The sequence below is a fragment of the Quercus lobata genome, chromosome 10, assembly GCF_001633185.2.
Source record: "Quercus lobata isolate SW786 chromosome 10, ValleyOak3.0 Primary Assembly, whole genome shotgun sequence".
In the NCBI taxonomy this organism is placed as follows: domain Eukaryota; kingdom Viridiplantae; phylum Streptophyta; class Magnoliopsida; order Fagales; family Fagaceae; genus Quercus; species Quercus lobata.
Window position 1 is genome coordinate 1,279,495 of NC_044913.1, and position 68,299 is coordinate 1,347,793.

Sequence of the window (68,299 nt, forward strand, 5' to 3'; positions counted from 1 at the left end):
ACACTTTGAGCAGCCTAAATCTAGACTCTAAGTTTTGATCATGGTTTGCCAACACATTACAAATTGAAGTTCTAATACATTTAGTTTCTAAAGTCTTAAAACCTAACATACCCTAATTTTTCAAAAAATGTTGTACCCCCGTACTATACATGTACCTGTATCGTACAGGGGCGGCGCTATGTTGTAGTTAGGTGGTTCAAATGAACCACCTGACCCAAAATTTATATATATATATATATATATATATATATATATTAAAAAAAAAAATTGTTTTGAACCCTTGAAATACAAATTTGCACACCCTCACTTGAACCTAGCCCTTTTTTTTTAAACCCAACTTAAACTCCGAAAAAAAAAATCAAACAGAAAATTTTTGGTCTTTAATCTCAGAAATAAAAAGCCCATAAATCAAAATTTGAAAAATCATAAAAAAAAGGGGCCAAATAAAACCTAAGATCTGCTGCTGTGTTATCTGCATAGACCTGCCCCCAAAATCTCCCATGATTCTTCTTCACTATCCAAACCCAAAGGAAAAAGGCTACTTTACACACAAAAAAATCTGCCGCTCTGTAGCCTCAAGAATTGGCTACGGTGCCGCCGCTTGGACTGTCCTTAATCTGCGCCATTGCTGCTTCATCTACCAACGCTTAATCTAGTTTTTTAACTCTCTCTCTTTCTCTCTTTCTTTCTCTGTTTATTGTGTTTTGATATACTCTTTCGCTGAATTATTGTATGTGTGTGTGTGTGTGTGTGTGTGTGTGTGTGTGTGTGTGGGGGGGGGGGGGGGTTATAGTCTTTTGATTTTTGATTTTTTGTTAAGTTTTGAGCATTTAACCGTGTGTGTGTGGGTGGGGCTGTGGGGTCATATGGGTTATAGTGTTTTGATTTTTTGTTGCTGAGGTTTTGAGTCTCTAAGTTTGTGCTCTAATCGTGTGTGTGTGTGTGGGCCTGTGGAGCTGGTGTTTGTATTGTAAACTTATAAATTAAAGAATTGTAAACAAATTAAAGAACTGCAATAGTGTGGGGTTGTCTCTATGTGTCTTTATTGTTACTGTAAATTGTGTCTCCATGGGGCTTTGTATTGTAAAATTATAAATTGAATTTTTGAGTCTCTATGTGTCTTTACTGTAATTGTAATTAAAGAATTGCAAAAAAAAAAAAAATTCACTTAACAACAATAATTAATATGTTTATTGTATTAGAGAAAGAATGTTAAATGAACTTATAGTTTATTTTTTATTCTTTTGCTAGTTCTATGAACTTAAGAAGATATTATTTACCAAAAAAAAACCTTGTCAACCTCATGAACATGATTTTCCTCAAACAAAAATTGGTGGATTAATGCATCGATTTAATCCTAAATAGTTTAAAGAGTATGAAAGTTGGTTGGAATATAGTATTGAAAATGATGTTGCATATTGTTTATATTGTTACCTATAGTATTGAATTTTATGTTTCTTATTGACCCTCCTAAACAAAAATTCTAGAGCCACCCCTGGTATTATACATGCACTTGTGTTCGTGTGCATGCAACATAGTGTATATATAGCTATAGCTTCAAATTTTGTGTTCTTTATTTTTGTGTGTATGAATAAAGAGAGAGGCATGGTATGGTAAGCCTTTCATTCAAATTGCTTTGTACGCCATAATAGATGCAAATGAATAGCAAACATGTCAAAAGCAATGAAGCTAACTTTACTCCGTCCCTGTGAACGATAGAAAGTAATGTAGGGAGGAGAGGGAGAGCTTATTACTTTCTATAAAAGGGATGAAAGCTCGAATTTGTGTAAATATACAAGACATTGTTTAGACTCCCAATTAAAAATTACAGCTCGGTTGCTTTTACTCTAACTTGAACTAAGTATAGAATAATAGTAAATGTGCGAAAACAATCGATAAAACTACTCTAAGCCATATTCATTAGATACCAACAATAAAATGAAAGGTTAAAGAGTAGGGAAGAAGGATGCAAACACAAGATAACACCGAAATGTGTTATCGAAGAGGAAATCGAAAAACTCGGCGAAAAACCTTTCCGTCGCCCTCCAAAAGGTAAATTGATCCACTAAAGAATAAGTTGGAATACACAAATAACAAAAGACCCTCTAAGCCTAGTCTACCCCATGTACTTGAGCTTTCCAAACTCCTGCTATCAATTGGCTTCTCGGAACCATGTCTTCTCTAGCTTTCCTAGATCCCGTAATTCAGCCCAATTGCATCCGCCAACGATTGACTTCTTTCAATGCTTCCCAGCAGCACCAAAACCTCACTTTACACTCAGATTGGGTGTGGTAAGTGTTTAGGCTTTCAACCTCTCAAGGATTTGGATATGGAGAGGTAGGAGTAAGAGTAGAGGAAAACCACAAGGAAATGTGTAGATGATTGTAGGTATAACAATATCTAACTTTCAAGTGTATTTTCTAGAGTTTTCTCTCTGAAAAGCACTCCTTACAATATATGGATAATGAGGATATATATAGTGTGGGTAAAGACTTGGTAAAGCAAACATGACAAAATAGCCAAACAAAATGTTTCGCTAGTATTTCGCGGGAAGACCTTACCTGCGACACACTCGAGAAAACTCCAGGCTGTCATTACTCTTTGCATTCCAGTCATGTGATCTACACGTGGCTACTTTGTGGGATAGCTTCTCGCGAGCTTCCCGCGAAATCCACTTGTTCTTCACTTTAAGCTTGAGTCTTCACACTCTCTCACATACAACCCTTACAATAAAAATCCCACATAAATACAGGGAAAATTGATTGAATAAAATTACAACCAAATTTGATACGGAATTAAAGCCAATACAAAATAGTTGTAAATAAAAACTTTACAAGAGAGATCTTTACTTTCGCACTTCATATATATATATATATATATTAGATACAAATAAATTCATTAATATGATATTTTCTCTTGTTAGTATCAATATTTCATAAACTTCACTATCTTCAATTGAACAACTCGCTACGCAGATTATCCTTACAATAATTTAATTATATATATATATATATATATATATATATATATAATAAGGAAAATTATGATGAGACCGCCAGAGATTTTTTTTTTTTTTTTTTCATTTAAGCCATATTTATTTTCAATTGTACTTTGTTTTTGATCTTTCAAATTGTATTTTCTTAAAAAAAAAAAAAAATGAATAGAAACAAATATAAAAATTTGATGTAGAACAAGTGTTTCTAGACTTTCTTAAGAATTTGGATATTCAAAAGTCAAGGCGTATAGATGTGTAATTAAGTAATCTTTGTTATTTTGATAACTCTTTTTTTTTTTTTTTTTTAAATCTTAGCTATTTTATTTGGGTATTATGGTCTTTAGCGAACATGAATGAAATTTAAGGGTATTTTTGTAAATTTCATTTTCAAGAGAACTGTCAGAAACTAGACGTGGCAAAACGGGCGGGTCGGGTCTGGTTCGGGTCGGGTCAATCGGGTTTGCGGGTTAAGCGGGTTGCGGGTCAAATGGGTCGCGGGTTGAGTCGGATCGAGTTGACCCGTATTTTTCAAACAAATATTTTTTTTTTTTGGAAATAGATGCAATTTGTCAATTATTTATGAGTTCCTTAATTATGATTAGATTCTCACTAGTGATATTGTTACCAATTACCACTAAACACTTGAATTGATACCCAAATTTGGTGCAACTCTTGTTCCAGCTTTCTAGAAACTAATCTTGGTATAATTTTCAATCTATTTAAAGTAGGAAGAGAAAATGAAGGTGGCAAGTAAAAAATAACAAACTATAATGGAGTACATAACATATTAAGTAAAAAAGAATAAGTAAATATTTTATAAAAATTACACCTCAATCTCAATTTACTCAATGTTGGTAGACGTGGCAAAACGTGTGGGTCGGGTTCGGGTTCGGGTCGGGTCAATCGGGTTGCGGGTCAAAACGGGTCACGGGTCAATCGGGTTACGGGTCAATCGGGTTGCAAGTCAAACGGGTCGGGTCAAACGGGTCTAACCCGTTTTGCCATGTCTATCAGAAACCCTGAACGTCTTCTTTAAAAATATGTATTTTTCTAGACTAAATTCTCAAAAAATTTCTTTAATTTTTGGTGGATAACATTCCAGGGTTTTTTTTTTTCTTTGATCCATCAAGATTTCATTAAGTTAGAATGATATTTAGCCTTTTACGTTTCCGTTATGCGTTATAAGGTGAACATGAATAATGAATTGCTATATCTTTGTTGGGCAACTATGCAAAGCGCATTCAAAGTCTTATATGTTTTGCAAAAATTTTAGAAATTTGAAGGATTCCATATTTAAGTTAATTTGTGTTACTCCATGTTGGGTCTTTGCAACCTTACCACGTGTAGAGATGTGATTGACTTGTCATTCAAACCCATGTTCAAGTTCAAGTCGGAAAAGTCAAATAGGATACTAACATTAGTGTTGGAGGCGATTACACTGATAAATTAGGTGATATTCTACGTGATGAAGGCTACTAGTGCATCCCAAAAATTACATCCAAACAAGAAATTAGCAAAAGCCAAAAGGAACAAATGTAAGAGTAAACCAGTAGTAAATGATAATAATTTACACTACTGGCAGCAAATGAGAGAATTATGAGAGCAATGCTAAGATCACACCATTTTACACAACTTTGGCCATAATTCACCACATGACAGGCTGTGAGTGGTAGATGTGTAGTGGTGTGTCTATGTGGATCCACACATTTGCCACTCACAACTCACCATGTAGCGAGTTGTGGCCAAACCGAAGACTGCATCAGTTGTAAATGGACTTGCATTTGAGGTGGATTTGAGGTTTATGGGGATCTAAAGATTCTGCACACATTCAAGAGATGTATATGGATCCAACCTCACACAATGTATATTTGGCAATTTGCACGATACCCTGTCTATGGGCTTATGGGTTTTGCCAATACACCAAGCTCACTTTCAAAATTTCCCATTGAATTCAAAATAGGTAAAAAAAAATCCTTCCTTGCCCTCCCAACCTGCTTGGTTGGACCACACTTGCATGTGTTTGGATTGGGCCACTTTGCCCATCAAAATCTCGTCCAGTATTGAGGATTAGGCCTTCAATAACCTTTGGGCCCAGGAGGAGTGATGCTTGCCTTGTTGGGCTTTATTGTAATGGGCCTCAAAAATGGGCCTCCAACACCTCCCTAATCAAGAACATCTAACTTTTCAACAATTAACTTTGTTTATGATCTATGTAAAATGTGCTATTCTCCACAAAGTCAATGACAGTTTTGGGCTTGTGGGCTACGGGCCAGTTAAATTTGGTTGATCTCCGTGGAAAATATTTTCTACCACATCTAGGATGTGCTTGCTTATTTGGCTGAAACTGAGAAATTATTGCTAAAAGTACTGTAAATAAAGGTAAAAGTTAATTGAAATAGTATAGTGGAGCCTATAAATAATGCCAAAAATACAGTGGGGCTCATAAATAGTAGTAAAAATAAGCTAAATAGTGAAATAATTTTAATTTTTCATCTGCATCCAAACGCACATCTGTGTTTGGCTCCAATTTAAAAAGCCAGCTTATTTTACTATTTAGCTTATTTTTGCTACTATTTATAGGTCCCACTGTACTTTTTTGGTACTATTTATAAGTCCCACTGTATTATTTCAGTTAACTTTTATCTTTATCTCTATAGTACTTTCAGCAAAAAGTTTTCAGTTTCAACAAAATAAGCGAATTTCAAACAGACCCTAATGCTTCTAATAACTTGTCATACCAAATAAGTTGAATCTTCCTTCCATGAAAGTTAAAAAACTTAAATCTATCACAGTTATACTTTATCCTCTATGATCAATGCAAGTTGCACAGGTGAGAAAGCACATCACAGTCACACTTTTATATAAATAACAATTTCATTTTGATTAACCAAACATTAGTTTTGTTTAACTATCTAGTTTCTCTTTGGAGTAAAGCACATATCACACTTGATTTCTCTGCTATTTCAAGTGACAAAAGAAAGAAGGATGTGGATTCCACGGGAAGTGAAAACTGAAGGTTGCTTCCAATAACATACCACCCCCCATAAGCAATAACTGGTAGTTGGTATATTGGGTCATTACCTAGAAATGCCACAACATTGTAATCAATATATAGTTAAACTATTCCAACCTTGACCCGGAAAAAGTAAAAGGAATACAGCTCTGGTTGAGGACTGATCGAGGAGGGTTTGATCAAGTTTTCCATGAGTTGTATTAAACTGGTAAAGATTAAGATAAGTCGTTCAAACGAAATGCAACAAATTAACACGTCTGGACTAGTACTCGATATGGGGCTCAAAGCTTTAATATCAATGCATTATTCTCATTTTTTTCCCCTTGACGAAGGATTTATTACTCACAAGTGTCACAACAAGTCACATCTACATTTGCCAATTACAAATTGTTGCATACGTTGTATTATCATATATACATCTCCCCGCTGCCCTGCAAGTCAATATGTATGAGGCTTAGGTCTGTATGGCTGGAGAGGTAGAAATGTTGAAGGATAAAAAATAGGGAAGGGATAAAAAAGGGAGAGGATATAAAAGATTTTGGTTTCTCTCATTTGTGTTTGATGGGGTGAAAAAGTGAAGAAATGAAAAAAAAAATTGAGTCTGTATGAATTTACTCATTTGTCCAATTAAAACAAAAAAGTGGCAATCATCCACACACACACACACACACAAAACCCAAATTTATTAAAAAAGAAAAATCATGTCTAAAAAAATTTCAAGTCTAGTTAAACCCAAAATAAATAAATAAATAAGAAGAGCAAAACCAGTATCACATTCTAGAAAAAAAAAAATGCAACCAACATGTCCATGTAAGAGGGGAGGGGGTAGTTCAACCATTGCCTGCAACTATTCTTCTCCCCTTTATTTTCTTCCCAGAATTGGAGAGATATAATTTTGGTGGGTAAAGGGAAAAAACACATAGACCCCACTAATTTTCCACTTTTCCCTTCTCTCCAACCAAACACCCATAAAATCAATTTTCTCTCCACTATTTTCTATCCTCTCTATTTCATCACAACCAAACAAACCCTTAAGGTCAAGCATCACCTCCTCTTCATTAATTTTTACCCCACTTGCATGGAGAATCAATTTCATTTTAGCAGTAATAATATGTTTCATTGTCTCACAATTACTTTGTAAGTTGTTTGTATAAATCATTTATTGAAATTCTTTATTAAAAAAAAAAATTGAAACATTTGGTGTTAATGTGTGGACATTATGTATACATCAAGAAACGTGAAACAATAATTTCCATTTTTGCCGAGTGTAAGGAGGTATTTGGCATTGTTGTTTAAACAACAGTTTTCAATGTTTAAACAACAATAACACTTTTAACATATATTTCTATAATACTCAAACACGTATTTTTACAACACTCAAAACTGAACAATAATACTTAAACACTACTACCAAACGGACCCTTATGTGGTTCAATTCTTACTTTAACTTAGACATAAATAGTAAGCATCAAACTTATCTCCTAAGATTAAACAATATCTCTTGGGCAAGTACTCAATGAGATACTTCAAATTAAATTGGCAAAAATACAATTTACACATAAAACTTTTATAAATTATCATTTTAGTCCACTAAACTTAAAAATTGTCATTTTAGCTCATTAACTTTCGCACAAAAAGTTTATTTATTCTTTCTCTCCATTGCCGTTAAAGAAACTTCGTCGACTTTCTTTTAACAACATAGTTTTGCGTTTATAACATTAAAAAATTGTTTAATGAATTAATATTTATTATATATTTAATTAAACAAATTTAAAAATAAAAATGAAAAATAAAAACCCAATGATATGTGCGATTAATGTGGCAGCAGGTAGGCTGATGTGTCACACAAGGTTATGATATGGTAGAGCAAAGGTGACATGCACGTCTAGCTAATGTCTACTACTAATGTAGTCCCAGGGCTAAACCGTCATGTCTCAGTATTGACACGTGGTGACAGATTCATATGGTAGGCCTAGGAGATGTGTATCATGCACGGGGCGGGTGAAATATGTTGCCGGTGCCTGAAGAGGCCCAATAGTATGTGGCGGCGTTTGAAGTGTGTAGGATCTCTAAAAGAAAGTTCTAACGACACATACGGGTGTTTGGAACCTTTGATTGACACGATTATTTCCCTATTGAGCAGCTAGATTAGAGGAAGAGGTTTCCAACGGTGGCTCATGTGCTGCCATGTGCCCCTAGGCCTGAGAAAGGGAGGCTTGATTGTGGTGGTTTGGTATAATGACTTACCTTAGTGGCCTATTTTTATAAGTAGAATACTTTGCTTGCACAACAAGTCAAAATGGGCGTGGACCTTGACTTGGATGGAGCTTATTACAGTATGAATGCGCTTCCACTAGTCCACATTCATTACAACATTATGAATGAAAAATTGTGCAAAATAACTGTAATTAAAATCAAACATCGCTAAACTAATTAAAACATAGGACTTCTAGAAAGAAGGTATATATTTATCTGTTGCATATATATAGGTAGCTTCCTTAATTCTAAAGAATGTGTTATTGTACATTTCGTTGGAGGATGAATGCTCGAAAATGTGTTAAAACACAAGAGCTGTTTAAACCCCCAAATTAAAAATTACGGCTTAATAGATTTGACTCTAACTTATACTAAGTGTGGAATAGAGTAAATGCGACCGGATAAACAAACAAACTACTTTAAGCCATATTCAATATAACACAGTAGTAATATGAAAGCAAAAAGAATAGGGAAGAAGAATGCAAACACAAGATAACTTCACCACCTTCCAAGCGGTAATCGATCTACTAAACAATCAGTTGGGATACATGGGTTAGCAAAAGACCCTCCAAGCCTAATCTACCCGATGCACCTACGCCCTCCAAGCTCCTACTCCAACAAGGCTTCTCGGAACTGTGTCTTGTCTAGCTTTCTAGATTCCGCAATACGCCCGATTGCATCCGCCAAAGCCCGGCTTCTTCCAATACTTCCCAGCAACACCAAAACCTCACTGAGCACTCTGAAAGGGTGTGGTAAGTGTTTGGGCTATCAACCTTTCAATGATATGGAAATTGAGAGGTAGGAGTTGAGGAAAATCCACAAGCAATTGTGTAGAGAATTGTGGGTATAACAATCTCTAACTCTCAAGGTTTGTGGCTAGGATTTTTTTCTCAAAAGCACTCCTCAACATCTGTGGGTAATGTGGATATAAATAGTATAGGGACAGAAAGTGTGTATTAGAAATGACAGTCTGGCAAAACAGAATATTTCACGGGTGTCTCACGGGAAGGCCTTACCCTCAAGATACTTGCGAAAACCAGTTGTCTCCACCCTGTCCTGACTCTTCATATTCCAATCATATGCAGAGCACATGCATCACTTCGCGGGTTGCTTACTCGCAAGCTACCCGCAAAAACACTTCAATCTTCAATGCCTTGAGTCTTTACACTCTCTCTTTCACACACAGCCTTTACAAATAAATCTCACATGAAATACAGGGTACAAAAAATTGAACATAATTACAATCAAATTTAGCACGGAATTATAAAAACCAACAAAACACATAGTTGTAAATTACAACTTTACAGAGGATTTTTCCAAGTCATGGTCATTAGCTATAAATGTAATTGGATTGTAAATGGCAAATTTGTCAACTTTGACCCGGTAACGGAAAAGGACTAAAGATGTTGGTATGAAATTGCAGGAAAACAGAGCTAGGAACATATAGCTGCCTATATATTATGATATTCATAAATCTTTTCTACAAGGAAACATGGCATAGGCTGTAGCTTTACATTTATGTTGTTTATTTCTGTGTACTTTGAGAGAGAGAGTATAACATGTTCCTCGGTATTCCTGTGTGGGTACTCAATGTGATGTTTCAGATTAACTTTGAAGCCTCAGGCCTGAAAATGGACATGGACTAATTTGTTTTCCTAACAATTCAATCAATAGTAACATATAATGAATCAAACACTTTTAGCAACACCACTCCATCAATATCTATTAGGACAAAGTTTAGCTACAAAATTGATTGTAACCTTTGGCTACAAACTCACTCAATATCTTTTTATTAGAGGTGAATTTTGACAAATCCACCATTGGATTACATTTTCTTCTTATATACTCCATGTTTGCAAAATTTCAAGAAAATTAAAGATTTATTATTTTGTCATCAATAAATTTTTAAATTACAAGTTTTTGTAATTTAAAATTATGCATGAAATATAAGATTATAGATTATATAGTAAATAATATCCGATTGACACAAAAATTGACATGTGTATTAAGAGCGTAAAGAACATGTAATTCAATAGTTAGATTTTCAAAATATGCAGTAATATTTATTTTATTGAGTGAGTTTATAGCCTAAGGTTATAACCAATTTTATAACTAAACTTTGTCCTATTTGTTAAGGTTTGAACTCCCTCTCCAGATTTTTCAGCTTCACCTCCAGTATAAGTTGATACTAGGCAATTGGGTGGAAAAGTCTTTGCAAACAAAAATACATTGTTTGCTTTACCTTCAAAGCATTTCTACTTCCGGTTGCACTGTGTTTATGACCTTTCAAAACCATTTGCCTTTTATTTTTCATTTTTATTTTATTATTTTATTTATTTTTATAATATGTTGTGGTAATTAAACTGTTAATTACATCAATGCAATGCTCAGATGAAAAGATGGAGAAGTTAACTTTTACAAGAGATGGGAAAAATATATATGGAGTTGTCACTGCAAAACATAGGAAAGGCCAACCTTTCAACTTTACAAAACTAGAGGAGTAGCCACCTCCATTGGTGGAGGAGCCACCACCAATAGAGGAGCAACCACCACCACCATGACTAACAAGGCAACAACCCTCTGAACGGCCACCACCATTTCCTACAGGAACTCTAGGGCAAATTCTATAATAGGCATTCATGGTTATTTCATGTGTTAGACAGACTTAATGTCATTTCAGCGGGTGTATATGGATTGGATTGAAGTGTCTTTTTCAACCCAATCTGACCTTGTTGTATTGATAAATTTTAACCCAACCCAACCCAACCCATCACATGTGTAGATTGATGGATTGTGAATACATGTTTTATGTGCCTTGTAAATAGATTTTCATTAACTATTTAAGAAATTTTTTTAATAAATTATTACAATTCACGTAATATGCATAAATCATATTCCAAATTTTCAAATTCATCAAAACTAGTTATCAAAATACCAAAATTAGCCAAATTAAAAAAAGTTAAAATAATTAAGGGTAATAAAATAATCTTCTATATATGATGGATTAAGTTAGGTTTGATCAGTTGAAAAAACCAATAACCCAAACAGTTTGAAATAAAATTTTAAACCAATCCAACCCATGAAAAACCAACATGAGGCACTAGGTTTGGTCGATTTTGTCAAGCTTGTTGGGTTTTTAGACCCTAGTTGATGGATTACTTAGTGAATTTGGCCAAGTTTTAATATTAGTCCAATTATGCCAAAATTCAATTCACAAGTAACACAAGTAAATTGTGGAAAGACATATAATATATGGTGTCACCAATCACACGAAATCAAACATAATGGAGATGGTAATATGGTGTTGTAGGGAAAACCAATGGAAAAACTATTCCAAAGGAAAAAATCACTATGGGGAAACCTTCCCCAATGAAGCAAATCCACTATAATGACAGAAGTTTTACATTTAGAGGAAAAACATTTTCCTAGACTCTATGAGCTATAGAAAACTTATAACAAAAGCCTTTTACTGAACTAGAATATCTCTGAACTCTTCAACTATATGGACTACTTCCATGGATGATGCACCCGTGATCACCAGAGCAGAACCTTTGGCCAACTTTAAGAACATTTTAAAGGTTTTTATCACAACAAGAAGTCTATGGCAGGAGCTATAACTTCAGCTTCTACCACCAACTAATCTTCAAGACTCACTAAGATTTCTATAAATTGATTACATATGATCATTGTTTTCCAACCTAGTCCAATAAACTCAACAAAATTGATGGTTTAAATGCACACCCCTGCATTTAATTATTTTAGCAAAAGAGCCATGAATCTTTCTTTGCATATGAAAGCATACGGATTTTTTTTTTTTTTTTTTTTTTTTTTTTTTTTTTTTTTTAACTCCAATAAACCCTATTGAGATTCAGATTAATTAGCTTTTCTTTCTCTTATAAATCCTAGGTAGAGGGTATGATCACGTGATCAAAATTTAGGGGTGTGTAAATTACCCAAAATAATAATAATAATAATAATAATAATAAATCAATCTGAATTCATCAGTTAACAATCTAGATTAATTGAGATGTAAAGTTTTTTTCCCCTTTATATTGGTTTAGATGTACATATGGCGATATAAAACTACATCAATGCTTTTGTTTCCCTTTTTTGGGATTGTGAAGTTCTTAAAATATGCATTTTCCTTATCTTCTTTTTTAAATGAATGAAACATAATCATTAAAATAAAGAACCAAAATACAATAATTAAACCTCAGCAACAAAGTTGCAAACACATGCAAGCAGCACCAGAACAAGCTGCTATTGGCCAAACGTACACAAAAGAACTAGAAACGAAGGGACAAAAAAAAAAAAAAACCTATAAAACAAAACAATGAGCAAACCCTTAACCACAACTAGCACTGACCAGCAAACTGAAACTACGTTTTAGCTCTTGAAATTCGCCTGACATATGCCCTAATTAGCACACAAAGCTTTGTTTTGAAAAAATATATAAGGTAATTAAACTATATATTTGATTTTTATTCTTTACACCATATTTTAATTTGGTTTCTATTCTTTTAGCGTCATGTCAATTTATAGTGTCCTTGCCATAATCTCTTGAATGAAAATTGATAACGTGATTAATGGCCAAAATAAAAAATTAGTTTTTGTTGATGTGGTAATAAACTTTTTTTTTTTTTTTTTTGCTATTTGCCACTTCAGCAATTTCAATTCAAAAGATAACAACAGTGACTAAATTAACACGATACAAAAATGTTAGAAACCAAATTGACACAATTGAAAAGTTAAGGACTAATTTGAAATATGGTGTAAAGGATATGGACTAAATACGTACGTAGAATATGAACATATCTATATATATACACACGTGTGTGTTCTACCTTATTGTAGCATGTTGTTAGGGTTATATTTTATGTAATTGGTTAATTTTTTAACAAAATGCAATTTACTTGTAATTGGGTAGTTCTAAGTTGGATTTAATAGGTCTAAGTTGGCTAATCTTCTATGATCAATGCAACTTGCACAGTTGAGAAAGCATATCAGAATGTCATTTTGATTAACCAAACATTAGTTTTGTTCAACTAGCTAGCCAGTTTCTAACTGCAGGAAAGCACATATATAGCACACTTGATTTCTCTATTTCAAGTGACAAAAGAAAGAAGCATATGGATTCCAATAAACATCGAGAAGTGAGAACTGAAGGTTGCTTTCCAATAACATATATACCACCTCCCATAAGCCATAACTAGTGGTTGATATTGGGTCATTACCTAGAAATTAATGTCTCAGCATTGTAAAGTTAAACTATTTTAACCTTGACCCGGGAAAAGTAAAAGAAATACAGCTCTGGTTGAGGACTGAGGGTTTGATCAAGTTTTCCAAATAAGTGTACTAAACTGGTAAAGACTAAGACAACGCGTTCAAACGAACTGCAACAAATTGACACGTCTGGACTCTGGACTAGTACTCGACGTGGGAATAATTTAATGAATTAATATTTATATATTTAATTAAACAATTTTTTTTTTTTTAATAAAAAATATTCAAGGTAGGTGTTGATCTTACAGTTGTGTGGCGGCTTTTGGTGATGGCTGGGTCACACCGTAAACTTCTTGTGGCAATAAGAGAGTTTTGATAATAGTAGTGTTAGGCCGAAGAAGATGAAGATAGTGGTGGAATGCCGAGCAAGACAAAGACTTCTCTTAGAACACACTTAAATGTCAATGTCGTAACTTTGATACTATGTTAGAATAAGAGAGAGAGAGAAATGATTAAGTGGTTCAGCCTAATGAATTACCCAGGCCCTTAGTCGTCCATTTTCACCATACTAAATATTCAATTATGATAAACTTAATGTGACGTATTTTTAAGAGAACAAATTTTAGGCTAACGATACACTAAACCGTGGTTACAAGATTTGTTGTACAAGTAGAATAATTCACTTACACAACAAATCAGAATGGGCTTGTACCTTGACTCAATGAATTACCCAGCCCTTAGTCGTCCATTTTCACCATATTAAATATTCAATTATAATAAACTCAATGTGAAGTATTTTTAAGAGAACAAATTTTAGGCTAACGATACACTAAACCATGGTTACAAAATTTGTTGTACAAGTAGAATAATTCACTAGTCAGAATGGGCTTGTACCTTGACTCGAATAGTTGAAAGGAGCTTATTACAATGTGAATTCGCTTCCGTTAGTCCACATTACAACATTAATTATGAATGAAAAATTGTGCAAAATATGTTTTTAAAATTAAACATTGCTAAACTAGAGCATAGGACTCTTCTAGAAAGAAGTTATATATTTATCTGTTGCATTGAAAAATATATATACATAGCTTCCTTACTTAATTCTCAAGTATGTGTTACTATACACACACGACTATCCCTTTCCGTTTGAACACAAAAGATACCCCCTTTCAAATTGCATCAGTAACTCCTGTAGATTCCATTGTTGGGATTTTCCAAGTCATGGTCATTACCTATAAATGTAATCGGATTGTAAATGACAAATTTGTTAACTTTGACCCAGTAATGTAAAAGGACTAAAGATGTTGGCCAACAAAGGAACTTAGCTGCCTATATATTGTGATATTCATGCATCCTTTCCACAAGGAAACATGGCGTTTGAGTTGATAAAGAGACGCCTCCTCAGTTTTCTTATACTTTCGACCCTATTTCTTGCATGGAGCTTGTTTGTTATCGGTAAGAGTATCACCCTTTTCTCTAATTTTACGTTGTAATTGACATGGATATATCTAGAGCCTAGAGGCTGTAGCTTTACATTTGTGTTGTTTATTTGTGTGTGTACTCTGGGTGTGAAGGAGAGAGAGAGCATAAAATGTTTTCCGGTATTCCTGTGTGAGTACTCCTTGTGACTGATTCAGATTAACTTTGATGCCCCAGACATGAAAATGGACATGGACTAATTGGTTTCCTAACCATCCAATCAATGATAACATGTAATGAAGCAAACACTTTTAGCCACACCACTCCATCAATATCTGTTAAGAAATGAAATTCCCTTCTTGATTATTCAGTTTTACCTCCATTATTAGTTGATACTTGGCAATTGGGTGGAAAAGCCTTGCAACCAAAAATATGTTGTTTGCTTTACTTTCAAATCATTTCTACTTCCGGTTGCCCTGTGTTTATGACCTTTTAAATCCATTTGAATTTTTTTTTTTTTTTTTTGTGAATATGTTGGGGTAATTACATTGATGCAACGCTCAGGTGAAAAGACGGAGAAGTTAACCTTTGCAAGAGACGAGAAAAAATTATATGGAGCCATGAGTGCAAAACATATTAAAGGCCAACCTTCCAACTTTGCAAAACTAGAGGAGCAGCCACCACCAATAAGGAAGCAAACGCTAACATCAAGACTATCAGGGCGAGGACCTGCTCGACCACCGCCACCATCTCTTGTTAGTTCTCCAGGGCATACCCCGTAGGCCTTCACTGTTATTGCATGTATTAAACACTCTTAATGTCATCAATAAGGCCAATACCAGAATTAATAAAACTTGTTTAATGTGAATTTCATTTCAGGATGTGTAGATGGATTGGATTGAAGGGTCTTTTTCAACCCAACTTGACCTTGTCAAGTTGATAAATTTCAACCCAACCTAATTCATCACATGTGTAGATCGATGGATTGGGCATACATGTTTTATATGCCTTATAAATAGATCTTCACTAATTATTTAAGAATTGTTTAAAAATTTATTATAATTCGCATAATATGCGTAAATCATATTGCAAATTTTCAATGTCGTCAAAGCTAATTACCAAAATACCAAAATCAGTTAAACTAAAAAAAATTAAAGTAATTTGATTTAATAGATGACTTGGTCGATTAGGAATCACACCAAAACTCTAGGTGTTGCTACTCATAGTAGGTGAACATTGAACATTATTTAAATTCTTTTTATGTGTGTGTGTTACATTGGTGTTTCAACATTTGATAGCAGTACTATATACTTACGACAAAGTTGCAATTGCTTTTGTGTTTGATTTACTTAAAAGATATGTAACTATAAATCTTTATCATAAAAGTACAGTGATTTGTCATTCACATTAGAATGTCCAATTATCAAGAATTAGGTAGAGTGGGAAGAGTTAATCACCATGCATGTTGCTGAATAACTCAAAACAAAAATAAGATGAATCCAGAATTTCTCTCCTTTTGTTTTAGGTACTTTCTATATATATATATATATATACACACATTTATTATCTTTAGTGATTGATGTGAATGTGATGTAATTTTATATAGATTGAATATCGGTTTTTTCTTTTGGAATTTTTGGAATTATTAATGTTGTACACTAAGGTAATTTTTATTGAATTATGAAGTCCCTATGCATGTTGCAGCACATGGAAGTTCCTGTTGTAAGGTTGAATTTAATCAACCATCTTGTTGGCTTTATTTCGTTCCAAATTTGCTTGTATTTCAGCAATTAGTAACCCTGTATTTAGGTGGAATTCTTGTAAGGGTAGTAAGTGAGATAGTGTAAAGAAATACTCAAGAGTGCAAGAAAAATAGAGACTCGCAACTGGATCTCACGGGTGACTCGCGGCTATAAGCCGTCAAAAGCTGCACACGTGCCAGGCATGCTAGAAGTTGAAGCGTCATGCTAGCTAAAGCACTATAGGACAAAATAGGATAACTGGCCATCCAGTTACCTCGCAGTTAGAACTCGCGACTCAGTCAAGCCGTGAGCTAGCCCTGTTTTGAAAAACCTGACTCTTTACATTCCATTCTCACCCTAGTATAAATACCCTTTATATCCATGAAAGAAAGAGAGATTCCAGAGAGAATTTTGAGAGAGAAACCCTAAAGAAAAAAAAGATTGATTCATCCACAATCTTCACATAAGAGACTCTTCAAATTCTTCTACTCTCTTCCTCTCCATTGTTAAATCCTTGAGAGACTTATTACCAAAACCTTTTTCTCACCATATCCATTTCTGTGAGAGAGCTATTTGGTGTTTTGGGAAGCAATTAGGAAGGAACCAATTTCACATAATTGGTTGATGCTATGGTCAAGTAGCGGAATTTGGGAATCTAGAAAAGAAATAGGTTCGGCGCAACCTCGTTGGAGTAAGAAGATTGGAAGGTTTAGGTACACTAGGTAGATTAGGCTTAGAGAGTCTATTGCTGTTCATGTATCCCAACTACATTTTCTAGTGGATTACTTACCGCTTGGAGGGCGGTGGAGAGGTTTTACGCCAAGGACTTCGGTTTCCTCTTTGATAACACATTGTGTGTTATCCTTATGTTTGCATCTCTCTTTTCTTAATCTTTACCTTTTATTTTCTGCTATGGACATGATTTTAATTGGCTTAGATTGTTTATCAATTCTGTTTATAACTTATGTTCATGTTCTGCACATTATTTGTTTGATAATAAGCAAGAATTGGTAATTTGATATTTGGGGGTCTAAACGTTCAAGGGTGTTTTATACACTATTTGAACTTTCAATTGGTATCAGAGCAGATACACTATTATTGGTTTCATTACCATAGTGTGATCCTTGACCCAATTTTGAGATGGACTAGTCATAATCCCTAAATGCACCTCCATATTTTGATGGTAGTAATTATGCATTTTGGAAAGTTCGCATGAGAGTATTTTTATGTTCCATTGATGAATCAATTTGGGATGCTGTTGATATAAGTTCGACCAAGCTTGAGGTAGCCAAATCCACATGGGATAAGGCAGCACTCGCCGCATCTAATGCTAATAGTAAAGCACTTAACGTGATTTTCTGTGGTGTGTCTCCAGATGAGCTTCACAGGATTTCTCACATTACCGTTGCCAAAGAAGTATGGGAGATATTGGAGACCACCTACGAAGGCACGAAGAAAGTGAAAGACACCAAGCTGCAAATACTGACCACTCGGTTTAAGGAGCTCAAAATGAGTGAGGATGAGTCCTTTGACTCTTTCTATAACCAGTTGAATGAGGTGGTTGTCAACAAGTTCAATTTGGAGGAGAAAATGGAGGATTCTAAAATAGTAAGGAAGATCTTTCGGTCATTACCGGAAAGCTTTTGTGCCAAAGTGACAGCGATTGAAGAGAGCAAGGACCTTGATGACATCAAAATCCAAGAGCTGATTGTTTCTCTTCAGACTTATGAATTGTCGTTGCCCACTTAACGGAAGAGCAAATCTCTTACTCTTAAGACCATTAATGAAAGGTTGAAAGTCCATGACTTATCGGATGATGATGTGGTTGACAAAGATGTTGCATATCTTGTGAAAAATTCCCGGAAATTCTTGAAATTCAAGAATAAAGGTAAATTTGGTGATAAAGGGAAATTCCAAAGTTCAGGAAGGGAGAAAAGGGAATTCAAAAAGAAATATGGAAAAGAATCTCAATCTACACAAGGTGTCACTTGTTTTGAATGCAACGAGCATGGAAACTTTAAGAAAGAATGTCCGAATTATTTAAAATCGAAAGGCAAGGTGTATGCCACGACACTGAGTGACTTGGATTCATCCAACTCTGATTCTGAGGAAAGCTGTGATGAAGAAGGGAATTACCCTACTTTTATGACTATTGCCCATGTTGAGTCTTCAGATGAGTTGAATTTGCTTGTACAAGAGCTTGGAGAGCATAGTGATGAAGAATCATTGGGAGTTGTTGAAGAATCAGATGCAAAAGAAGATGAAAGCACAGCCAATCTTCAAGAGAATTATAACTCACTCTTGAAGAAGTCGAGTGAGTACACAAGGGTGGCCAAGGCAGCTGTGAAAAAGATGAAGAAGGCAGAGGAGGGTTATAAAAGTCTCCTAATTCGTTATAAGGAGGCCAAATGTGAGATAGAGACACTGAATGGTGAGCTATCAGAAGCCGACATAAAAGTGAGATTTCTTGAGTAAAAGGTTGTGCAAGCAAATATCAAGATAGAGAGGGTCTCCACCAAGAAGCTAGATGATGTTATTTCATCTCAAAAGCAGTTTTCAGACAAATCCGAGTTGAGATATACCGGAGGCAGTAGCTTATCGGGCAATATCACCAAAGAAGTGAAGTTTATAAAGGCCAAAGAGCCATTTAAAGTTGGCCCTACTACTGAGAAGCCCAAGATGGAGGAGAAGAGGAATGTGGAGGACCAACGAATGTTGAACAACCCTGTAATCAATCTGTGGGCAAGTCTGAATCCCGAGCCAAGTCTCATCCATGACCATGAAGAGATTCTAGATCGAACTATATGTGTTATCACTGTGGACTTCAAGGGCATACTCGACCAAATTGTCAAAAGCTAAGAGCAATGAATAGTGCAACTGCTCCAAGGTCATGAGGACCTAAAAATGACAGGAGAAATTGGGCTAGTGAACCATCAAGAGATTGAAATGGTGATCTCATAATGATGGACGTGATGAAGATGATTGGTGCTTTCACCAACTACTTGGAAAGCTTCACACGAAGGTTTGAAAACCCTAACTCCCGTACCCAATCTTATATGGAAATCACCCCAAACGTAAGTGACGTATGGATGAAAAAGGGTACTCATGCATAAGCATTACAACATGTCTATGCATCAATACTTCCTATACTTTGTGACTTTGTTTGGTTGTTTGATTATTGATTGTGTGGGTTGAAATTTGTTAGTCTCTTTTTGCATACTTTTGTTCATTTTTTATGTTTTTTTTTTATCAATCTTATCCTTCTTATGTGTCAAAAATCCAAAAACCACATAAAAAGTAGAAAATCAAAAAGTTTGAATGACATTGTTGAGTTTTGTCTCAAAACTTGTTTTGCCTTGTACCTTTGTGCTAATGGCTTTGTGCAGTTACGAGTGTAGCTTGTTCCTTTGCACTCTTATCACTGTGGAAGAAATCTTGAAATCTATGTGACTGTTGTAAATAGATCTTTAAACTTGTCATGAATGATTAGTGAATAGACTTGTGCCTATATATCTTCCCACTCTTTATTTTTTTTGCTAAAAAAAGCTCACCAAATGTAAATCTCCAAATATAAAGAGATATTGAGCTGCAAAAGCTTGTTGCACATACTAATATTCGACTAGAAAAAAGGAAAAGTGATAAAAAATAAAGTGTATGATTTTTCAAAAAGTCAAAGACTATCTCATCAAGGTGAAATGTCAAACATCATTCTCACAATGAGATGTGATTGTTTCAAAATGATCAAAAAGATCAAATGTTATGATTGAAATTGGAGCCAAATGTAAAGTTCCAAGTTATGTAATCAAGTCTTGTGGGAGATCATATATGCATACTTCTATAATTGAGATGGGTCACATGATCTAGTGCTAATTGTGTATGCCTTGGTTGAATTGATCATTAAAGTTTCACATTAGACTAATGACTATCTCATTGTTAATATCCACACACAACACACAAGTTTATGTTCAATGAATGTCATATTCATTTGTGTGATTGTACTTGATAAAATGTGTTTTCACATGCTCAATCTTTGTTAATTCAAATACAAAAAGATTTTTGAGTGTTTTAGTTGTTTTTGGAAAGTATTTTGTTCTTACAAAAACTAAAAATTTCAAAAACAGTGTTGCCCTGTTTTGGCGACTCAGTCGCGGGTCAAACAAGTCGCATGCCTTAATCGCGAGCTCGCGGGTCGGTTTTGGCAACTTGTTCGCGAGTGGAAGGTCCAGTCGCGAGGGGTACATAGAGATTTTCACGGCTTAGCTCGCGACTCCCTCGCAAGTAAGACTTCCAGTCGTGAAAAACACTTAGCAAATTTTTTCAAAACTTTTGACTTGAAGTGTTTTGGCAAGTGAAACTGGCAACTTTCTAGCAACTTACCTCAATCGCGAAAAACGCATGTTTTGCACAGTAAGAGCAGTTTTTAAAACCTTTTTCAGTTTTCCCTTGAACTTTTTATGACTATTCACTTTCTCTCTCAACTGAAACTAACCCAAACCCTCTGTGTCACTCTCTACAAACTCCATTTTTGCTTCATTTCTTCTCAAAATTCTCAAGAAAAAGGTATGGGTTCTCACTGTCTCACTCAATATTTCTTGTTTTTGAGCTTTTCCCTCTTGATTCTATGAGTTGTTATTCTGATTTGCGATGGGTTGGTGGTCCGGTGTTGAGTTTTGTCCATGTATGGCTTTGTTAAGGCTCTTGGTTTATGTGAACTTGTTTAGGTTGCAAGATTTGTTCTTTATCATTTGTCTTACTCTATGCTTAGGCTTTGTTGACTGACTTATACCCATTTTGTTTGAACTCACTTTGTTTAGTTGATTCAAAATGTTTGAGTTTTGTTTGTTGGGATATATTAATTTGATTCTGTGTTAGTATATCTTATGTGTGCTTCTGTCTTGAGTATTTTGAGTCATTTCATACTTATCAAGATATGACTCATTGACATATGTTTGCCCTTTGGGTGATGTTATACTATGCAACATTAGAACTTTTTTGCAAAATGTTGTCTGTTCTTGAGTTTCTACCAATGGTTTATGATTTTGAGACATTTCCTCTATACCTAACTTTAAGCCATCTTTGGTCTTGTTGCTCTGCGCTTATTTCTTTATGACACTAACATAGTACTAATTTTTTTATATACATGTACTGTGCTTTGTTGTTGTGGCCTTTTTTTGCTTGTCTACAGATGGCTCCTTCATCCCCAAAGAAGAAAACATCTGCCAAAAAAGTAGATAAGAGAATGAAAATGGACCAATCTGTTTAGGTCTGTTCCCCATTTTGAGAGATACAAGAATTTTTTCTTAAGGGCAGGCATTATACAAGAAAGGTATGTGGATTTGGAGGATTTGGGATACAACTTTATCACAAATTGTTTTGAGGGGAGAGGATGGAAAAAGCTGCTAAGTGATTTAACAATTGTGTGTGAACCCCTGATTAGGGAGTTTTACTCCAATGCTGTGATAAGGGAAGATGAGTTGAGCTGCTGGGTTAGAGGAACAAAATTCACCTTAGATGCACATGACATTGATGATGTGCTAGGTCTTGAGGGGTTAGAAGATCATGATTTCATCAACTATAAGGATAAGATGCTTTTTATAGAGACTGTACAGCAGAGGATTAGTGGACGGAGAGAGGGGAGATGCTTAAATATCACAGCCTTTCCAGTGGACATGAGGTGTCTCACTATTATCATGATGTTTAACCTGTATCCTATAAAGAAGTTGACTACAATTAACAATGCTAGAGCAATTTTTCTAATGGAGCTCAAGGAAATGACATTCATTGATATCAGCTCCCACATATTTGATACTATTGTGGATGAGACTAGAACCATTTCTAAGCCTAAGTTGATCTTCCCTAGCCTACTCATGAGGATTTTCAAAAAGAAGGGTGTTGCAGTCCCTCGAGACATTAGTCCTATGTCTACACCTTCAGCCATTAACAAGCAAACCTTCAAGAGGATAAGTGTTCGTATTCCAGGTGAAGAAGATGAAGGTGATGAAGGAGAGAGTGACCCAATGGAGATTGAGGCAGAGGCAGCAGGTCAGACATCAACTTCAACACCCAGAAGGAGAGGCAAGAGGACTAGAGCATCAACTTCTTCAGATATACCTCCAGATGCATATCAGGTCATCCTGGAAAGACTTGATGGACTCAGAGAGGTACAGACTAAGCAGTTTGAGAGGATGGCAGCCATGCAAAACCAGCTTCATATTCTCTTAGCAAAATTTGACAGCATCACCACACATCATGAGCAGTGACGCTTTGGCCATTCCGATCAAAAAGGGGGAGAAGTTTTTGAGAAGCAACTCTTGAGGGAGAGTACTAATTTGAGGGGGAGCAGTCAAAAACATTGTTTATCTTGTTGTTATTATGGGTTTGATACACTGTGGTTATGGTTAATATTTGGTTTAAACTCATAACTCATGGATGGTTTTGAAACTTTGGTATTTTTTTATATATTGATGATGTTTTTAGTATATAATGTGTTTGTACCTATGTTGCTTTTGTAAGCTTTTAAGGTTTGTTTTCATATTTTGTAGGCTTTATGATTTGTACCATACTTTATGCAACCTTTATGCTTTGTTAAATAAGTACTTCTAACTAAATGTCATGCATTTTCCTTTTAAGTACTGTCATTCTTGTGCCCTTGTAGGATTATTCTTAGACGCATATACTTAGTGTATTATACATTGGTTGAGTGTTGGGCATGTAAGTGATTTGCATTGATCTTATTAGCTTGTATGTCCAAATGTTAATTCCAAATGTGAATGAGCATTGTGGTCACTACCTTGTAGTGATTGCTTGTTTGATCAAGCCATGGTTTGTTTCTTAACTCCATCTTTACTTGATCACATCATGCCTGTTTCATATGCATTTCATGTTTTTCTACGTATAATAATCATTGTGTATTGTTGTGTTTCAGGAGATTCATATTCATATGATTCAAGAGCTTCACAGTTTTCAGAGTTAGGTGTGAGTGAGTTATGTTCAACTATTCCCAACTCACATATTAAGTCTAGAGTCTATTTTAGGGTTTTGTCATAGAATAGCCAAAGGGGGAGATTGTAAAGTTGAATTTAATCAACAATCTTGTTGGTTTTATTCCATTCCAAATTTTCTTGTATTTTAACAATTAGTAATCTTGTATTTAGGTGAGATTCTTGTAAGGGTAGTGAGTCAGATAGTGTGAAGAAATGCTCAAGAGTGTGCAAGAAAACAGGGACTCGCGACTGGATCTCACGGGTGACTCACGACTGCAAGCTGCCAGAAGCTGCACATGTTCCAGGCATGCTAGAGGTTGAAGCGTTATGCTAGCTGGAACACTATTGGACAAAATAAGACAACTGGCCGTTCAGTTACCTTGTGGCTGGAGCTCGCGATTCAGTCAAGCCGCGAGCCAGCCCTGTTTTGAAAAACCTGACTCTTCACATTCCATTCTCACCCTAGTATAAATATCCCTTATATCCACGAAAGAAAGAGAGCTTCTAGAGAGAATTTTGAGAGAGAAACCTTAAAGAAAAACAAGATTGATTCATCCACAATCTTCACATAAGAGACTCTTCAAATTCCTCTACTCCCTTCCTCTCCATTGTTAAATTCTTGAGAGGCTTATTACCAAAACCTTTTTCTCACCATATCCATTTCTGTGAGAGGACTGTGTGGTGTTTTGGGAAGCAATTAGGAAGGAACCAATTTCACATAATTGGTTGATGCTATGGTCAAGTAGCGGAATCCGGGAAGCTAGAAAAGAAATAAGTTCAGTGCAATCTCGTTGGAGTAAGAAACTTAGAGGGCTTAGGTACACTGGGTAGATTAGGCTTGGAGGGTCTATTGTTATTCATGTATCCCAACTACATTTTCTGGTGGATTACTTACCGCGCGAAGAGGTCTTACGCCGAGGGCTTCAGTTTCCTCTTTGATAACACATCGTGTGTTGTCTTTGTATTTGCATTTCTCTTCCCTTAATCTTTGCCTTTTATTTTCTGCTATGGATGTGATTTTAATTGACTTAGATTGTTTATAAATTCTATTTATAGCCTATGTTCATGTTCCTCACATTATTTGTTTGATAATAAGTTAGAATTGGTAATTTGATATTTGAGGGTCTAAACGTTGAAGGGTATTTTATACACTATTTGAATTTTCACTTGTCATGCCCTAAAAACATTGTCCCTGTCAGTAGTCTGGATTCATGCTTTAGGACAGGTCCAGCGAACTGTACTAATCATATTGTTACAAGTCTGGATTCATGTTTTAGAACTCCACAGGATTTGGAAATTAGGTGGAAAATCCTTAATTACAAGTAGCATGAAAAACAATACGTTGAAAATTATGAAGCAGAAGGCTACTAAGCTAGAAATTTGAAGGCTTTTGTTAGTGTAAGCCAACCAACTTCTAAAACAACAAATCGTCATGTGCATGATGGAGGTAGATGTAGACGAAAAGTGTTCAGACCACCTTTGTCCTTGGTCCTCCAAACAAGTAAAGTGATTGGCCATATATATGTTCTAATAAGGTATTGTCCTAATATGAAAAGACGTCAATTTGTGTTTTGAATAAAACTTCTTTCGCCTATAATTAAGTAAATTAGTTGCAGACTCACGCGATACTTGAGAATAAATAATTTTATTTTAGTTATGGTATAATATATAATTTATTCTATATATTTTGTGGAAAATAATTTGTTCTCCCAAAAACTTAAAGAATTTCTAAAATTATTTTTCATTTATCTATCTCAAAAAATATATCATCATTTTATTATTTGGATTTATTTGATTGATGTTATTTATTTTTTAGGCAGTCCATATTTTGATAAATTATGTTATCGTGCGTTATATATTCCTAATATGTTTTTCTTGTACAACTAAACTATTTGAGTTAATTTCAAATATATTATTCAAAATTTTCATTCTCTTAAAAGAGATTATTATATTTATAATTTTTCTTATTGTGGAGTAGCTTCGAACTATTGATTGAGTTTTGTTTAGTAATATAAATACATGAGATTGGAACTGCAAATTTCTTAAACATTCCTAAGAGATTATGCCATATTATAAATTTAATATTTAAAATAATGTGTAGGAAAAAAGTAGACTTTATATCTAAAATTGAACACTTCACCTATCGAAATGAAAGAAAATAATCTATATAAAAATATAAAGAGAACATGATTATTATTATTATTATTATTTTACTGCATACACTTTTATTTATTAAGTTTTTTTTTTTTTTTTTGAGAAATAATTATAACATGCTGCTAACCCCGCAATTCGAACCCTTTCCCCTCTAGATCCCTAAGCACTTTGTGCATTGAGAGGTGCCAATTCAGTTACAAGGCCTTTGTCTTATTAAGATTTAATTGTCTTTAACTAGATCTTTATATCGCATTTTTGTTACTATGCTCTTGTTGAGCCTTCTCATCCATCACATCATTGGCCACATCATTATTCCTCTTATTATTTATTTTTTAATTTTAATTTTCTGACAATATTAAATATATAAATATATTAGCTTTACAAATTCATCTTAGGCAATTTTAATCTTACATATTTATTTACTTTAATTTTGATGTTATAACTTAATAATAAATCAATGAAAAGTTAAAATTAAAATATTGTCTATACATATTCATCGTGGGCGGTTTAGTTTTAATAGTTGATAAGCACATTTAAATACATAGTCAACATTGTATAGAATAGGAGAGAAAATGTCATATGTATAGTAATAGAATAGAGATAAAAAGTTTTCTCAAAAAGTTTTCTCTCCTTGAATAGGAGCTCTCTCTCTCGTGACAACGAGTCTTGCCTCCCTTGGTATGTCCAAGGGCCCTCCCTTGATCAATTTGCTTCTGAACGATTAGGGGTTAATAGTTAAACAATGGATGAGGATATGGCTGACCGAATGACCAGTCTCAAGTTAACGGCTGAAGAGGAAGAAGATATTCAGGTCTCTGAGGAGGGACGACTGGATGAACTCCAGGGTTGTGTTCTGAGTTTGATAGGAAAGTTCTTAACATGCAAACCTTTTAATAGGAAGGCAGCAAAGAACATGCTCCGACGAGCGTGGGGGTTAGAGAAAGGGTTACAGATCTCTGAAGTGGGCAATAATCTTTTTCAGTTTAAGTTCCAGTCGGAGTACGAACTAAACCGGATCTTGAAGGGTGGCCCGTGGACGTTTGACAATCAACTTCTAATGCTCACTCGATGGAGGGTGGGCATGAGCGCTAACAATGTAGTCTTGGAGCATGCCTCATTGTGGGTCCAACTCTGGGGAGTTCCTTTTGACTTGATGTCTCCTAAAGTGGCAGCAGAGGTGGGAAATAAAATGGGGTCAGTTGAGGATGTGGAGCATCGACGGCGCACAGATGACCAGAAGCTTTTCTTGAGAGTTAAGGTGGCCCTTCCTATATCCAAACCGGTTCGGAGAGGTGGTTTTTTATTGGGATCGGATGGCAAACGTCACTGGGTTACGTTTAAGTACAAAAGGTTACCTATGATATGCCATTTTTGTGGAATCCTTGGTCACGATCTTCGTCATTGCCCGGCGCACTTTACAGCAACTAAGGGGACGGACAAGGTTGACTACCAATATGGTGAGTGGCTTAAAGCAGACAGTGGCAGGACCAAATCTCTGCCACGGCGAAGCAGAGAGAATCCGATGAGGTCTGATCCGGTGGGTAGAACTGATATACCGGCGTCGGAGAATGATGATGAGACGGAAGTGGTGACGGCGGTGACTAGGGTTTCGAAGTACAGGGCAGGCCAGGATGCTCGGAATGGAAACTGCGTGATTGAAGGGAGCGTTGCAGAATCTCCGGAAAAAATTTTGGAAGTTAATGATACCATAAATTCTAATGAGGATGATACGGTGCCGTTACTCCCGTTGAATGAAGCTGGGAACAAAAATTTAAATCCTATGGCCAACGGTAAGTCCAATATGGATAACTCTAGATTGGGCCAGGCAGAGGCGAAGCCCAATAAGCCAACACCAACGTGGACAAGGTTGAATAGAATGGATATTGGGCCTTTAGTGTCATCTAATACTAATTTAAAGTCCATTATGGGTAAAAGAGGGCTGGAAGAGTTTTTGTATGAAGATAATTCCAGAGAGGCAGAACCTACATCTTCAAAACGTTCTAAGAGAGACAAGGAAGATGGAAAACCAGACAACACAGCGGCGGGGGTGGATGACCACCCTTGCCGGGAGCAATGAAACTGTTGAGTTGGAATTGCCAAGGGCTTGGGAACCCTTGGACAGTTCGTAGTCTTCACAAAATAGTGAAGGATCAAGCTCTTGAAATATGTTTCCTCATGGAAACGCAGCTCGATATCGAAGGAATAAAATATTGGTGCAGGGAGTTACCATACAAGAATAAGTTTGTTGTGAAAATCCCAGGAGGAGGTGGTGGACTTGCTATGCTTTGGAAGGAAGATATAAGGTTGGAGGTGTTTAAATTTTCAGAGAACCAAATCCCTGCATGGGTGACCGAAAGTGATGGTTTTCGTTGGTTACTTACCGGATTCTATGGATGGCCAGAAACAAAAGACCGCTTCAAGTCTTGGCTCCTTCTTTCTCATATTTCTTCTTTTGCTGATGGTAGCTGGATGTGCATTGGAGATTTTAATGAGATGTTGTGCTCATCGGAAAAATTAAGTAGTCGACCAACTTCATCTAGACAACTTGATGCGTTTCGGGATGCGTTGGAGAGGTGTCATCTTGTTGATCTAGGATTTATTGGTTACCCTTATACTTGGAATAATAGGAGACCAGGGGTGGCAAATACTAAGGAAAGGCTGGATAGGGCTGTAGCTAATGAAGCTTGGAGGTTGAAGTTTCCTGCAACTACTGTTACACACATTATTTCGCATGCGTCGGATCATCTTCCATTGATACTCCAGAACCATGGAGCTCCAAGAAGACATGCAAGGAGAGAACGTGGTTTCAAATTTGAAGAAGCATGGCTTTTGTGGGATGACTGCACCAAGGTTGTCCAAGAGGCTTGGGAAAACAGTGGGGTTGGGGAGTCGGCATTGGAGACAGTCAAATTAAAAATAAAGGGGTGTAATGCAGAGTTGAAGGCCTGGGGTGCTGCTAAAACCCATCCAAGCACAAATGAAATAAAGGCTTTACAAAAGCAAATAGAATGGCTAAATAGTGCTCCTTCCACTATACAGCACAGAAGTGAATTTATCCAAGCTAGCAAGGAGCTGGATGAATGGTTGAGAAAGCAGGAAGTATACTGGGCTCAACGGTCTCGAGTAAATTGGATGAAACATGGGGACAAAAATACAAGCTTTTTTCACTCAAAGGCATCTCAGACAAGGAAGAGAAATTATATTAAAGGAATCCTTGACCCACAGGGCAGTTGGCGGGAGGATATAGAAGAAGTGGCAGGAGTAGCTGTGGATTATTTTAATAATATGTTTTCTACAAGTGCATGTTCCCAGATTGAGGAGTGTCTAGAAGTAGTACAACAGAAGGTGTCCACTGAAATGCAACAAACTTTGACCAGCGAATATACAGCAGATGAAATTAAAGCAGCCTTGTTCCAGATGGGACCTACAAAGGCGCCTGGACCAGACGGTATGAATGCCCTTTTTTATCAAAAGTTCTGGCATATTATTGGGGATAATGTTGTGGCTGCTGTTCTTGAATTTCTTAATTCTGGTTACATGCCTCCTGATTTGAATCATACTTTTATTGTTCTTATTCCAAAGATTAAAAATCATGTTAAGGTCTCTGACTTTAAGCCTATTAGCCTCTGTAATGTCATTTATAAAATTATTGCAAAGGTGATAGCTAACAGGTTGAAGCAAATTCTGCCCAAATTATATCCCCAACCCAGAGTGTATTTGTACCCGGAAGACTAATTACAGATAATGTGCTGGTTGCCTATGAAGTCCTACATGCGATGCAGGGAAGAAAGAAAGGCAAAACTGGAGCACTTTCCTTGAAGTTGGATGTGTGTAAAGCCTATGACAGGGTAGAATGGGATTTCCTAAAAAGGGTTATGATCAAGATGGGTTTTCCAGAAGTTTGGTGAACAGAGTTATGAGTTGTGTCTCTTCTACTTCATTCTCAGTTTTGATTAATGGAAAGCCTTACGGTTTGATTCATCCTTCTAGAGGAATCCGGCAAGGTGACCCTCTATCGCCTTACCTGTTTCTTTTATGTGCAGAAGGGTTCACATCTCTCTTGCAGAAGGCTGAATTAGATGGGATGATCCATGGGGTCTCTATTTGCAGGCGAGCACCTAGCATTTCTCACTTGTTGTTTGCAGATGACTCCTTACTATTTTGCCAAGCCAAAGATAAGGAGACAAAGGTAGTTATGGAGATTTTGAAATTATATGCCGAGGCGTCGGGCCAATGCATAAACATGGATAAATCATCTGTCTACTTCAGCGGTAATACTTCACTACAACAGAGAGATGCAATCAAATCTTTATTGGGGGTGCGGGAAGTGGATAGATTTGAATCATACCTTGGTCTACCTACTCTAGTGGGCCAGAAGAAATACCAGACTTTCTCTTTTATTAAAGATAGAGTGTGGAAAAAGCTTCAAGGATGGAAAGGGAAAATGCTTTCAAGAGCAGGTAAGGAGATACTTATTAAAGCAGTGGCTCAATCGATACCAACTTACACGATGAGTGTATTTCAATTGCCGGTCAAATTATGTGAAGAACTCCAAGCCCTTTGTGCTAGATTTTGGTGGGGGCAAGTTGGAAATGAGAGGAAATCCATTGGTTGAGTTGGGAAAAATTAACTAGACCAAAGATGGATGGGGGAATGGGATTCAAGGATTTACGGCAATTCAATTTGGCCATTTTGGCTAAACAAGGGTGGAGATTAGTTCAAGACCAAGAGTCTTTACTTAGCCAATGTTTGAAAGCACGCTACTTTCCTAGAAGCAGTTTTTTGGAGGCCACTGATTCTCCCAATTGTTCGTTCACTTGGAAGAGCATTTTAGCAGCCAAGCCATTGATTCAAAGGGGGTCTTGTTGGAGGGTGGGTAATGGAAATTCAATCCGGGCTCTTACGGATGCATGGATTCCGAACTATCCTACCAATAAAGTGTTACATCCAGCCCAAGTTGTTGATGAAGATTGTATGGTTGCCGACCTCATTGACCCGGAAACGGGGTGGTGGGACAGAGAGTTTGTCATGCAACATTTCAACCAGGAAGATGGGAAGGCTATTCTGCGTGTGCCGCTTAGCAGAAGGTTTATCAATGACACTCTGTTTTGGACTTTCACCAAGTCAGGGGAGTACACGGTAAGGTCTGGGTATCATGTAGCTCGGCAAGTACAGAAGGAAGTGAACTGGGCAGAGTGTTCCAACGGAGTGGTGGGAGGTGCTGTTTGGAAGGTTTTGTGGAAGTTGAAAGTGCCAAACAAAATCAAAGTATTCGGCTGGCATGCTTGTCGCAATATACTACCCACCCGGGTCAATTTGGTGCACAAAAAGGTAATACAGGATAATAGATGTGAGCTGTGCAAAATGGAAGCTGAAACGGGTTTACATGTTCTCTGGAACTGTGGTGTGGCGCAAGACATTTGGGCAGGGTGCTCGGCTAGGTTGCAGAAGTGTACTGGAGTTCAAGGCGATATACTTCAACTTATGGAGCTGCTGATTGATCGGTTATCCACCGAAGAAATGGAGCTTTTCCTTGTCCAAGCGTGGATCATTTGGAACCAGGGAAACGGTATAATGCATGGGAAACAGATTCAACCACCTGAGATGTTGATCAAGCATGCGCAAGATTTTCTGGCGGAGTTTCGGCAAGCCAATGCTCAGCTCTCCGCTTCACCTCACATACCGTGGTCGTCGAGATGGAGACCACCACCTGTGGGACATTTCAAGTTGAACTTTGACGTGTCCATTTTCCAGGATGGTGAAAATTCCGGGGTCGGAGCCATCATCCGAAATGACAGAGGAGAAGTTATGGCAGCGATATCGGCAAAGGGTCCACCGGTGACAGGTAGTGATGAGGCGGAGATTTATGCTTGTCGGAGAGCAGTGGAATTTGCGGTGGAGTGCGGTTTTGCAGAGCTGGTTCTTGAAGGTGATAATCAAGCTCTCATGGATGCTTTGCGCACGAGACAGGGGAGGTCGTCTTGGCTGGGCCATATTCTCCAGGACGTGTTATTTTTGCTTGATGGTCTTAGGTGGGTACAGACTTCTTTTGTTAAGAGAAGTGCAAATAATGTGGCCCATGTATTAGCTAGATGGGCCAAGGACTTAGTGGAGGATATTGTATGGATTGAGGATTCACCTCCCCCTGTGGTGGAGGCTTTGTTATTTGATTCTTCTGTTGAATGAATTATGAGGATGCTATCCTCTTCAAAAAAAAAAAAAAAAAAAAAAAAAAAAAATAGAGATAAAAATAGTCAAAATAAAAGGAAGAGGAAGAGATAGATAAAGAGTGACATCATGGTTGAGAGTAATGGAGAGATGAAAAGGTAAAAAGGAAGTTATGGTTGGAAGAAGAAGAGAGAAATGGGAAATAGGTAAATAATGTGGTCGCTAATGTGATTCAACGGGAGCGTAACAACAATAAATGCTATACTTCAACTTATATATAATAATAATAATAATAATAATAATAATAATAATAATAATAATAATAATAATTAAGGGAATTTATAGACATGTAGCATTAAAACAAGCTTGCATTGTGTGATGCACTTGGCACTTGGACATGCCTACCAACATGATCAAATCCAAACAATAGAGTCATGATTTCAGTTGCTTTCTAGGGTTGTGTAAAATCATGGAAAAAAATTTGTGTGCAACAACTTTAAACCATTTATTTTGGAGTAGATCCTTTTATATATACCTTGTTACTCACAAACTTACAAACATTTCATTCTTGAACTATTTATGTGTAATACAGTGTGTAATAAAGAGCACTTTTTTTTTTTTTTTTTTTTTTTTGAAGATGAGATGTATTGGATCTAGACATGGCAAAACGGGCGGGTCAGGTTAGGTTAGGTCAATCGGGTCGCAAGTTGAGTCGGGTCGCGAGTCAGGTTGAGTTGACCCGTATTTTTCAAACAAGTTTTTTTTTTTTTTTGAAATAGATGCAATCTGTCAATTGTTTATAAGTTCCTTAACTATGATTAGATTCTCATTAGTGATATTGTTATCACTTACCAATTATCACTAAACACTTAATACCCAAATTTGGTGCAACTCTTGTTCCAGCTTTCTAGAAGCTAATCTTAGTATAATCTTCGATCTGTTTAAAGTAGGAAGAGAAAATGAAGGTGACAAGTAAAGAATGACAAACTATAATGGAGTACATAACATATTAAGTAAAGAAGAATAAGTAAATATTTTATAAGAATTACACCTCAATCTCAATCTACTCAATGTTGGTAGATGTGGCAAAACGGAAAGGTCGAGTCAATTGGGTTTATGGGTCAATCGGGTTGCAGGTCAAAAATGGTCATTTTTAAACGGGTCAATCGGGTCGGGTTAGAAAATTTTGACCCGTTTTGTCATGCCTAATTGGATCATAACTTTTGGAGATGCATGATGGAAGGAAACTTTTGAAAGGTCATAGATTAAAAAGGAAATTTGAAAAGTCATCATTTTAAGAATCAAAACGTCATGGGTTAAAAAGGGAATTTGAATAATAGTCATCATTTTTAAGGAAGAAAGAGTCATGATAGTTTAATAAAAACGTTTGAACCCTAAATAAAAACTTATCAACATGTTACTTATCAACATGTGCGTCAAAGGCCGTTTAGCCTGGAAATAACTAATTGGATGTAATGATTGTGTGATTATGATAGAGGCTCAACTTAATAAATTTCTTGATTAAACATTGCCTAATTACACACGTAAAAGTTGATATACTAGATAAGACAGGATTGGGTGTGCCTAACACCTTCCTACTCTCGTGCTCTAACTTTGGACCTTGTGTGATTATATTGTACTTGTGCACACAAGGATCAGAATAATTTTTGGACCTAAACCAAGTGTCAGACTCTTCCCTTTACCCTAATCATAAGACTCTTCAGCATTTTGAGTATTTGAAAAATTATTGTGACTAATGTTTAAGATTCTGGATCTATAAAACATAAACAATAAATTGTAAAACTTTTTCCTAAAAGTTTCAAATTTCAGTAGTTTTGGAAGTGTTACAATAAAAAAAAATGGCATGAGTTTCATGCATTTGAAACCAAAAGATCAACAAACATGGCCTTTAAATTCTTTATGCATAAAAGATAACTAAAAACTGTTTGTTTTTTCTTTCTTTCTTTTTTTTTTAATTTCAAAAGATTCTTTTGCAGAGATTGCTACCGTGGGAGGGAAAAAGATGAACATTTTTTTTTCTTCAGTCTATTATTTTGGTATACAGCGAGGATTTTTTTTTTTTTTTTTTTTTTTTTAAATTTGGTTAAAAGCATTATTTTATTGTTAAGTTAGTGGAATGGTGGAAATTTAAAAAACCCTACATAGTAGAGCAGTAGAGTACTAAGTACCCTAAGAATTCTAGAAGATCTTGATCCCAATTTATTATCCTATATTCCCACACTTAACTTCAACAATGCAGTGGCAATGGATCATGTGCATAAAAATTATTTAGTACTCCCAGAATATTACATGGTACTTTTTCCTCTCATATAAATGGTAGATCTTACTAATTAAATTTATGATAAGATCTACAACATTCACATGAGAGGAGAGAGTACCATGCCGTTATATTCCAAGAGTACTAAATAATTTTCAGCAAATGTGACACAAACTCATTAAGAAACCAACAAATTACTATCAACACACAGGGCAACGTCATGAAACTTCTATCTTCATAATATATGTTCTCTCTCAATTTACAGTCATCTTCCCAGTTGCTATGTGCCCAAAAAAGAAATCAAAAAAGGCAGAGGTAGTTCCACTCAGCAAAGGTAGATAAAGGAACAATGCCCCTAAATTGTGTTTGATCAAGCTTATCAATTGAAGCCATTCAAATTGATCTGTAACATGTCCTCTTTGGCACGAACTATATCCTCAACCCACAAGAACATTAAACTTCTCTAACCTTCTAGATTGAAAGCCATTAAAGAATTTCAAGGAATCACTAGAATTATCTTTATAGATAAAAGCCTCATCAAAATTAATTTATACATACAACAACAACAACCAAGTCTTTCGGGTTTAAGTCTTCAGGAAAAAGCTTCACACACATATATATTTAGATTGGGCAAGAGTAGAAATCCTATCTTGTATTAAAAAAAAAAAAAAGGTCTTAATTCCAAAATTTTGGAATTGATTATTGATCCTCAATAGACTAATCAAAGTCAGCCACATAAATTTTTTTATGTCATTCTATTTTCTATCTGAAATAATACTCTCTTGTACTTAATTAATATGCCATTTCTTATTACTTCTATTAATGTTATTTTTTGTCTTACTCAACCTCTTTATCCCCCAATTTGAATCAACTCATGTTTTCCCATGAGTACATTAATTGCTCTCTCTAAACATGACTAAATCATCTCAAACAACTCTCTCACATTTTCATCAATCGGGGAAACTTGTATCTTTAAGTAAATTTCCTCATTTCAAATCATATTTTTAATTGTATTTCCACTCATCCATCTTGACATTTTCATTTCAGTTACACTCATTTTATAATATGTTGCTTCTTAACAGCTTAAGATTCAAAATCATAAAGCCTAGATGTCTTATAGCAATCTTATAAAATTTACCCATTAACTTAATGGGCATTTTACGTTCACACATTTCTCTTGATGCACTTCTCTACTTCATCCAAATTGTTCTTATTTTATGATTCACATCCCCAATTTCTCAATTTTTAAGAAATATCAAAGTCAATTTATACATCCTTGGTTTTCTAGCAAATCCTGTGATGAAAATGGAAGCAAAAAGGAGGCATGAAACTATCCAAGGGCTCCTGAATATCACTTTCCTTGAGACAGTTGAACCAATCACAGTAAACTACAGTTTATTACTTTCTTCAGAGGAGATCGTGAATGCAAGATCAAGCCAAATTATTCGCTGGGATAGAAAGGCTTCAAAGTTTTTTTCACAGAAATTGGACTGGTCTAGTGGATATAAGAATTTCAATGAATATGCTACATGTTTTTCTGACGCAATATCCAGGGGTGTGTGTTGGGAGAACAGCAATCATATTGGTGCACTCTCTGAGCTGATCAAGTTGGCCTTTATACTAAAATTTAATGAGGAAGTGGTAATGTTTTTAATGAAGTCCAAGAATTCACAATTATCAATCAGGACAAGGAGTTCCTCTCTTCTGCCTTCCCTTCAGACTAATTATATGCCAGAATGTCAATGTTTGGAAGTGTATTTTATTTCTTTTTTCATTGATTTCCTGTGTAATTCTGAATTTGTTTCTGGTGTAAATATGAAAAATAAATCAGTTTCTGCACTGCTACTCTTTTCTTTTTATACTCTTAATTTTGAACTGAATGATACTGTGTCTTATTGGCATTTATATTTTTAGAATGGATTAGTTGCTTTATTTCTATTCTTGGTAGTCTATTACTTATCTCTATTTGTGAGTTGTGTGGACATTTTTTTTTTATTTTTTATTTATTTTTTTATTCATATGCTTGAAGATTCTGTTTTAGTGTTGGTCAATCAGGATCCTAAAATGTGGTGTTTGTTGGTAACGAATCTATCCACACATGCACAATAAAGAAAAGAAACCTTAGACCAGAGTACAATAAAGAAAATTGGCATGAGCTTCATGCACAGTTATATTTATTAAATACAGCAGCCACAATTTATTATCCTAACCCAACTTCAAATTTGTGACAGCATCAGTGGACCAGGTTGGTGTGCTTCTTTAAGCTAAGCAGTCGAAGCCATTTGAACTGATCCATTGCATGTCCTCTTTGCAGCACGAACTATATCCTCAACCTGTACAACAAGACAACAAAAATATTGAACTTTCTTAACTTCTAGGATGAAAGCCATTAAAGCGTTTTCAAGGAATCACCAGTATTACCTACGAGGATGACGAAAACCATCAAAGCATGGCATTGAAGGCTTGTGTTTATTATTTATATATCACATTCATATTCCAGTTCTGAAGTTATTACTTGGAAGAGTTAAATGGTTTTGATTAAGAAGCTAATCTAGTAAGGGGAAGACTCATGTCCCAACTCATTATTGGTATAATATTGTCCACTTTGATTACACCAACCTCTTGGTTTTCGAATATGTCATACAAATAATTAAGGTCCAAAGCACACAAATAAAGCGTAGTAACTCTCTCTAACTTGGTGATGTGAGGCTAAGTTACGACTCGGTTCTCTATTACCTTCCCCACATAAGAAGTCATTGAGGCCTAGAAAGGGTGTTGAGCTGAGAAGAGACATTAAGGCCTACTACGGCTGAGAAGAAGTGTTGTGTACCTCTGAGGCTCTGACCCTACTATTGTCAAATCAATCTATCTTATTTCCAAGATCTAAGTTCTAATTGGTGACAAGTAGACTCTCATGACTTCACTGCTGCAAGTCTTCGAGGAGTACCTTGACGTGTGGTTTCGTTGGAGCCCCAGTTGATACAAACAAGAGGTTTCGGCATTACTGCGGTAGGATGGCAAACAAAGCGTTTTCACAAAGGTTTTGTAAGGAGACTACTTGTAAATATTTATTTTATAGTATATTTTCTAACAGAATTGGATCCCAAGAGTGGTTTTTCCATTGATGAGGTTTTTCATTGATTTTTCACCTTGTCACTAAAATCTGTCTTTGTCAATTTTCATTATTATTGCTTTTGATTGGGTGATTATTATTGTTAGGTGGAGCCAGGGGGGTCGAGGGGGGCAATTGCCCCCCTGACCCAACCCATAACACCCTCTGCCCCTCCCCTTATGTATACAAAATATACGTTTTTGTTCTTTTGGTACATTTTTATGTTTTTTTTATTACATCTCTTGTATGTGTCAAACCTTATTGAATTTTTTTTTTAAAAAAAATCAAAAGAAAAAATTTTGTATTTTTTTCATGTTTCTTAAGATTCAAAAGTTATAAAAGAAAAATAAGGATAAAAAAATTAAGCAAATGCTTTAACCGAATACAAATAAATATATATATATATATATATATATTATTACCTATCAAAAGTGTTAAGAGGTCAAATTCTTTACATAATAATTTATTATTTTTCACAAAAAAAAGGTGTATTGTAATAAAATTTGGAAACAATTGAGTATCCATAACTTGGTATTATTTTTGTAGAATTAAACTATTGATTCCTATATGGTAATAACTTGTCTTAGTTTAATCATTTTATGAATTTAACAAAAGCTAACACAAGTTGTAATTAACATTTATCTAATTAGTAAAAATCATTACAAGAGAATTATAAGTGGGATTTTAATTATGAAAAAAAATATATAACACATCTTATTCATATGTATAAAAATCTCAACAAATAAACTCAATAAATGGATGAACTATCTTTCTATGGGTCATTTAAAAATAAAAAATATTAATCTTAGTTTGATTTTATTGCCTAGATGGATCTTAGGTATTATATATATGTACACTATTTTCTTACACAATAGATTTCTTGCTTCATATACTTGCGGGAATGCATATGTCAATTATCAATTTTGTCCCCCTTGAACTTAAATCTTATCTCAGCCACTATTTTGTGGCTGAATTACTTGTTGCATTATTTATTTTGGAATACACATAACTTGTTAAATTAATAAAAATAATCAACTGCATAAGTGGGATCTAAATAAAATTTTTAATTGGTAATCTCTCAATTCCCTCAATCCTTGTTCAATTTTCTTTCAGTTTTACTAGGGTAAGGTTTAAAAATTGAGGAGTTGCTTCAATCCTTCATGATTAGGCTTAGTTTTTCATTTTTAAATCATATATTTTGTCCCTATTTGTGCATAAGTAGGTTTTAGGGCTTGTATGTGGACTGAAATTCATGCACATTAACACTTACTCATACCTTTTTTTGTTTAAGCACACCAAGCGTTTGCTAAAATGCCAAAATGATGATGTCAAAAGTTTTTACGTGCATTTTTCATGGTCCTTTCTTATATTTCTAGTTGATTTAGGAATGTGCATTTTTCATGGTCCTTTCTTATATTTCTAGTTGATTTAGGAATGTACCTTGTATCGAAAACAACTTTGAAGCCTGTTAACAAACATTTTCTCTGCATCCCGCATCAATTCATCCTGTGCATATAGGCAGGCTTAGGGCCTAGCCTTCATTTATCATGTTTCCATATAGGCACGCTAAGTTTAGGAATGGTTGGTGGATTAGTGGCCTAGATATCTTGACTATCACACACAGGATTGATGCATTGTGATTTCCATATTGACTTGTCTCAAGTGCATTATGGCTCCAAGACACCTACGCACAAGCAGTGCAACACCTAAGTATGATGAGACTTGATTTAATGATCTTGATGCATCCAATTTGCATGTTAAAGAGTCTTTTCCAAACATTCCCTAATTTTGGAATGTACCCTATTAGAGCTCAGGCATACCTGCATACCCCGTGTCTTTGAGTCATTGAGTGTTTACACTTGACCATTGGTTTTCCTGCACCTTCGCTAACCTTATCCATGAGTCATGATCGAACATACACTCAATCCAAGAGCATGGTTCTTTCTCAGTCATGGTAAATGTCTGTTTTGTGGTCAAACATGACTTGGTCTCTAATGTGTTACAACTCCCTCGTTTCCTAGAGTCTCCCTAGCCATAGACATCTCAAATTGGACTGTCCCAGCTTGCCATACTGACTTTATTCTGTGGAGAACCTGCCACTCATCATGGTGTCTCCAAAGTCAACTCTGACCTGTTTACTTGTAAGTTTAGGTGCCTCAACAGTATCATTTGCTTGAACTTGTTTCCTATCTTACTCGTGTCAACACTTAAGGTAGCTAGGACTCAGATGCTTTATGCCCTTTAAACCGATGTACCCATAATTATTAGATGATAATAATAGGGGTCGTTTGGTAATGTTTGGTAATGTTGTTCTGTTGTTTGCATTTTTTGGAAATACGTGTGAATACCCTCTAGATATTTTTGAGTCCACCTCATCTCATCATGTCCTCTCATCCCCATCTGTCATCACTGGGATCCTTTAGGTCCAATAGGTTTCCATTTGTATGCTACCAATGCTAGGGCCAAGACTACCTTTGCCATTGGATGGAGGACACTACAGGTTAGCTCTTCACAGGTGAAACATGCATGGCAAGAAGATCCTAATTCTGATGAGGGCATGGATCGTGAGATTGATGTGATGGCTAAGGCTGTTGCTGCTAAGTCCAGACCATCCAGAACTCTGGCACTTCAAGGAATTCCTCAAAGATTTGTAACAGTTATTTTAAAAGTGGATTTTCTAACAGGATTGGATCCTCAGAATGGTTTTTCCAATAAAGTGTATTTGTTTTCCAATTCGTTTCCAAAATCTGTGTTTCTTCTACCTTTTCACTATTATTATTTTTGATTTGGTGATTGTTGTTGTGCTAGAATTATTTTTTGGATTCTGATCGAAATACACGTAACTTTTTTAATTAATCAAAATAATCTGTTGCATAAATGATTGTAGTCTAAATAAGACATTTCAAATAATTTGACAACCAAAGAAGTGGTTCTAAATCCTCGAAAAAGCTCCACATGCATGTAAAGATGACATCAAATTCAAATTCATAGGACTCAAGACATAAATTCCTATATTGCAAGTACAAATGAAAATCATCATGCAAAACAATGAGAATCCAGTAACACAAACCTGTGGAAGAGACATCCTCTCAAGAACTGCATTATAAGGCACTAGAACATCAGCTCCTGTAATCCTCCCAACTGGTGCATCCAGATAATGAAAGCTCTCCTCAATCACAGATGTACTGCAGAAATAAAGAGACGCAAATATGGGTAAATACTTCGGGGAGGGGAGAGAAATCTTAAAAAAAAAGGGCAAATATTTTATGATGAGGAGGTAACCAGATCTCAGAACCAACACCATGTTGAGGAAACCCGTCTTCAACAGTTACCAGTCTCCTAGTTTTCCTGACAGAAGCATTGATTGTGGCTCTGTCAAGGGGACGTATAGAGCGCAGATTTATGACCTGTATTACATTTGCATAAATTAAATCTCAAACAACAATTGGCCGTAGTGCAATTCCATTACTGAACATTAAGGGCTTTTGAGTTACCTCAGCACTGATTCCTTCCTTTTCAAGAATCTCAGCTGCCTATCCACCAGAGTTAGTTCCAGGTCAAAATATAATATCTTAAGGAAGGAAATCTAATAATAAGGAATTTTCAAGGAGAAGGCAAATAAGAAGAAGAAAAAAGACCTAATCAATTATATGACCTACTGTTCCAAATACAAGTTAAGGCTTTTGAGTTGTGCCTACCAATCTTAGGTATTCATGTCAAGTGACTACTTCTAACTACTGTCATAACCACAGCCTAACATAATGTATTGACAAAAAAATTTAGATTTTCTTGTAAATTAATTAACAAAAATTAGGAAAAACCTTGGCCATATTGCAAAAACCCATTCCAATTTTTGCACACAAAATAATTTTTATAATTACTGTAAGGGCAGGTTTTGGATCCTAAGCCCAGAAGGTAACATGATTAAGGCCTAAAGAGCCCAATACAAAGAATTTTTAGAGAGTAGGCTGAAAACTAGGTTTCAGTGAGTTGGACAATATCTATAATAGATTAAAGATTGAAATAAAACACAGAAAAAACAAGTTTTATGTGAAGAAATCCTTCCTCGGCAAAGTCCAAGGAGAGTAGTTCTTGAGTATATTTTTCTTAGACTTGATTATAATTTCAGTTCTTTGTGTTACAATGTTTTTCAGATTCTCAAATGAACCTCCCCTCTCCTCCCTAGAGGATCTCTCACATTATATAGCCCATTTTTGATGATTTTGGCCTTCTATTTGTTGATTATGCAGGCCACTACTCGAGTGCTTGTCCTATCAGACGCCCTCCCAAGTCTTCTGTGAGTTGCGGCAACCAAGACAGCACTGTTCATGGATCTTTTCCACATAAATACGTTCAGGGGATTTGGTGGGGTGCATTAAATGTGGTGGCAGCTACCATCCCTCCAATCACGTCAGGGCTAGCCTCCTTTCTAAAGCTCTTCCTCTATAGTGTAGCCCCCTCTAGTAATGTGCCATTGACGTGGCCATGACTCACCTCTCCGGCTTTACCATCCGAGTGTATAGACTCCTTGGAACTATATTGGCCTCCTTGGCCTTGGGTATGACACGTGGCATTATTACTTTATTAAATTTCTGTATCCCACAATTACAATATTACATTGACAAGCCAAATCCTATTATTCAGTGCCAAAAAAAAAATTTTGGATGCATTTTATTTTTAAATATCCAAAGATAAATTTCATCCATGCATGTAAAAATTCTATAAAGTGAATATTCCAGTCATCTAGAAAAATTAATCTACCAAAGCTTCTAGAATGATGACAAACCTTGAGAGCATAACCAACCATCCTTGAGAAAGCAGTAATGGTTACATCCTTTCCTTCTCTCTCTATCTGTCAACAGAAACAAAAGAAAGGACAATCAATTTTACTAATAATGAAAAAAAAAAAAAAAAAAAAGCATCTTTTAAGCCCAAAAAAATAAAAAATAAATAGAAAATCAGTTATTACTTATAATGAAAATGAATATCAATCAACAGATTAAGGAAAAAATAACCTTAGCTTTTCCTATTGGCAGGAAAAAATTGGAATCAAGAACTTCTTCTGAAACAGGAAAAGACTCCTCGTAACTGCAACTCAAAATTGAGAACAAAGACTAAAACATTTGAGTCACTGACAAAACCCAACTCACAAAATTATAGTTCTTCAGTGAACTACTCACAGCAACCCATTTTCAAGGAAAACAACAGGATCAGGATCCCTAATGGCAGCTTTTAGCAGACCCCGAGCATCTTCTGATGAGTATGGTGCCAACACCTTCAAACCAGGACATGAAGCATACCATGCAGCAAAGCACTGCACAAAATCACAAACTGAGCCTTCTACTTAAAGCAATAGTATGAAGGTGAGCACATTAGTCTTCTATCACATTAGTGCTATATTGCTATGGTGGTTGTACAACATATAATTTCAAACAATAACGGATATGAAATGGCAATATAGAAAGGTGGTGGCTCTGACTCCCCTATCCTTCCACTGGATGCCCCCTCATAAAGAGGATGGGTAGGACTTGGTCAATCAAACCCTGAACGTCTACTCTTTTTTTCTTTTCTGGTTCAACTTTGTTGACCAACCCAAAAGGAGCACAATCCTAGTACATTAAAGTATAAAAGAAAAAAAAATCCAGTATCGTTCCTGAAATTTTATAATGAAAAAGGCCAGCTCCAGAAATTTGGGGCCTTAAGCGAAAATTTTAAGTAAGACATTGTTATATTTAAATATTAATCAAATAATATATATTGAATTTTTTTTATTTAATATCTATTTTTCTTGATTTTTGAGATGCAAAATTGCTAATTAAGTTTTTGTATTTAAGTTCCTCTAACATTTCTTTTTCAATTGATAATATAGCTAATTCATTTAATCTTTCTTGTGACATAGTAGACCTTAAATAAGATTTTATTAATTTTAATTTTGATAAAGTAAGAAAACGTGTGCAAAGTGCAGTGTGCTGCTGTGCAGTGCGCAATTGTGCAGCCTATGCTGCTATGCAATGCAGCCTATGCTGTTGTACAGTGCAGATGTCCAGCCTGTCCTATGGCTATGTGCAAAAAACGTGTCCTATGACTCATATCAATCAATCATGCAGTAAAATAGACTAAAAATATATATAATTTAAGTTAAATAAATAGCAGACTCTTCATCTTCATTTTCGGAAAGATAGAGAGGAGGAGAAGATTACCTCTAGTACGCTTCCCCTTTTCAATTTTGAATTTACTGTGTATTGAAAGGAATCAACAAAGAAAGATTTCAAGTTAGACTGAGTTTATAGACAAAGATCAAGAATCAAGATGAAGAAAAGAAAGGTAAGAATATAGATGGAGAGGCAGAGAGATAGAGAGATGGGAGATTTTTCTTTTGTTTTTGAAATTTATAATCTCTATTTTAGCATATTTCAAGACAATTACATTGTATTATTAATGAATTTTTTTGTTATTAATTTTGATTTTAGCATATTTCAAGAATGAATTAATAAATTTGTCTACTAAAATTTAATTTTGTTAGCTGAAGTTTGACTATTTTTGTTTTTTCCCTTTTTAATCTTCTGCATTTTAGGATACAATGGAGTCTTTTTAATGCATTTTATTGATTAATAAAAGTACTTAAATTTTTTTTAATTAAAATATATAGATAAGTATATATTATATATATATATATATATATATATATATAATATATATAATTTCTTTTTTACAAGTGGGAGCCTTCTTTTATTTGGAGGCCTTAGGCGATTGCATCAATTGCATCTCCTATTGAGCCGGCCTTGTAATGAAACTAACTTAAACTTTAATTAATAGTGTCCGGTAGGAATGATAGTTCTTTAAAAGCTTAGGTTAAGATAAACAAGTTGTTAGAGGTGTAGAAACGTGTTGATAACATAAATTATTTTCCCTTCAAGAAATAAATGTTTTTCCTTTATGACCATATAAACAAGAAGACAATACTTCAGCTGTATCACTTTCAATGTTTTACATTGATCTTGCTCCACATACTGAATCAGGCTACCTTGGATTAGGGTAATGAATATGTTGACATATGGCTTGTATTTATTCAAGTCATGCTTTGCCTTTGGTTCCATGGATGGCACTTCAGGAATAAAATTTGTCTTTGCTTGGAGTAGTGTGCATGGTGACTTGCTTCCCAAGGAAGTTGTGTGTATAGCAAACTCCTTTTGCTTGAGTTTGTTTTATTCATTCCTAAATTTTTTTGGAAATCTTTCTCATTCCTAAAATATTTCCACAGTCAATCTTGGTAATTTGAACTTCACCTTTTTTACAACAAAATACACTTGTAGACACAAGAACTGACCATGTCTTTTAGGATTCAATGAAGAGCAATTTTAATAGCCTTCAGATAAAGGCTTCAAAGGAACTAATCATGGATTGACAGCAAAACTACAGGAAGATAAACATCAAAATTAGAGAATATGGGCATTACATGAGAATGCTGCGCACCACCTCCAGCAGCAGCACCATTTGGTCCTCGGAAAACAATAGGTACTGATATTTGACCGGCAGACATATAATTCATTTTGGCAGCAGAATTAATAATATGGTCAATTGCCTGCAGAAGTAAGAAAATTGAATTAAAATAGAAATATTTGAACTAGTGCAATACTAAAATCTTTAACCACACTTCTAGCTATGCTTCATGTATATTCTTGGAGGGGTATGTTTTAAAACTCATATAATTGCATTGCAACATTGATTATGACCTTTGCGTTAGCCCAATAACATATGCAAAATTAGAACGAGGGCAACACTGTTAGATATTCAATGACATATGCATTGGTCATTTTAGATATTGCAGATGTTGTCTTCAAATATAACATAGAATGGTAACAGAATTATCTAACAGTAAAATGACAATGAACATTTTGAACTCTAATTAACAATAAAATGAAAACGAACATGTTCAAATCCAACAGAATCCTGAAGAATTATATCAACATTGAGCATGCACATAATTCGAATCCTGCATCACCTAAATATCTTTAACATAATGAAATAATAAAAGATTTTCTAAGGAAAGCAGCTTCTACCTGCATGGAGAAGTTAAATGTCATAAACTCTACAATAGGTTTAAGACCATGGTAAGCTGCACCAACTCCAATTCCAGTGAAGCCAGCCTACAAATTATGCAAAAAGTCGTGCGTGAAAAAAGAATACAGCATGGAATGAGAAATACCTTCAAGCACATAAATGGACAAAGTCCAGAGAAGATGGAAAATTAAACTAGTACTGGAAAAAGATATATCCTAAAAAAATTTCAAGTGTAAGGAACAACCTCTGTAATTGGAGTATCAAGAACTCTCCCAGGACCATACTTCTTCAAAAGCCCTATTGAAATCTGATATAAAAAATGGAGGTTGGAACATAAGTACTCTTTCAAGATGGAAGATGTTATATATTCTTTTCATTTTACTACGCGTCTCTAACCTTGTATAAACCTTGATTTTGCCCAACCTGCAATACAAACGAGAAACCAAACAAATATGGCAAAAAATCAAAAGTGATTAAGAAAACTAAATAAATAACAGATCAACAAGCATAGAAAAATATGTCTGTCTTTCCATCAATACCTCTTCGCCCATCAGAAAAACATTAGGATCTGCTGACATTTCTTCATGGAGTGCAGAATTAAGGGCTTCTTGCACTGTCATCTGCAAAAATTTATTTTAAAAAATTTAGTAACTGAGACAATGAAAAAGAAAAGCACATGTTGGTAGTTAATGTCTAGAGAATAGAACAATTATTTATGTCATTATATTGGGAACAGATGGATATGATGAGCTCTAAAATTACTGAGGACAATAGAAATATCAATTACATACTGCTAAAGAGAAAAATTCTCATGCAAAGAGCTAAAATGATAAATCCATCACTAACTACCAATACTTCCAGCTGAAAAACATTCTTGTATTAATCTAAAATTGCAGTTAAAGAAGAAAGTCACTTGTATCAGATAGAAAAAGTAGAAACAAATTGCAGCTCATATGATTATCCTATAAATCAATGTTAACGTGTTGGTCCAACAATGTTGATACAATCACTCACTCTTGTGACTACCACCTGATGTGCTACTTAACCATCAGACGATTGCATGTGTATACTAACTCTAACATACATACATACATACATACATACATACATACATGTTATGACCATCACACATCTATAGTAACTCTAACATACAGCAAAATAGATGTTATGACAGTATAAATTATAGTTGAGTTTTCCACTATAATTCTTGTAAAAAGAGAAATTAATAATATTAAGAATAAAAAAAAAAATGGTGATAGAACAAAACTCATGCAAACATGCATCTTTCAAAACCCACAATTAACATGTTCAGCTAGCCCAGTTGAATAGTGCCTACCTGTTTAACTGCATGAGAGTAACATTTTGATGAATTTACTACTAGAGGTCGTATCCTTTGTAATGACTGCATCAGATTCTTAGACGCACACAAACCAAAAAATAACTAGGAATTAAAACAAAAATGAAACAAATATATCGTTAGAATTGTTAAAATGTAATTTGTAATTAACAAGTGGCTCCCTATGTGTCAAAGAAAGAAGCAACTTAAATCTAAATGAAGAATCCAGCACAAAGCAAGCATGCAAGTAGACACCTCATGGACAAGTGTCAATTAAAGAAAAATGAAGCAAACTTCTGTAGTATTCTTGAAGCTTGTAGTCATCCTAAACTCCTAACACACACACACACACACACATATATATATATATATATGTGTGTGTGTGTGTGTGTGTGTGAGAGTTGTAAATGAAGTGGTAACATCCGAAAAAAGAAATAAAAGTTGCAATGAAATAGAGTTTCTGCAATACCCTGTTTTTTTTCATATCTAGCATAACAGCAACTTAAATACTAAATTCTACTCCTAGCCATATTGTTCTAAACTTGCACCCAACAAGAATTGTATTTAGAAGCTAATAACAAAATGTTGAACATACATAGGAGCCTACTCTTTGCCTCACAATCCCCCAAATCTCTCCTTCTTTGTTGAATAATAAAACGAACCAAGTGCAAATAAATTATCTTGTTTGTTGATAAGCGTGCTCAATTGATGTTCGTAATAAATTTAAATAAACAATCCTAAATTTTTAATAATTATAAGCTTGGATCGCTCATTTATGGCCCTACGTAAAAGTTCTTGCCTTGACAAAAACACCGCCCTGGTCATCCAAGTGTGGCTGATATATATATGCTAGAGATCGGTAGTGAGATAAGTTCGGCAAGCTATTTCTCAACGTGTTCTAATCATCTTGGTACTGATTTGGGTCCACATTCTAGAACTCAATAGTGTAAAAGTCATCATAGAATTTACTCAATTTAGCAACAGGTTAGTAAACTTTTTAAGGAATATTATTTGTTTACATTGCACTATTCATGTAATACTTATATTGTAGGCTAAAGAAATGTATACAATATTGTACGTATACATTAGCATAAAAATGAACAATATTATACACTATTCATACAAATGTGTACTATTCATGTAATATTTATATTGTAAAACTAAAGAAATGTATACAGCATTATAACATAAAAGTGTACAACATTGTACACTATTCATACGAATGTGTACTATTTACGTGAACAGCAAATTTAAATCATTGATTGTCGTTGCATTTTGCACGAGTGCCATTATAAACCAATAATTGTCCTTGTTTTTAAGCATTTTGCCTGAGTGCTGTTGACTATTGAGTAAGTTTGCGTATCTTACTAGCTGAGTTAGGGGTGAAAATGGGCTTTTGCCCTTTTATTATTATTATTATTATTATTATTATTATTATTATTATTATCTGAAACTATTTAGGAAAATGTTCCTGTTTTGAAACTCGATTTTCTAAAAATTGAGTTTCCATTTAAAACTCGATTTTTGGACAATCGAGTTATAGCGAACTGAAAAAATTAAAAAAAAAAAATATATATATATATATATATATATATATACTAGAACTTGAGTTCACGGAACTCGAGTTTCATTCAAGGAACTCGAGTTCCATGTGAAGTACTCGAGTTCCATGAACTGGAGTACTACATGGAACTCGAGTTCGTGGAACTTGAGTTCCCAAAAAAAAAAAAAAAAACTTCCTAAGTCCACATTCGCTATAACTCGATGTTCCAAAAATCGAGTTATATATTTGAAACTCGATTGTTAGAAAATCGAGTTTCAAAACATGAACATTTTCCTAATTAGTTTTAGACATTGGGCATTTTGTTAGATATTTTAAAAAGAAATGACAAAAATCCAATTTCTCCCTGAGTTAGGAGTTAGTACAATAGACTACTCATAAGAAGGAGACACTTTCAAATTTCAGTAGGTGAGTTCTCATTCACTTATTCATTGGTGCAGGGATGGAGGTATGTGTAACGTGGGATTATGACTAACGTATAAATACATAATCCACCCACCACCCCCACCCGCCAAATAATAAATCCTGGTTACTTCCCTGCATAGGTGAAATAATTAGTTAGGCACCATTGAAAGATAATCCATTCTGTACCATCAATGTCATAGGTCCATGGTCCCAATTACAAAATGGTATCCTACTTTTGGAGGGCAAAGATTACTCTTTCGTGAGCCCAAAACTATTACTTTGACTCGAAAGAACTCAATCTAAACAATCAAGAACAATTGTTTATAAAGAAATGTAAACGCATGCTTTGATGTAAGTGAACGCATGCTCAATGCATATAGATGGTCTAAATTGGTCTAAATTGCGTGAAAATTGGTGAAGGGAACAACGTTGGGAGCAAAACTCGTCGCCTCTAGCCACAATTGAAACCGATTTTCAAGTAAATTCCATTGTTTAGGCCTTGTAATATTTTTTTTTTTTTTTTGCCATTTTTAGTAATTTTATTTTCATTATAACTTTAAATATAAAAATCAAAATAGTGTCCCATTTGTTTTGGGACGTCTCTTATAAACAATAGGATTTGATTTTGTAATTATCTCAATTTTGTTGTTTTTGATAATTTTTTTCTATTTTGTCACTTAATTTTGTGCTTAATGTGAACTAGAGTTTCAGGTTGTTTTCTAGCCGCACTAGGAGTGCTTTAAGGTTTTCTAAGTGTCTCCTAGCAACCCTAGGACTACTTTACTATTTAAACGTATTACAGAGGCAATTCAGTTTTGAAATTAATAAAACTAGTCACAAATCCACGTAATGTGTGGTGGGAGTAAATAATTATTATTTTTAATTGTAATATAACGTATAATTTTTTCTCTAAATTTTTTTTGATAATTATTTGTTCTTCCTAAAAGTTAAAAACAATTTCTATTCGGTCCAATTTGGTCCACTTGGTCAATTTTGGTCCCCATCGGTCCATTTTGGACTAATTGGATCTTAAATTGATTTTTTTTTTTTTTTGTAGGTTGCCTTTTCAAGTTCAGCTAAAAAAAAAAAAAAAAACAAAATTCTTCTTAATTTTTAGGTTGAAAAGTATGAAATTTTACTATATTTGGGCTAAACTCTTTAGTTTTGAGTTAAAAAATACCATACAAAATAGACATTAAAAATTAGAAATATGAGCCCTAAGAAAGATAAATATTCAAAAATCTTACTCAGTCCACTTCAATCCTATTCGGTCCATTCTTTCCACTTTGGTCCACTTTGGTTCTATTCGGTTCACTTTGGTCCTAGTCGGTCGACATTTGTCCACATCAGTCCTATTCAGTCCATTTGTACACTTTGGTTATATTCGGTCCACATTGGTCTTATTTTGTCCTATTCAGTCCAATTTGGTCCTATTCGGTCCTATTTGTTCCTATTCATTACACCCACTTTGGTCCTAATCAGTCTATTCATTCTTATTCGGTCTCCTTTAGTGCACCTCAGTCCTACTCAGTCCAATTTGGTATACCTTTTTACCATTTGGTAGTATTTTGTCCATTCGGTTCACTTCGTTCCATTTGGTCCCATTCGGTCTATTATTTGTGTCCACTTTAGTCCATTTTGGTCCACTTCAGTCTATTTTTGTGTACTAACATACAGAGAAAAGACATGTTTGGGCTGAGAGCATCCATTCTAAATCTAAATTTATATATATTTATATATATATATATATATATCTCAAACTTGTAACATCTAAAATCTTAAGTATAATATTTGTTATTACTACACTTTTGTTGAGCCACATTAACTTAGCATTTCAATCCACTTCATTCTAGCTAAATTTAAGTAAAAGTCTTTCTAAACATGAAAGCTATAAATATACAAATCTAATCTTTAGGTTAGTTATTCAATTATTTTAAAGTCATTACTTTTAAATGAATTACATGAAATTGATTATACCTTTAAATAATTAAAATAAATAAATAAATATACATATATGTATAATTTTTTAAAAATAAATTATTCAAATTCTTCATTCTCTTAAAAGAGATTATTATGATAATCAAACTAATAACAAACTTATATCGAATATGTATATTTTATTCTCTAAATTTTATTGTACACAATTTGTTCTCCCTAAAAATTAAACAATTTCAAAAAGTAATTTCCATCACTCTATTTTTACAAATATATAATTTATAATTTTTTTTTATGTTTTTGAATGATATTATTCTTTTTTTTTTAAATTTCCATATTCTTCTAACTATTGTTATTATGCATAATATTTTCCTAGTGTCTTTTGGTACAATTAAAATTTTTAAGTTTCAAATTTATTATTCAAATTCTCATTCTCTTAAGGAAATTATTATGATAACCAAAACTTATCATATAATTACAATTGTTATTACTCAAATAAATAATACTACTCTTAATCCAAACTTGTATTTTCTCATTCTTAAGTAGGTACACCAAATTAGACTGAAATGATTTGAAATAGACCAAATGATCAAATAGACCGAAGTGGAACGAATATAGACCGAAGTGGACTAAGTGGACTAAATTAGACCGAAATGGATTGAATGGAGGGAATGGACCAAAGTGGACCGAACATGACCTAATTGACTAAACTAGACCGAATGGACTAAAATAGAAGAAATTAAACCAAATGGACCGAACTGAACCGAAAGACCAAATTGGACTGAATTGACTAAAGTAGATCAAGTTAGACCAAAGTGGACTGAAGTAGACCGAATAGATGAAGTGGACGAAAATAGACCAATATGAACCAAATGCTGATATGTAATTAGCATAGACAAGATTGTGTTATGATATAAATTCATATTCTTACTTCTAAAATAATCAAGTATTAACTCAAACAAAAATCAAACCAAAACTATAGGAGAGAGATACTACTTGTAATGAAGAGCTAAAAAATACAACATCAAAACGTATGAACTCAAAAGAGTTTTAAAAATCACAATGATTCATCAATATAAAGTAGAGTTGCAAGAGAGAGAGAGAGAGAGAGAGAATAACCACTTTTCAAGACAGTGAAAGAGAATAATAAGAAATTTATAGAAAACAATATGAAAATAAGTTTAAAAAAATAGTAATAAACACCAAATTATTTAAGCCATGTTATGTAATACAATAACATTATATTTTAATAAATTATTTTTACAATTTAATAGGATAACATCTATAAAATTAAAGAGAATAAAAAAGATAACAACTTAATCATATTAACCCAAAGTAGAGTTCCAGATAATATAAAAATTCATCAACCTAAAGTAGAGATGAAATAATATAAAAATTCACCAACATAAAGTAGAGACGAAAGAAATATATATATATATATATATATATATATATAATCCACCAAAATATTAACCTAAAAACCGTCCATTTCCTAACGCCAATGGAGCAAACACACTTCAAGATTAGCGTTAAGTTATGATGGATTAATTGATAAATTTTAATTAAAAATTTTCATAAATTTAAATAATTCAAAGTATTGCATCATGAAAACTTCATAGATGAGAAAGCTATAAGGTGCAATAAGTAAAAAAGGAATTTCTAAATATATTAATGTAAATTAAACATGTATGAAATTATCTGGATTCTTTCTATCATTTGCACGCTTAACCACCTCTTTATTTGATTTGCAAATGCCAAAAATGGCATTGAACAACTTAAAAAAAGGAAAATTAAGGCTAAATTGACAGTACACCCCTAAAGTTTGGGATTACTTGGATTTTACACCCTAAAGTTTAACTCCGTTAGCAAAAGCAATCACTTCGTTAGTGGACTTGCCTATATAGCTGTTAAGTGACACGCTGGAGTCTAATGTATAATTTTTCAAAAGCAGTCACTCCGTTAGTGGACTCACCTATATGGCCTTTAAGTGACACGCTGGAGTCTGATGTATAATTTTTTTGCCACATAGATAGGGCTGCTTTTGCTAACAGAAGTAAACTTCAAGGTGTAAAATTGAAATTTTCAAACTTCAGAATGTTAAATCCAACCCCAAACTTTAGGATTCTACTTTGCAACTTCCCCTTTAAAATACGAAAAACTTGAAATTTAAAAATGTTACACATGAGATAATTATTGATATTTGATAGTATTGAAATTTTGCATGCTTGAAAAGTATAACGAAATAATACTTAATGGTATGCTCTCCTCTCATATGAATGATAAATTCTACTAATTAAATTCATGGTAAAACCCACCACCATTCACATGAGAGAAGAGATTACCATGTTGTTATATTCTGGGAGTACTACATAATTTTTAGTAAGTGGGACTCAAATCATTAAGAAACCCACAAATTATCATCAACACAAGGCAATGTCTTGAAAGTTCTACCTTCTTAATATACGTTCTCTCTCAATTTATAGTCATCTTCCCAGTTGTATGTACCAAAAAAAAAAAAACCCAAAAATATATAAAAATTGCTAATTATTATTGCACACAGCTTGTTACACATTTCCGTACATAGCCTATGAAATTGTAAAATCGTGTTTTGAAAACATAGTGTGTAACTATCACACCTCTACAAAAATTATCTCTAACTTCTTTCTTAGCAGTTGAAGCAGCCATTCAAACTGATCTATAGCATGTTCTCTTTGCGGCTCGAACTACATCCTCAACCTATACAATAGACAACAAGAACGTTAAACTTCTCTAAACTACTAGGTTAAAAGCCATTAAACAATTTCAAGGAATCACTAGTATTGCCTTCAAAGATAAAATCCATCAAAGCACTGCGTCAAAGGCTCAAAGTTGATTTATACATACAACAACAACAACCAAGCCTTAGTCCCAAAAATTCAGAATTGACTATGGATCCTCAATAGACTAGTCAAAGTCAGCCACATATATATATATATATATATTTTTTTTTTCTCTATTATCTTATTTTATCTAAAATCATACTCTATGATACTTCCTTAATTAACATATCATTTCTCAATACTTATATTAATATTATTTTTGGTCTTACTCGACCTTTTTCCTTCCCCACCCCCCCACCCCCCCCCCCCCTTTTTTGGAGGATAAATGGCAGAATCCTTTCCCCCAACTTAAATCAAGTCAAGTTTTCCCACAAGTCCATTGATCGCTCTCTTCTAAACATGAATAAACCATCCAAAACAACTTTCTCTCATCTTTTCATCAACTAGGGCAACTCCTATATTTAAGTGAATTTTCTCGTTTTGAATAATATTATTCCTTGTATTTCCACTCATCTACTTGACATTTTCATTTCAGCTACAGTCATTTTATGAACATGTTTGCTTCTTAACAACTTAAGATCCAATTCCAGAAGACCTAGTTGTCTTATAGCAATCTTATAAAATTTAACCTTTTAACTTAATAGGTATTTTACAATCACACATCTCTCTTGATGCGCTTATTTACTTCATCCTCCATGTTTTATCTTATGATTTACATCCCAATCTCTCAATTTTTAAGAAATATCAAAGCTAATTTATACATCATGTTCAAATTCAGGTTTGGGAATGATTACTTGAAAGGGTAAATGGGTTTGAAGTGGTTCTAGATAGTTGGTTTGAGTATTTGGAAGTCTATAAAACTGGAGTGGCAACTTTTTCCCAGTATCCTTAGTATGAGGTGGGAACTAGAACTAGAGTGAAATTTTGGAATGATTTTGTAGTGTGGTGATTGTCCACTAAAGGAGGCCTTTCCTAAATTAGGAATTTGTCGAGACGGGGACTCCTCCACTGCAGATCTTATGCAATTCTGTAATGGTGTTGTTCACTGGGATCCTCATTTCTCACTATTGGTGCAGGATTGGGAGTTGGAGCCTTGTTGGTTTTATGGATCTTATTTCTTCTACTTCTGTGAGGGAGAACGAGAAAGATACTTTATTGGAAGAAGATTAACTTTATTAGAAGCTAGCAAAGGGTCGGGGTATTGATGTTGGAGGGTACTATAGTTCTTTATAATGGAAAATTATTCGGAGATTGAAGGTTTCTCCTAGAGTTGCTTCTTTCTCATGGACAGTACTTTTGGGAGAATTTTGACTGTTGACAATTTACGGAAGAGAGGAAGAGAAGAATAGGGGTGTTAGATTGGTGTTATATGTGTAAATGAAGTGGGGGAGACTATGGTTCATTTACTTCTTTATTGCCCTCTAGCTAATGAGTTGTGGAGACTTTGGTTTGGTGTTTATTGGGTTATGCCGTGGAGAGTTCTAGATATGCTAGCTTATTGGCAGGGTTGGTTTGATCACCGTCATAACATAGCCATTTGGAAAGTAGTGCCTCATTGTTTAATCTGGTGTAAATGGTGGGAGTGAAACGCTAGAAGTTTTGAGTGATGTGAAAGGACTACTCTTGATCTTAAGCTACTTTTATTCAAATCTCTGTTTTATTGGACTCTAGCTTTGGGCTCATTTTCTTTTAATTCTCTTTTAGATCTGATTGAACATTGTAACTTGAGTGCTTGATTGTGTTGTGCCCATAGTATACTCCCTGTGTACTTGACCCTCTTCATTCACTAGTAAAGTTTTGGTACTTATCCCAAAAAAAAAAAAAAGAGCCATGGTAAAGCAAAAAGAAGCTTCCGTGGTCTTTCCTAGACTGAGATGTTGAGTTATGAAATACATCAATATACTATTATGGTAGACAGAAGATGACAAACTTGCTAACATTTGCCAGAAAATAAAAGGGAAAAGAGAGAAGAACACTTGTATTGAAATCTATACACAGATCATAAGGCACACCAAAAACACCCAGACGACTCAAGACAGAAATTCCTATATAAAAAATACATGTGAAAATCATCAAGAAGAATTAAATCCATTAACACAAACCTGTGGAAGGGCCATCCTCTCAAGATTTGCAGCATATGGCATAGGAACATCAGCTCCTGCAATCCTTTCAACAGGTGCATCCAGATACTCAAAGCTCTCCTCAATCACTGATGTACTGCAGAAAGAAAAACGTTAAATGGGAAAATACTTGGGGGAGGAGAGAAACAGTAAACATAAATGGCAAATATTAGTTGATGAGAAGAAGATGACCAGATCTCAGCACCGACACCATGTTGAGGAAAGCCTTCTTCAACAGTTACCAGTCTGTTAGTTTTCCTGACAGAAGCATTGATTGTGGCTCTATCAAGGGGACGGATTGAGCGCAGATTTATAACCTGTATTACATATTACAACTATTATATCTCTTCTAAACCAAAAATTGGAAATTATGACAGTAGTAGTGCCAATCCACTTCTGAACATTAAAGGTTTTTGAGTTACCTCAGCACTGATTCCTTCCTTTGCAAGAATCTCTGCCGCCTAAGTTTTCTCCACCAGAGTTAGTTCCAGATCAAAAAGTAAGTAGCTAAGGCAGTAAGTAACTTACAAGGAGAAGGCAGATGATAGGAAAAGATGAACCTAATCGCTTATATGATCCACCATTTCATATACAAGTTAAGGCTTCTGAGTAGTACCCACCAATAAATCTTATATAATCTACCATTCCATGTCAAGTTACCATTTCTAACCATCAAAACCATAGCCTAACATTATGTATTGACAAACTAATGTTGAATTAAATGGAAATGAATAAAGAAAACCTAGCACAAACATTGGCTTTTGCAGAAAACCCATTTCAATTGTTGCCCACAAAATGATTTCTTTTAATGACCAATTTATGCCAGCAAAAATGGATGCAATCTCTTTTTATAATATCCAAAGATACATTTCATCCATACCACATAAAAATACTATAAAGTGACACATTCAGGCATCCATAACAATGAATCCACCTCAGCTTCAAGAACGATGACAAACCTTGAGAGCATAACCAACCATCTTTGAAAAAGCAGTAATTGTTACATCCTTTCCTTCTATCTCTATCTGTCAACATCAACAAAAGAGAGAAAACTCAATTATTACTAATAATAAAAATAAACAACAATAAGCAGCTTAAGAAAAACAATAAGTCTATAGGCACAACTTTTTTCACAATTGTTGAGATAGCGAGTTGTCAATGGTAGACAATAAACTGGTTTCGTTGGTGGGTCCATGTCAAAACCAATAGCAACTTGCCACATCAGCAAGTTGTGAAAAAAGTTGTTTTTGTAGCATTACTCTTAAGTAAAATAAATAAATAAATACCTTAGCTTTCCCTATTGGAAGGCAAAAACTGGAATCAACAGCTTCTGCTGAAACAGGAAAAGACTCTCCATAACTGCAGCTCAAAAATGAGACCAAGGATGAAAGCATCTGAGTTGCTGACAAAACCCAAATCACAAAATAATAGTTCTTCAATAAACTACTCACAGCAACTCATTTTCAAGGAAAATAACAGGGTCAGGGTCCCTAATAGCAGCTTTTAGCAGGCCTCGAGTGTCTTCTGATGAGTATGGTGCCAGAACCTTCAAACCAGGACATGAACCATACCATGCTGCATAGCACTGTACAAAATCCCAAACTGAGCCTTCAACCCAGAGCAATAGTATGAAGGTAAGCACATAAGTGTTCCATCACATTAGCACTAGCCTGTTACTTAGCGGGTGGCTGAAGAACAAATAATTCCAAACAATAATGGCTATATAAAGCCAAAATGGAAAGGTGGTAGCTCTCTTAACTCCCATTTCCTTCCACTGAATGTCCCCTCAAAAGGAAGATGGGTTCAGTTAAACTTTGTCAATCAATCCCAAAAAGGAGTACAACCTAGTACACTGAAGTATAAAAGAGAAATGCCAAAACAAAGGTGACTAAGTCCTAATTCATAAATATGGTTTCTGAAATTTTAAAATGAAACTCACATCAACTTTAATTAAAATGTCCTGGAGGCATGAAACTTCTTTAAATGCTGAGGTTAAGATAAGCAAGTTGTTAATAACATAACTTATTTTCATTCATTCAAGAAATTTTATTTTTTCCTTTCTGACCATATAGACAAGAATACAATACTTTGGCTGTGTATCATTTCCAATTTTTTACAGTGATCTTGCTTCATGTACTGAATCAGGCTACCTTGGCCTAGGGTAATAAATATGCTTGTAGAAACAAGAACTGCTGTCTTTTAGGATTCACTTAAAAGCAATCTTAATAGTCTTCAGATAGAAGACCACAAAGGAACTAACCATGAGTTGACAGCAAAACTCCCGGAAGGTAAACATCAAAATTAGATAGATGACATTACCTGAGAATGCTGCGCACCAACTCCAGCAGCAGCACCATTTGGTCCTCTGAATACAATAGGTACTGATATCTGACCAGCAGACATATAATTCATTTTGGCAGCAGAATTAATGATATGGTCCATTGCCTGCAGAAATAACAAAATGAATTAATATAGAAATATTAGAACAAGGGCAATATTAAATCATTAACCACACTTCTAGCTAGATCATGCTTCAAGCGTATTTTAGGAGGGGTATGTCTAGCACTCATTTAATTGCATTGAGACAATGATTATGACATTCGGATTAAGCCCAACCACCATTGTAATCCAAGAGATGAACGTGTATGATTATACTTCCATTATTTTATTTCTTAGATCATAGATTCCTTGGTGGGATGTATCCTTACAAGATATTGGTTGCTACATTAAATTTCAATTCAAGAGTCCAGCCCCATACTAGATGTTGAATGACATATGCATTGGTCATTTTAGATACTGAAGATATTGTCTTCTGATATAACATAGAATGGCAGCAGAATCCTCTAATAATAAAATGACATTGAACAGGTTGAACTTCAATTAACAATAAAATGAAAATGAACGTGTTCAATTCCAAAAGAATCCTTAGGAATTCTATTGATATTGGATCCTGCACACAAGTCAAATCCAACATCACCTAGAAATAATTTAACATAATGAAATGATAAAAGATAGATAAGTAAAGAATTTGTCACCTGCATTGCAAAGTTAAATGTCATAAACTCTACTACAGGTTTAAGCCCGTAGTAAGCTGCACCAACTCCAATTCCAGTGAAACCAGCCTACAAAATATGCAAAATTCATGTGCAAAAAAAATAAATCCATCATTACAAGCTGTTTACCAACACCTTCAAGCACATAAATGGAAAAAGTCCAGAGAACATTGAAACTTAAACAAGTGAAGAACATGTTACACTTTTTCAAGGGTAAGGATCAACCTCTGTGATTGGAGTATCACAAACTCTCTCAGGACCATACTTCTCCAACAGCCCTTTTGAAATCTAATCCAAAAATGGAGGTTGGAATTAGTGAGTAAATTTTAAAACAAGAAACAAATATACAAACATAAGCACTCTTTCAAGATGGAAGATGTTATTCTTTTCATTGCACTATGCATTTTTTAACCTTGTATGCACCTTGATATTCCCCGACCTGCAATACAAAGAAGAACACACACAAATGAGGCAAATAGTCAAAGAGATTAAAAATACTAAATAAACAATCAGATCAACAACCACAGGAAAAATAAAGTGTCTGTGACTGTTTCCCTTGATACCTCTTCGCCCATCAGAAAAACTTTAGGATCTGCTGACATTTCTTCATCAAGTGCAGAATTCAGAGCTTCTCGCACTGTCATCTGCATGAAATTTGTAATTCAAAAAAAAATATCAAACTGAGACGATCAGAAAGAAAAGCATATGTTGGATTTGACTGTCTCCAGTATAGAAACAAAGCATAGCAGATAAGAGTATTCCCATAAGTCAATAACAAAGATATCTCATCATAGGCAAATTTCAAGTTAAATAATTTAGGTTCTTGTTTATTGAGTTCCACTAAAAAACCAATACATAGTTAGAGGCATTAACTGGGGGAATTCTTGAAGTGAAAATTTCATGTACGTGTTGAAACACCTAGCTAGAAACGAGATTTACTAGCCCCAAGGGATTAATTTAGTGGTTCCCAAGACGTTATGAGATTCACAGAGTCTTGTGTTCAAACTCCTAGCTAACATCTTAAGGTCATCCCCAAGGGATTCTTACCTGTAATTATTAGCGAATAGTTGGGTACTTGAAGAGCTTTTGAACATTCACATAGCCAAAAAAATAATAATAATAATAAATAAATAGAAAAGAGATTCAATGACTTATGCATAGGATTTTTGCATTTGCCCATTGTCCATGTAAGTTGTACAAGCAAAATCAAATGAATTATAAATGAGTAATGGTACAAAGACAATATTTTTGACAAACAAATTTCACTAAGGTTTCAAGTTCTTATTAATTCCCATTTGGGTCCACCACTAGCACTATACTATTAACCATTTACAGCTCTGTTACACCTCAACTATTGTGAAACAATTTGTGTCTTTTAGACTTATTGATTATAAATTGAGTTCTTTGGTTCATACACACCTCTATATATATATATATATATATATATAACACAACAATTTGTCCACATAGGCTATGAAATTTGATAAATTTTGATTAAATTATAAGTTGATGATAGAACAGACACTCAAGCAAACAAAGATATTTCAAAATCCCACCACTAAAATCAAATGTTCAGTTAGCAGAATGTAACAATACCCACCTTTTTAGCTGCTGCTGCTGCTTCAGAAGAGTAACATTTCGATGAATTTAGTAGATGTCCAAGTCCAATCCTTTGTAATGACTGATCCACACACACATGCAGACAACCCGAATAAATAATTAATTAATTAAAAACAAAAAACGAAATGAACAAATACTTCTTCTTTTTTTGAGAAGAAAATGAACAAATACTTAAAAAATAGTAATTAAATATATGCTGATAACAAAAATGTTGATACTAACAGTAACATACATACATAATAAGCAGAGTAGCCTCCTAGTCTTTGTCTCACAATCCCCCACATCTCTTCCTCTTCGCTACACAATCAAAGCCACAATTTTCTTTTTTTCTTTTTTTTTTGAGAAACTGCCACAATTTTCTTGTTATTACAGACTGAACGGAAATAAACCATATATATATATATTCTCGATCTTACTAGGATTCTAGGAACTAGTAGTAAGTGGTGAGGTGTCCTGACAAATCAATTGGGTGGGGACCACAAACGGGTTCTGATATGTTCCAATCGAACCCAATTAGTTTTTTTTTAACATAATAGATACAAATACAATCCAAAATATATATATATATATATATATATATATATATATATATTTAGACGAAAATATAACATTGGTTTTCCATTTATCCTGTGTGCAATTGATATCTTGAGTTTGAAGCAAGCAATGCTTAAAACTAATTGAAATGAAGTAAGCAATACTTTTTTTTTTTTTTTAACCGAAATAAGTAACCCTTAAAACTAATTGAAATAATACAATGAGATGTCTAAATAATATAAAAAAAATATAATAAATCTCATAAATAATAAAAAAAATAAATTAAATAATAAAATCAGTCCGAAAAAAATAATTCATTCTAAACACAAACCGAGTCACAAACCCGTCTAAATCTCAAGTACCATGCAGCGGCAGCGACAGCGACCCGCTCCTTAAAGCACACTGATAACAAAATCTAGAAAAACCCAAGACCACTTCACAAGTAACCAAAGGGAAACAAGTCAACGGTGGTCCACACTGAGTTGTGTACTCTCCTTCAGGAAGATGAAAAGGTCAAGACCAAATACAGAAACCCAGAAGCCGAATCAGCGTCAAAAGCTCATGCAAAGTGCCACTTCCTGTTCAAGTACAATCCTAGGACCCTTTTCGTATATCTATATATATATATATATAGATGTAGGTGTGTGTGTGTTTGAGAAGGTACGGATGTGGAGAAGGCGCGGAAACACACTGAAAATATACGTAGAACAAAGTTTTCAATTGGAGGGAGAAAGAATCCATTGATGGAGGATTTTCACCAGGATGTCAAGAACCTCTCTGCTGAGCTTTATGCCAAGGATGTCCACTATTTCACGGAACTCGTTCAGGTTTCTCATTCATTCTCTTATATAATATATTCATAATGTAACTCATCCAAAAAAAAAAAAAAAGGAAAAAAAAAAGTTAATGTTAGCAAACCTGAGTAGTATTATGTCATTCATTGTTTGTTAATGTTTCAAAGAAAGTCTAGGACATAACAAAATGTCTAACATTTTCACAACACTCTTGTTTTGAATTGTTGTGGGTTTGGATAAAATCTTATTATATTTTGACCTATATTGGATTCGACACATAAGCTTGTTGTGAAAATGTAGTGAATTTTTTGGTGCTCATAGAAGACCTCAATGTTTAAATGGTTGACTTTAGTAACCTTTGTTTAACTTTTTGAGTAAAAGGAGGAAATTAACACTCAATATTAGTAACCTTTGTGTTTGTATCATAGCATTTTGTAATTAATGACATGATTTTTGTTCCTAATGTCGTAATACGCTTTTATAATGTTAAATTTTGGTTGACAGAATGCTGAAGAACACCGTGGGTTTTCCAACCCAACCAATAGCATAAAGGAAAAACAAAAAGATCAGCTTTATCTAAATTTTAACAGGTTCATACTTCCAACAGCTTACGTGAGTATTATTAACTGGTATCATCATTAAAATTGTGCATATAACCATAGTAAGGTTGGCATAGAAGTGATTTCACAAGCATTAAGAGAGGGAGAGAGCTCTTATGGAATGTTGATTGTATTGCTAAGTTGTAATCTAAAAGGAAAAAAAGAGGTTCAACTTACCAATTTTGGTGTCCATTGAATTTCTTTTCTTGGCCGAAAAGCAGACAAGAAGCCATCTGGCGCTTCTCAAGGAGGGATACAGTGATGGAGTGGCTACAAGATCATGTGAAGGTTGCTGCTATAAATATATATGAATATGCAGTTCACCTTAACAAATGTCTCAGTATATAGTTGCCAGAAACATGCTATTGCCTTTGTTCACTTCAAAAGTCTTATCTTTCACAACAGGAGGTTGCTATTTTATGTGATTCTCCGCCACTTGTAAATAACTATGGAAATCTAAACAGACAAAGGAAAGGGGTTCTTGTCCCTGCCAAAGGAAGCAAATGGGTGAGATTGACTGGTTCAAATCCATGGACATGAAGGCTATGTTGAGTTAGCAGAAAGCTACTTGCAACCTGGTTATTTTGCAGGTGAATATGCTTCAAGAAAAAAACTCTTAGAGTTCCTTAAAACTCATGTTTGAGCTTCTGATATCCCTGATATATCTCCCCCTAATGCTGCAATTCCTACAGTCTCATCATCACTCACCAAGCAAAATGCATTCTTGCTGCTGGATTGGATTCAAAACCTGAAACTTGGAAAAATTAACATTCCCAGTATGTTCTTAAAATGCATGAAGGAAGGTAACTGAAAAATACTACTAGTGGCTTTTCTGATTACAGGCCACCTTCACATTCATTCATGCTTTCCTCTTCTTTGGGAAAAATTTTGCAGAACGGATCAGTGCTTGTTGATATTCCATTGGTTAATTTAAAGTTTTATGGTCGTGCAATAAAAAATTATTAGGAGGAGCTAATGAAATTTGGAGTCATGTGTTAGTATGGAGAAGCATGTGAATTTATTGGGGAGTGTCTTAGACAGAATACTCTACACTAACTAGCGGCCAAGTGCTGTCTGTACTTCATCAAATTTTTGAGGGAAAATTATCTTCCTCAGGACAACTTCATCAACAGTATCAAGGATAAGAGATGGCTAAGGACATGCTGTGGTGACAGGTCTCCAGCTGAATCTGTTTTATTTGATGAGGAATGGAAAACCGCATCACAAATCAGCATCATCCTCTTCATTGATCAAGGTTACTTTGGAAAGGAAATCCATTCTTTTAGAGTGGAACTTAAGCCTATTGGTGTGGTAATTGGCTTCAATGATCGTTACCAATTCATTTTTGACAACTTAAAATCACCTTCTTGCTTGACTTCTCTGACAGCTGAGGCTGTTCTTTTTATACTGGAATGTATACATCATCTTGGATCATCCACCAAACTTACTCAGGCATTGAGAGGTGTGAAATTCTTCGAGATGAATCTTGGTTACAAGCCTCCAGGAGAATGTTTCTTTTTTGACCCTCAATGGGTTTGCATTTTACAGGTTTTTGAAGGTTTTGCATTTATTGATCATGATTTCCATGGAAGCAGTATTTTCTCTTACAGAAATAAGTTAAAGGAAACAGGGGTGAAGGTGGATTTTGAGGAGGCGGTCAAAGAATTTGCTAACAGATTCAAGCAGGAGGCATCTTCAATGACTAAAGAAATTGTTCTCTCTTTTCTTTCATGTTGTAGAAAGCTAAAAAATACCCCTAATTTGTTTCCTTCAGATCTTACAAAATCCATCCGTGATCTCAAGTGGTTACAGACTAGGCATGGTAATAAAAGATCTCCAAGAGATTGCATTCTGTTTGGGCCAGATTGGCAGTCATTTTTTCCAATTACTGACCTCCCTTTCATAGATGATAGTGACAACTATTATGGCAAGGACGTTCATGAATACAAGGAAGAGCTGAAGAACATGGGAGTTGTTGTTGAATTTGAAGATGGTGTGAAGCTTGTGGCTGATGGTCTTCTCATTCCCTCGGATCCCACCAGCATAACTCCTGTGAATGTGTTGCCAATTCTGGAAGGCATTCAGATTTTATGGCAAGCTAGGAATTATTCTTTTCCAAATTCTTTCTCAAAAGAAATTTCTAAGAAATGGTTGAAGACCACTGATGGTTATAGGCCTCCAGACAAGGGGTTATTGTTTGATTCTAGTTGGGGCTCTTATTTGCAGCAGACTGATGGACCTTTCATTGATGAAGATTTTTATGGCTCTAACATTACATCCTACAAAGTAGAGCTCAAGAAAATAGGAGTCATCCTTGATGTTAAGGAAGGATGCTCATTGATTGCCAGCCACCTTGATGTTCATGTTCAATTTTCAACTATAGTTCGAATATATAATTACTGGAGTAAATGTCATTGGAAACCAGACAGTGAAGTTGCCAAAAGGATTTTTATCCCAAATGTGAATCAGAATGAAGAGTGGTTTAGCTTCAAAAAATGTGTTCTGCATGATGAGAATGGTCTCTTCAGTTCACAGCTGAAAGTTCTTGACAAATATTTTGAACCCGATTTACTTGACTTTTTCTCCAATGCAATTGATGTTGGAAGCTATTCTTTAGTGGACGATTACTTTAATCTTTGGAAAGTTTGGGAAAGTTCAGGCCAACCATTGTCACATGCTGACTGTGGTAAGTTCTGGTCTTTTGTTTCAGATCAGGGAAGTGTAGAGACTCTGGCTGAAGGGTTGGTGAAATAACCCGTTGGTTCTTCTGACTCCGATGGAATTTTGTTGTCCAACAAGCATAATGTTTTTATTGCTGAAGATCTTCAACTGAAGGATATTTTTCAACAGTTTTCTTCTCAACCCTTATTTGTCTGGTGCCCTCAGCCAAGCATGCCTTCTTTACCTCCAACAAAGTTGCTTGAAATTTACAGGAAAATAGGTGTTCACACTATATCTGAATCTGTACAGAAGGAAGAATCATCCTCAGTGCATGTTGCTAAACTCAATCAGGTGAATCCAAAGGAGTTTTTTATTACAAAAGGTCTGGTTATGCTCTTCCTTGGTTTTCTAGCAAATCCTGTAATGAAAATGGAAGCAAAAAGCAGGCATGAAACTATCCAAAGGCTTCTGAATGTTACTTTCCTTGAGACAGTTGAACCAATCACTGTAAACTACAGTTTATCACTTTCTTCAGGGGAGATTGTGAATGCAAGATCAAGCCAAATTATAGGCTGGGATAGAAAGGCTTCAAAGTTTTTTGCAAAGAAGTTGAACAGGTCTAGTGGATATAAGAATCTCATTGAATATGCTATACATTTTTCTGAAGCAATATCTGAGGGTTTGTTATGGGAGAACAGCGATCATGTTGGTGCATTCTCTGAGCTGATCAAGTCCAAGAATTTGCAAATTATCGAGGACGAGGAGTTCCTCTTGTCTGCCTTCCCTTCAGACTAATTATATGCCATAAGCTGTTAATGCTTGTAAGTTTTTTTTTTCAATGATATCCAGTGTATTTCTAAATATTTTTCTGGCATAAATGTAAAAAATGAATTAGTTTCACTGCTGCGTTTAATGATCAGTCATAAATTTAAAATTTGTTTTGTTTTGTCCTGGGCTATTCTTTTATTTTTTTACCCCTAAGTTGGAGTGCTTCTCTTTTCTGTTTTTTACTCTAATTTTGAACTAAATGATAATGTGTTATTGGAATGTATATTTTTTAGAATGGATTAGTTGCTTTATTTCTATTCTTGATAGTCTATCAATATGTTGCAGTTCTGCATCTCTACTTTGTGAGTTGTGTGGAATTTTTATCTTTTTGATTCATACGTTTGAAGATTCTGTTTTAGTGTTGGTCAATCAGAATCCTACATGCGGTGTTTGTTGATATCAAATCTAACCAAATCAAATTTAATAATTGTATGCGCACACACACAGTATCAGCTGAAGCTCAAAGATTGTTGTTATTGAGAGTACAACTGCATGACTAGTGCATAGCCTCAGCCACATCCCATTATTTTCCTACTCTTTGGACCTCTCTCTCTCTCATCAATTTCTTTTAATCCCCAAAGCAATGCATTTTCTGATTCACTTCATGCTCTATTTCTTGTTTTTCTTTTTTTTTTGGTTATTGATCTATCTTTATTTTTCTTTTCTCGCAGCACATAACAACAATGACTTCCATGGAGGTTTGGTATGTTGAACCACCAAATCTTGCTGTCAGTGTAAGGAGGATGCAATTGAAGGAGGGACGTTTCTGGAGGTGTTACAGGTTTTATGCAGAGATTTTTTTTTTTTTTTTTTTTTGTGGGGGTGGGGGGGATTTTTTTTTTTATTGAATTTAAGAAAGGGTTTTGATTCTCTCACATCCACATTTATATTTTAAAATTTGAGCATTTTTAAAATGTGGACATTCTCCTCATCAATTGTGCATGTGTGTGAAATAGAGGATGTAAATGAGTGTGAAATAGTGGATGCTATTGAAGAAGGGACTTTTTGGAAGGTATTACACGTTTCAAGCAAAGGTTTTTTTATATGGATTTTAAGAGTTTTGATTCTCTCACATCCACTTTTATATGTTAAAATTTAGGCATTTTTAAAATGTGAACGTTCCTCTCAAAAATCGGGTATATGTATGTGAAATAGTAGATGTAAATGAGTGTGAAAGTATATTTACCCTTTAAAGAATAGTAATTGCTTTTCAACCATAAAGCATCACCAAGAATTTAAAATAAATTTAAGTCATTGGTCACGTCCTCTACTTTTAAAGGGGGAGTTTCTTTTATTTTTCTTTCTTCATATTTATCAGCTAAATCATCATGTAGCTTCAACATATTTTCAATTCTATTCTGTAATTATTATTGTGGGGCCCGAGAATTTGTGGTCCCGGTCCACTTCATAATAGGGCCCAAGATCCAAGCCAAGGAGAATGATTTCCGAGGACGCGAAGTAAAAATCCAAAAAATGCCCAAATATATGGTCGAGGACGATCTTATGCTCGGCACCTCACAAAACGCCTGAAGAAAAGGACAAACTCAGTACAAGGGCAGTACAAGGGAGAAAGCTGCCAACACCGTAGTATGAAACCCTGCATCTGACAGGCCCATACTCCAAACCATGCTATTTAACTTTTCCAATTACCCCCAACCACTCTATGTATGGATTGATAGAACGGGTCTATACCCCAAAAAGCAAAACTTACATGTGGACACTAAATGGGAAGTAAACACTAGTATAAAAGGGAAAGAGAGTCAAGGGGGAAGGGGATCCCAGAAGAGGGAGAAATCCCTCCGAGGACTTAAACCCTACAAGCCGCACCGATGGAAGGCTTAGCTAGTCAAGCCAAGTCCACCCTCATATAAGCCTCCATAAAAACCACGACTAGACCGCTGACCAGTGACCAAGGTCCAGCCTTTCAAACCCACACTCTACAAATTATATTGTTCGGGCCCTTTACATACAAGCTCAATGTCATTCTTGGGTCGTTGAATAATCGTGTCCCTACAATTATTTTTTTCATATAAGTCATTGAAAAAATGTGTCTATTAAATCTAAAGAATTGAAAAATAGTGTACAAAATTATGTAGAGTCTTTGAAAATTTGTGTACATTGAATATACAGAATGTATAGAATTGTGTGTATTCTTTGAAAAAGTGTGTACGTTGAATATATAAAATTGTGATCTTTGAAAAATTGTGTACTTTAAATATACAAAATTATATACAATCTTTGAGAAACACGTACGTTGAATATACATAATATAAAATTTTTGTACATCAAATATGAAGAATTATGTACATTCTTTCAAAAATAGTGTAAATTTAATGTATAGAATTGAAAATTTGGGAACATTTAATATACAAAATTATGTATATTCTTTGAAAAATAGTGTACCTTAAATGCACAAAATATTATAAATTCTTTGAATTTTTTTGTAACTTGAATTTACAACATTAAAAAAATAGTGTACATTGAATATATAAAAGAGTGCACAAACATTGAAAATTGTGTACATTCCTTGAAAAGTTGTATACATAGAATGTACAGAATTACGTTCATTCTTTGAAAAATTGTGCACATTGAATGTTCAAAATTGTATACATTCTTTGAAAAATTATGTA

The 68,299-nt window shown here is 34.7% G+C and overlaps 2 protein-coding genes across 2 annotated transcripts; both read right to left on the reverse strand.

The window, feature by feature from the left end:
- Positions 1 to 36,426: 36,426 nt before the first annotated feature.
- LOC115963466 (pyruvate dehydrogenase E1 component subunit beta-1, mitochondrial-like) lies at positions 36,427 to 53,326 on the reverse strand. Its single transcript, XM_031082470.1, has 15 exons — positions 53,278 to 53,326; positions 47,336 to 47,376; positions 46,741 to 46,818; positions 45,944 to 46,024; positions 45,801 to 45,827; positions 45,649 to 45,711; positions 45,404 to 45,490; positions 44,800 to 44,925; positions 42,524 to 42,657; positions 42,359 to 42,431; positions 42,130 to 42,195; positions 40,838 to 40,876; positions 40,626 to 40,750; positions 40,414 to 40,528; positions 36,427 to 36,564 (listed from the first exon to the last, which is right to left on the reverse strand). The coding sequence occupies exons 1-15, from the start codon at positions 53,324 to 53,326 to the stop codon at positions 36,496 to 36,498; spliced, it is 1,173 nt and encodes a 390-aa protein (XP_030938330.1). The 3' UTR covers positions 36,427 to 36,495.
- Positions 53,169 to 60,597, reverse strand: LOC115965512 (pyruvate dehydrogenase E1 component subunit beta-1, mitochondrial-like). The gene is made up of 14 exons (XM_031084755.1): positions 60,490 to 60,597; positions 60,234 to 60,314; positions 59,197 to 59,277; positions 59,046 to 59,072; positions 58,859 to 58,921; positions 58,616 to 58,702; positions 57,900 to 58,025; positions 57,032 to 57,165; positions 56,867 to 56,939; positions 56,540 to 56,605; positions 56,003 to 56,041; positions 55,773 to 55,897; positions 55,563 to 55,677; positions 53,169 to 53,377 (listed from the first exon to the last, which is right to left on the reverse strand). Exons 1-14 carry the CDS (start codon positions 60,535 to 60,537, stop codon positions 53,327 to 53,329), a joined length of 1,116 nt encoding a protein of 371 aa, XP_030940615.1. The 5' UTR covers positions 60,538 to 60,597; the 3' UTR covers positions 53,169 to 53,326.
- Positions 60,598 to 68,299: the final 7,702 nt, after the last annotated feature.

Excerpts from the sequence above, each read along its gene's own strand:
- LOC115963466 (XM_031082470.1), bottom strand. The coding sequence starts at position 53,326 with ATGGCTGCTTCAACTGCTAAGAAAGAAGTTAGAGATAATTTTTGTAGA. Across the intron at positions 47,377-53,277 it reads TAGAGATAATTTTTGTAGAG|GAGAGATTTGGGGGATTGTG; the intron begins GTGTGATAGTTA and ends TCAACAAAGAAG. Across the intron at positions 40,877-42,129 it reads TGGTTGGTTATGCTCTCAAG|GCAGCTGAGATTCTTGAAAA; the intron begins GTTTGTCATCAT and ends TCTGGTGGATAG.
- LOC115965512 (XM_031084755.1), bottom strand. The coding sequence starts at position 60,537 with ATGTGGGGGATTGTGAGACAAAGACTAGGAGGCTACTCTGCTTATTAT. Across the intron at positions 59,073-59,196 it reads TTTTTCTGATGGGCGAAGAG|GTCGGGGAATATCAAGGTGC; the intron begins GTATCAAGGGAA and ends TTTGTATTGCAG. Across the intron at positions 58,922-59,045 it reads AATATCAAGGTGCATACAAG|ATTTCAAAAGGGCTGTTGGA; the intron begins GTTAAAAAATGC and ends TTTTTGGATTAG.